Source organism: Nothoprocta perdicaria, unplaced genomic scaffold (genome assembly GCF_003342845.1).
Source record: "Nothoprocta perdicaria isolate Ctin4 unplaced genomic scaffold, notPer1 scaffold_1, whole genome shotgun sequence".
Classification (NCBI taxonomy): domain Eukaryota; kingdom Metazoa; phylum Chordata; class Aves; order Tinamiformes; family Tinamidae; genus Nothoprocta; species Nothoprocta perdicaria.
The window spans coordinates 12,735,403-12,807,491 of NW_020454093.1; the positions used below are offsets into that span (position 1 = coordinate 12,735,403).

The 72,089-nt window shown below is 39.8% G+C and overlaps 1 protein-coding gene across 1 annotated transcript; it reads left to right on the forward strand.

Moving 5' to 3' along the window:
- The first annotated feature begins 16,219 nt into the window (after positions 1 to 16,219).
- Positions 16,220 to 55,773, forward strand: PLCXD3 (phosphatidylinositol specific phospholipase C X domain containing 3). Its single transcript, XM_026035659.1, has 4 exons — positions 16,220 to 16,295; positions 28,818 to 29,526; positions 54,121 to 54,257; positions 54,453 to 55,773. Exons 1-4 carry the CDS (start codon positions 16,220 to 16,222, stop codon positions 54,467 to 54,469), a joined length of 939 nt encoding a protein of 312 aa, XP_025891444.1. The 3' UTR covers positions 54,470 to 55,773.
- Positions 55,774 to 72,089: the final 16,316 nt, after the last annotated feature.

Consider the following 72,089-nt stretch of genomic DNA (forward strand, 5'->3'; position numbering starts at 1 on the left):
AGAGGCAGCTAGCACAACTGATGCATGGAAAAGTGAGATCTGTTAAAGCAAGATTAGATTTTTTTTTTTCTTTTTCCAGAAAAAAATGCCCTTACCTCAGCACGAGCCTGCAGGATGCTGCAGATCTCATCCCAAGGGGTTCTTCTGTGGTGTGCAGCAGTCTAGCACGAGTAGACACTCTATATTATAGTTTGTGACCAGTGAACCTAATCTGAAATCCTGCAAGACTTTTGTTCTCTATATCTCATAAAATTGCATACTGTCAGAGGAAGAATTTGTAAATAAGTGAGTTTTTTTTTAATTCATTGGTAATTGTCAAAAAGTAAGGGGGGAAAAAGGAATACTTTATTTGGATTGGAAAGATATAAACTTCCTGACTTGAAATGAAAAGTTTCACTTTAGTGTCGAGTCAGTTTAAATATGCTAACTCCATAATGTCAAGATACATTAAAAAAAAAAAAAAAAAAAAAAAAAAAAAAAAAAAAAAGAAGTTATTTCAAACCAAGATGATGTTTTACAGCATTGTAAAAATAGCTGTACTGTTTTGGACCCGTTGCCCATCTTACTATTATTTTGCTTTCCAACAGTAGCTCTATGAAGACTCATAGGAAAATGCAAGAGTAGGTGAGCAGATCTKCTTTTTTTCTATAAATATTCTTGCAGTTTCTGACTACTAAAAATGGCATTTTTTTAATTTTAATTTTAATCTTTTAATTTTTATTTATTTTTTAAATCAGTGAAATATTAGCAAATCTTCTAGATGTTTTGGTGATGCTGCTTGGAGCTATACTTGATTTTTTGAAGATCATGGAAAGTGTCCACCTGTTTTCTTCAGAAAGTCTCTGTGACTTAAGTCGCTTTTTATTCTGTAAGTTTTTTCAGCTCTCAGAGGTTTATAGCTTTTGGGTAGTTTTACAAACAGGGCATTTCTCATAAATGACATTTGTGGGGAGCTGAATACTGCCATGCAGTATGCTTTACGCCATTGAAACTTTCCACATTAAGCTTCTATTTTAAAGCTTTTTCAAAATGAAGCTTACAACTAGGAATCTGTTCGTTTTTCTGTGATGTCTGTAGTATATAAAAAAAAATCACATTCTGCTGCATATTTAAACTGTCTTTGTGTGGACTTAAATCAGAAGTAGACCTACAGGATGGAGACTCTTGAGAAAGAGCCAAGAGGAGGTGAAAATGTTTGAGAACTATATAGTTTTCAGCTTCCAGAATTTTAAATCCACTCCTTTGTAGCTGGTTGTTGTGGGCAATTTTTGTTGAACATCCTGTATCTTGTTCTAATATGATTTTGGTGTGAATCTGCAGATGTGGTCAATAGAAATACCCTCGGGTATTTCTGCTTTGTAAACCCACCATGTAAGACTACTTTCCTCAAAAAATAACACCTTGTAGGCATGTTTGAACAATAAAAAGTGTAAGCTTAGATTGATAGGTGATCTCACATAAAAAATTAATGCTAACTTTTACTGATTTCAGTACGAGGGAATACTCAGTACACTAGACGACATGTTTTGCTAGTTTAAAACCAGTGATCCAACATTTAATACTTTCTGTATTTTTCTTCAAGACTTGGTAAGTGTGCTACTGTCACAATTTTGCAGAGACTTTTGAGATAACTGTGACAGAAGCCAAACCATTATTGCTTATTTAAAAAAAACACAAAAAATTGCAAAAAGTAGAGGCTACTCCTAGCACGATTATGAGAATGATGCATTTTGATGCCGTTCTTTTGCTGTTAGCTGTTAACTTCAGTAGTTACTTTATGTCAATGCATAAATAACTGATTTACTTGTAGGTGTTCAAAGGAAGTGAATCATAGTCTCTTAGAAGCCTGAGTTTGGTTTTAGAAGTCAGAAACAGATGCTGATTTCTGAAAATACTCACTGAGGGCAAAATGCAGAGAATATCTGGGCTGACACAGTTTTGCGTTCCAGGTTGAACAAGGAGTGGTAATTGTAGCACAGTTAATCAGGAATGATCAGGAAYGTTTAATTGTGGCTGAAACTATTTCTTCAACTTTTGATTGTTAACTTAAATATTGTTCAACTTGTTTATTTACGCAATAAAAACAATCTAGTTGACTTTTCATATTTTTGCTTTCTTTAGTCTTACTGTGTTTTGGCATTATTTACAAAAAWCTTATCTTCAATCTATAAGAAAATCGATAACAAAAAATCATTAAGAAAATTKGTAAGAGTTTTTCCTTGGATTTTTGTTTACCCCCAAGCAGATTAAGATCTAAAATATGGGTGGTTTAGAATTAATTGCCAAGCACKGAAGGATTTGAACTCAGAGGAAGTTAGCAGGAAGATAATGCTGGGTGAAGGCATGAAAATTGCATTGTATTTAGTAACTTGTGTTGAGATTTTTTGGCTGATGTTTAGTCCTTCAAGTATTATATTTGCTTAGTTAGATTTGTGCCCTCAAGACASTTTATTTCTCATTTTCTTATGCTGTAATTCAAGTTTATATTCTCAAAACAAAGTGTCAGTTTGTGAATAGGTACGATATTTCTATGATCATGGTTCAGTAGGTTGAAGAAAATTGGGAAACTAAGTTAAATGTGTGCAAAGTTACTTATTGAACGCAATGACCTGGCAAACTTTGCTGAGCACTAATACAGCCTTTCTTTTGGGAAGCAGCTGAATGAACGTAAAACTAATCTGCAGGAGTTTACTCACCATTGCCTTCTGTAAGGACTGCTCCTAGGAGAACAAGAGTGATCAATCTCACTGATAAGTTTGGCCCAAAATGCAGGTAGTATTATTAGTTACTGTCAAATTTGCTCTTTCAAAGCAAACTGTGGACTAAGCTATGTAATATAAGGGGTGAATCTGTATGCTTGGAGTATGTAGTACCTGAGCTGGCTTCACTAGGTTTATCGGTCAGATTTATACAAAACATGGGGACTCTTGGTCATGGTCAACTCTTCACAGCAGTGTGTTGGGTTTGTACACATCAGGTGAGGCGTGCAGGCTTCACAGAAGATTTGTGAAGTCTTTTTGCTTGCAAAAGATTTGCCTGAACTTCATGAAGTTGTAAAGCGTGAGGACTTGCAGCATAAATAATTCTGTTACAAAATAATGAGAAAAACCACGTGTATGTGAGTGTGTGTTGTGTTTCTGCATAAATACACGAGCGTGTGTGCATGTGTGTGCACCCCATGAAGGCACAAAGCCTTTGCACTAGGTGGCCAGCAAAAGGTAAAGTTAATATGCCTAATTCTTTGCTTAATGTTTAAGTGCCAGATTCTCATGCATTTTTTTCAGGCTTCCAGGTGTTTAATATCAAGTGGTAGTTTATAGAATGCAAGTATTTTTCTGTGGTATTTAGCAGTGGTAAGTACATATCAGCCATTCTGGGACGTTTTGCTGGCTCATGCTCTAGTAACACTCTTATGTGATTTTATTTTCCTGGGGGTTGGTAAAGATATAAATGTGGAAATTTCAAATGCCCTCTGAGTTCACCAGCTCATAATCTCTGGAAATGAAAATTAGGCCAATGCTGAATTCTATGGACATGCTGCTCAAAACTGACTTATCTGAACCTTAAATAAACACATGTGGACTTGTCTGAGGACATGAAGTTTTTATGCTTTCAAGGCATTTTGAATGGAGTGTCATTATATGATCAAGTCCCTGGTAACTCCCCCTGAGTTTGCACAGGCCAGAATACAGGTGGTCTCACTCTGTCTGGGTTTCCTAATTTGATCAGATTCAGAGATTCTCGGAGAGGGCAATGAATAGGGCTAGGATATAAGAGGATTGCATGAATTCATTATAGCCTTATAGAAATTGCTGTACAAGTTGCAAGGTGACTCTAAGGTCCCACACAGAGAAATCCTGCACATCTCCACTTATATATGTAATTCATCCATTGATCTATTTTCTAACTATTGTGCTAGATTTTCATCTAAAGCTATATTCTCAATTAATTATCTTTGTGCAATATAAAGGCCTTTAAAATGAAATATGACTTTCCTACTCCAAGTTCACTTTACCCAATTCATGCATTAGAGTTGGCAATATGTAGGGACCKTAACTCTGCACTGTAATTTAGGCATGCTACTGAGCTGAGAAATAGTTGTGAAAATACCTGAGAGAATAAATTGTCAAATATCGTATCGTATCTGAACATAGAGCTTTGTATCTAGATAACATCTTTGATCCTCAGTAGAAGCATTAGTATCATTCATATTAGGACTTTTTCATTCATTCATCATACTTATTAAGACTGTTCACTCACCTCTCCCGCAGAGAGATGTTTTAGCAACTGGGATTTCTTTCTTAAATTTGGAAAGTTAGTTCTTCGAAATACGTTATGAAAAACATACTCTCAGTGGCAGGTAGGTCAAACCCATGTGTCTTCCTGCTGTGCACACTCAAAGGGCTGCAAGATTAAAGAGAGCCTGGGCTTGCTCTGCATTGTAGGTGGGCACAGACCACACAGGTTGAGGAGAGTCATTAGGGGATGTGTTATTTTAAAGTCTTGTTGAATTTGTACAATGATATGATCAAACACCTGCTAGAAGCCAGTACAATGTCACTTTTATGAATCAGATCCTGAGTTACAGCAAGCCTCTAGGTAGGAAAGCTGAGGGTGTCCCTGGAAGTAGCTGTGGACTGGGAATAAATATACACGGTATTAAGCAGTGTTGGCTTTTTTTCAGCTCTTTTCCAGCTCTRTCCATCTGTTGTCTCTCTTTGTGGTTGTCTCTCTTTATGGTTGACRTGGAGCTTCTCGAGAGGGTCCAGAGAAGGGCAACCAGGGTGATTAAGAGAGTGGAACATCTCTCGTATGAAGAGAGGCTGAGTGAGCTGGGCCTGTTTTCTCTGGAGAAGAGAAGGCTCAGAGGGGATATGATTAATATGTATAAGTTCAGGAAGGGAGAATGCAGGGAGGAAGGGGACARGCTGTTCTCACTGGTGGCCAGCGACAGGACGAGGGGTAATGGCCACAAGCTGGAGCACAGGAAGTTCCGTCTCCAGGTGAGGAGGAACTTCTTTACTGTGAGGGTGACAGAGCAGTGGAACAGGCTGGCCAGGGAGGTTGTGGAGTCTCCTACTCTGGAGATCTTCAAAACCCGCCTGGATGCCACCCTGTGCCACACGCTGTAGGTGTGCCTGCTTGAGCAGGAAGGTTGGACTAGATGATCTSTAGAGGTCCCTTCCAACCTTAGATATTCTGTGATTCTGTAAAGGTTGTGGAGGGCAGAGGCTGCCTGTGGCTAGCAAAGCCAAGATTTGCAGCGAGGTCTTCAATAAGCTTCAGTAAAGTTCTGAGCTTTTTTAGAAAAAAGGCAGTGAAGAGGATCTCACTTCGTGTTAGCCACTGCTGCTGGCCCTTTCTGATGAGCAAGTGMGAGTAAAGGTCTCAAGAACTGAGAAGTTGTCTTGGGGCAAACCCCACTTGTTTTAAGGTCTTTTTGAAGTCAAGGCACATTATTTTTGCTGCAGGAAAATGATTTCCCTCTCCAAAGGATGAACAGCTAGGTTTTGGATGATGCTGGAGAAATCTSATGATGATGTTGGATATTTCATGTCAGGACATACACTAACCATTGCATTGTTTCCCAATATACATGCRATATATATGCATACATGTTCGCCCATATGCTTTTCTGTGCTTGCCCATTCCTTATTCCCACTATTCTCTACTGAAAGCTTGTAATGGATGAAGCTAGAGAAAATATACTTTGCCAGTTGCACAAAGTAAATGGCATAAACTGAGTGCTAAGGGATGAATAATATAGGAGGAGAACTTCTTTTTAAAAAAGGATATTTTTATTTATTTATTTGAAATAAACGAACGATCCTGATTTTAGGAGTATGGTGGCACCTTTCTCTCTAATTCTGTTGTACTTTTCAACGCATGGGTATCCTATGCCATATGATAAAAGAAGCTGAGGAGTGGTGATACCTGTCTAGCTCTTCTGAAAAGAGGGTTTCTTCAGACAAAAACACCTGTGGAGACTCTCAGAAGGAATGTACCCGAGTAATGTCTGCTCAGCTAGTGTTTAGTATTCGTTGCTTAGCTTTGCTGTTCGACAAAGATGTTTTTATCAAAGCAATTTATGAATTTTCTTGTAAATTAAAGTACTTTTATCTTCTGTAAATGAAAGTACCCCTGAGATGCCGTGTTCCATTATCCAGATTCTTGCATAGACATTTTGCTGTAATGTCTAGACATCTCCCAAGTGTTTAAAATATACTTTGATCATTATCATTCATAAGTGATTTCTTTCTCTTATTTTTTCCCCACAACAAATCTACAAGAAAATGATGGGGAAAGAGCATTTGAAGAAATGTGGTTTGTGTTCTGGTGGATTTAATTCCATGGACCTTCTGCTCTAACAAACCTTCCTGTTGCAGATAGTTATCAGACAGCCCCATGTTTTGAACTTGCATGTTTGTAAGATTACACTTAATGCCGATAGCCCTTTCTGAGGGCATATTTCCTGGGAATAATTCAGTGTTGATCTTTCGTCTTAGATTATGAAATTACAGGAGTTAGGGTCACAACTTAAAGTGCCCTTTCTCCATCACAAAGCCTTTATAGGTAGCTATAGCTTGCTCTCTCCAGAGCCCTGCTTATGTGTGGACTCCAACTACTAACAGCAATTTCACAAAGCCTGCTCAGACCATACACATTTTGCTTGCAGACTAAAGCATGGGTCATCTGAAGCAACCTAACAAATGCYCATATGGAAAAACACCTCTCCTTTTCTTTGACTCTGCTGAAAGTCTGTGCTGTAGRCAAGGTTGTTATGACTTTGTATTTCTGCCCTCTTGCTGAGTCTTTTCTTTTGTTTATGTCTGGTCTCTTCTGCTAGAGATGGTCTGTTTTATCGCAATGTCTCTTCCTAYCTTTTCTTTGGGATTTTTCTGTTTTCCATATATGAATAAGTATTTCCAGTGTCTTCTCTCTCTACTTACCTTCTATCTATTGCTCTGTGGCCACTGCATGTTTGTTTGCGTATAGTTAAGAACTGTTAGCAAGACTGGTCTTTAGCTGGGAGTGGTCGTTACCAAGCATAAGTGGTAACCACCTCTGGACAGAAACAAAGTTATTTCTTTTCCTTTTTGATTTTGAGAGGGGAAAAAAAAAAGAGAGAGAGAGAGAKACATGGTGAGAGTCTGGAGTGAAAGTTGAAAGCAATTCTAAAATGAAACTAGAGTTTGTAAATTGACATCAGATTATGATTATTCATTCAATGCTACAGTTTGGTTCCAGTTGTGGTGGTGTTGGTATTGTTCTAGTGGGTTTGAAGGACTTCAGAAATGTTGGTGTTAGGAGAGACAAGTGATCAGCGATAATACCCTGAAGAATGTGTGTCAGGTCAGAGGCATGACAAGGATGTACCGAGCATGTTTTCCCTTGGAAGACCAAGTTGAAATTAATGTCCACGTGAACAGTCAGACTGAAGGAAGCGTCTTGCTTTGTTTCACTGTGATTCTGCTTTTGACATGAAATTTTACTTGTGTGGACGGAGGAGAATGGACCCTCATTGCCAGGGCTGGTTGGGGTAAGCAGACTTTTCTAAGGGTGCAAATAAAGATGGAGAGTTAAACTTTTGACACTGAAAGACGCACTGGCTTTGGAACTGTTTACGTCGTGGCAAACTCCATGTCCTTCTGCTTTGTTAAATTTAGTGTTTGTCATTCACCTTAGTTTTGCTGTAATTGTTCTGCAAGACATTCTTGCATGCCAGCTAATGCCATTCTCTGCTGAATGGAACCTAATAGAACTTTGAAATATTGATGAATAAAAGGTTAATTTTTAATTCTCCATCAGTTTGAAATGATTATAAAACAATGTGCTTTTATGCCAAAGACTTTCTGACATTATATGACTTAAAGTGCCTGCCTGTTTAAATAAATAGAGCTATAGAATTTTACTTTCACAGAGGTCATAGTGTTAGATTTAATTGAATAAAAATGGTTTTGTGTGCTTCTATTTATGGTTTTGCCATTTGTCCAAATTTTATTCTTTCATATTTGACCATCCTAATATCATTTCCATAAAACCCATAATCTTGTCTTCAAGAACTTCAGATAATGTATGAATGTGTAAATACACAGTGCTTCTGCTTCTTCTATGCACAAGAGTAAGATTTGGGAATGTGTTCGTATGTATTCCTTCTTTATGTTGGATCACCCAACTGTATAACTTCAGTCTTTGCCTCATTTTTAGTTCTCTCATATTCATGTTTGGAAGACCTGAGGCAGCTAGGATGATGCCTGTCACACTTCTGTCCTCATTAATATGTTGATTTCTTTTTTTGTTTCACCTATATACATTTTTAAAAATATCTATTGTGTGTTCATATCTAGAAATGGAAAATGATGGACACAAACCCATTTTTATTTTTTATTTATTTTTATTAGTATAATATAGATTAGTAGAGGACTACTGAATGGGAATTTTAATCCATATTTGCCTTGGTCAGCTACTGCTTCTTTCAAAATCGAGGAAACATATCTATTATTTTTCTTGCAGGCTCTTTATGGTGCCAGGATAAAGGACTTACTAATACCACGAGAGATTGTAGCAAAGAAATGAAGAAGATGAAGAAATATTTCCTTCTGCCCCAAGGGAAATGTATTATTCAGTGGCTGACATTGGGATATGTGGCTGACTGAGCCCAAACCGGTGTATTTATTTGGTGGTCAGGTTGTGTTTGCTTGCAGGTGAGCATGGACAGTGCTCGTATAACACCCACTCAGTAGGTCCAGCCACAAGGAGAAACTCCTCCTGGTAGGTCTCCAAAATATCTGGTCCACTGGCAGCTGTCTAAAAGATCAGTCCTACTTGTATTTGTGCCATCCAAATGTTTGTATGAGGTCTTCCCTGGTCTTAGGAGCTTGGCCATCCCTCTGCCAGAGAAGATAAACTCGGGCTCTTTTGCCTTTGCCTCCTTAATGCTTTTTTCCCTGTAAGACTGGGAAACGATTGCTCATGTATGCACAGTAATAAAGCTTGTCAGACACAGCCAGCCAGAATGCTTCTGAATTCACATTTAATTTATTCACAGCATGCAGCAGAGCTGATGGCTGCAAGTTAATGTGCTGCACTTTAATGAGATAACTGTTTGCCTCCCAGGTTTTGAGCTTTATGCTAGTTTTATTTGTCAACCTGGCCAAAGCTAGAGCTGTAAGAAATCACAGCTCTACGCTGAAATATTTTATTTACTTAGTAGATGCTTTTGCCTGGAGAGAAATGGGTGAAGTAATTAAATAGTGCTTCTTCTATTTTAGCACAGGAATTTTTCTTCAGAGTCTACAGTTTACAATATGTCCTYGTCAGTGTTCTGGCTCACAAGTATTACCTAGATAAAAATACTCTATTCACAATTTCTCTGTGCTTCTGGAATTWAATTTCCACCTGTCTTTGCAAACGGCTCCTTTCTTGTTTCCTTCAGATGTGTTTATTCCTGGAGAGGAGGGGCAATGAGGGAGATGTAGAAACTCTTATTATAACAAATGCATATACAGGCTCATGACACTGCCCAGCARACCCAGCTGCCCACCGGGGCATGTAACCCTCTGCTCGGCCTTCCCAGATCTCCTCCACATGGAGCAGCAGAGCCTGGGCACGGTGGCTGTCTCTGATCGTGATTGTGTAATCTAAGCAATGTTGAAACCCATATAAGTGTCGTCTGCGAGGTTTGCAGTGATTTATCTCGAACTAGTTAAAATATCATTTCAGATATCACTAGCATTCGTGCAGAAACGTCGTTTCTGAGTGCGAGTGTTTGGAAAGGAGCCTTTGGGATGGAGCGCGTGTTAACCTTTAATGTTGGAAGCCTGTCAAAGTGAAGGTCACGGTGCCCTTTCCCTTCACCCACTGCGCTCTCTTCCCTTCTCCCATTTTACCTATGCATGTTTTCTGCAAAAATAAAGTGGGACACACTTGTCACCTCCTTATGGGAGGAATGCAGCCACATTAAGGAAACTTGCACTTCTCCATCAGGTTTGTGTGCCGTTTTTGACACAAACTATAGTCTGAGTAAAGAGGCATTAAAAAAAACCCATTATTGGAAATTAGCTGCTGGATTTGTGGCAAAATGCTGCAGTAGGCCTCAAATGAAATGTGCCTGATGTTAGTTAGAGTTTTTTATCTTGTCCCGTCCCTCTTAAGRGGAGTGGGAAGAGGTGGGGTGAGAGCCTGTTGAGGGAATGTGCCTCTAAACTTAACAAAAACATGAACATAACAAAATTTATGCCCAGCCCTTTACTGAGACACTTCAGAAAAGGATATTCAGGGACTATATTTGAAAATATTGAAGTGTGCTTAATGATAAAATAAGGTGACTTAGCCTTAGCAAGAGAGGCAACTGACCTTTCTGAAATCTTAGAACAAAAAATGATGGTGTGCAGTCCATGCAGGTGGAAAGAAGCACATAGACAAAATAAAATATCATCCTATTTGCATGTGGGATACTTTTTATTTATCAGTATGCAGTTTTTCTAAGAAATATGCTAAGAAATATCTGGACCCATAAACTAATAGATATTAGTGTGCTTGTCTTTGCCAAATGCCTTGAGCATATCAACAGGAAAAAATATGTGCAGATTCTGGGAAGAGGTGAATAGGTGGCTGGGGAGGATGGGGCAATAGCAACCCCTCTGGCTTTGCCTTGGAGCATGAGCAGCCCCCAGGGCAAGACAGTTTATGTTGCTTGTGGTGTTTCCCTCTACTCTTAATCCAAGGAGCCTTAAATATTAGAAGGACTCTGGGACTTTTGATCTGCCAAGTAAATAATGATTAAAGTACAGCAATGGATTGCCAAGTGCTGTCTCCTGTGCTGCAGGAGCCAGCAGCTGAGGTTGGTACCTGTTGATGAAGAGTCAATGTGATTAGTTTAATAAAGGGACTACTCAAGATTTAGTAAATTAATAAAAGTTGAAAAGATTTAGCTTTTATTAGCTTTATGCTGTTCAAGAAATAATATTTTATTAAGGATCTTGTTCAAAATCTGTGTCCAAGGGTGTCTAATCGCATATTCTTTTCTTTTTTTTTTTTTTTGTTTTTCTCTCAGTTTTTTCATAGGATGGATTTCCAGGTCAATTTCTTGCCAACAGTGGGTATTTTCATCATGTTAGTGTGGGGTTTTTTTTTGTATTTTTTCTTGTTTTGACTGTTGTCATATTATTTTGGCAGCACTTTAGGGCCTGCTGTATAGTGTTTGATTTTGTTTCAGGAGAATCTTCTTTCAGTCTGTAGGAATTACTTCCTTTTGAGTTGAATAGCTGAATGAAAGAGATGATTTCTGAGTGATCCTGAAATTCTACGTAGTTATATAGTATAGTTAAAACTGAGTGACACTTAAAGGATTTGGGGCAGTAGATCTTCTGGGGACAATGTGTTCCTATATAAATTTGAGAATTAAATGGTAATCTGACTTCCTTTTTATTATTTTGAGTAATCTCCATTCAGATACCAAATTCAGGATCTTCCATATTGAAGTATTGTCCCCATAGCTGTGACAGCCTAGAATATCAAGTGCAAGAAAAGTGCAGAAAATATATTATTTTTTATAAGGACCAGTGGCTATCATTATTTAAAAAAAAAAAAAAAAACTTTCAGGTAAAGAGGTAAAGCGTTCTTTGTGTAATGGAAACAGCACCCTTCAAGCTGGAAATAAAAATACAACCTGACACTAATCTAATGCTGGTGCCATGGAAGAATAAATGCAGTCTGTGTAGCTCAGTCTGTGGATCATGAAACTGTCAATGCCTGGGTATCAAATTTGAGTTTAGCCTGGTTTTTGATGAGAGTTTCCCAAAGACCATTTTTCCTTGGCGCTCCAAGAACTATTCATCTTATCATTTTTCTCATGCAGCAGGTGGAAAAAAATATTAAAGTCTGTGTGGTGGTTGTTATGATTGTAYCTTTGTGATAAATGATGAATGTAACTGAGACTTGGAGGAATGCAGAACAATACTTTAAAAATTTTGGTTGTCCTTGATACTACGAGGAGGTGGAATATTGTAAAAACATTGGATTTCTGTTCTGGTGTGTAAGTACATGTAAAAACAATACCAGAAAGATATTTACAGAGGCGATCACTCAAAATTAGAAAATGCTTGAATTACTATTGCTTGTGCAGTTTTAGCTTGTATTACTCACTCAGTGAGTGTTGTACAAAGATATGCTGTTTCTTGATATAGGATGTCTGTATCATGTAGTTCATGGAGAGTGCTGCAGTAGCTTTTCTTTTTTCTATTTTTCCTCAGGTAGCAGTTCTCTATCTTCCTTTTCCTGCATCATTCATGTCTCACACTGGAACAGAACAATTCATTTTCCCACAAGCATTTCTGGAGGACTCATAACAGGGGCTGTGATCTTGCAGGCTGCCCTCTCTCTTGTCCTTATCCAGACCTCCTTATCCATCAAACACAGAGGCTCATGCTTGGTTTCTTGCCCTAACTTGACTCACTCCAGTCTATCAAGTCTTGGGCATGCTGTGGAGATGCTGATTCTTATGGTTCTTGCCTATGCCCCAGCAGTAATGGTCCCGTTTCTTGACTGTGAGTGAGCGTTTCAGCTCTTCTCTTTTGGTTAATTCTGCTTCATGCASTTCTTTCTATGCCTGGATGCTTAGATCTTTGTGGAGATACAGGCCAACTGTGATGTGCCTCTATGGAGGTTTCTCTTACCATGATCTAGAGCAAGGCAACCTGGCTCCTTGCTGAGCACTTCCCTGCACTGTTCAAATACAGCTGTCACTGCTGTAATTGTATCTCAGTGAGAGAGGAGGCAAGTGGAGATGTGGCTGAGCATGGGAGAATGCATTTAAAATCAACGGTTATTTTGAGTGCTGACTTTGAAATGCCATGAGCCAGGATTTTCAGATTCCTAGGAACCCAGTGTTGTGCGTCCTCCTCACTACACACACACACACACACACACGTGTCCTCCTCACTACACACACACACACACGTGTGTCCTCCTCACTACACACACACACACACGAGTCCTCCTCACTACACACACACACACGTGTGTCCTCCTCACTACACACACACACACACGTGTGTCCTCCTCACTACACACACACACACACGTGTGTCCTCCTCACTACACACACACACACGTGTCCTCCTCACTACACACACATATGCCCTGCTCTTTTCTGGGCCCTGCGGGGTAATGTATGTAGTCTCTGAGCACTTTCAGGTCTATCCACCATTCTCTTTTGCATGCTCCAAAGGAATTTAGAGGCAGGACACTGTCAATTTGTGGATCCAGATGGGGCTCATACCTATTAGGCACTGGGATATTTGGTCCTGCTAAGRTTAGTTCATTTTGGGACACCTGTAATTGCTTGGGAAACTGCAATAAGAGTAAGGCTTTGTGGTAGGTAGGCAAGCAGGAAAGGTTTTCAGGGTCACAGTTTTAGACTTAACACTGACAAATTCCACTTAGAAACCCTTACAAAGACTTTCACCTTCTGAAGACCTTAATGTGCCTGTTAGATACAGGGATATTTCTTTCCCCTTAGGGATGTGCTCATTAACATCTGAGATATGTACAGGGTGATTAATCTCACCTAATTTTAGCAGCCCAAAGTGATCTGTTTGCTTCATTTAAATGGTAAAGGAAAAGAATCACCTCCACAAATGGATCTTCCCAATTTGTATTAGATGCTTATTTCAGACAGGGTGAAATGCCCACCAGWAGTGCCTCTGTCCTCTCTTACCTCTGGAATTTAGATGATGGTTTAGCTGAAAAGCTTGATTTTAAGTGGCTACATTGGGCAAGATGATCATGGGTGATGTGTGGACTGAGTAAATGGATGCACATCTGTGTGAGGAGGTGAAATATCCAACACTGCAGTTCTGGTGAACAGCGTGCATTCAGCTGCAAGGGGGACAGTTTCAGTGCTAGAGAACTGTAGAGATTTCCTGCTACTTAATGTTGGTTGGATTCAAATGTACCCAAACCAAGATCCTGGCTATCATCTCTATTTCTAAATACTGTTTCATAGTTGCTGGAGCCAAGTCATAAAAACATTTTTTTGGTTTGGTTTCAAGTAGTGACATCACTTTTATCAAACTGCCTCTATTAGTGCTTTAATTCAGCAAACAGAGATTGTTAAGTAAGGTTCCTTTTCCAGCCAAWATGTCAATCAGAACTACATGCTCCCCAGACTACTGTACAAACTAACATTTTAAGATCCCTATTGTAGTAATTATTCTGAGCATCTTTCTTTTATGGCACTCACTAGGAAAGGGACGACTTCTTGCTAAGGGTGCCAGTCTCTAATTTTCTCCCTACATAAATGTGCTCTGCCGACATCTCTTTCCCCTCCGGCTGTGCAGTGTTACTGCTTTGCTYGTACCCAGCTGGGAGCTCCCTGTCGTAGTTGTTGAGCTGCTACAATAGAGAGCAGGGAGGATCCAAACATCCTTTGTGTATGTGAACAGGTGGTTAGGATGTTCAGAGCATCAGATACACAGACAAACAGATGATTTGACTGCTGAGGAGGCGATTTGATAGCAAACAAAAGGTCACATACTGGCAAAACTGCTAACTGGTGGCATGAGGGTGGTGTTACTGTGTGGAGCATGTAGAGGAGAGGCTTGGATTTTGGTACGTATCTGTTGCCATAGGTGTCTCCTGTTCCTCTTTGTGGGCTGTTTATCTCTGGAGTCAGGGATGTACTTGTGCTTGTGTTCACTCTCACTCGCCGTTCCTGGAATACTTCATTTCTGTCCAGTGAGCAGTGCCCTCTGTGTTTCTGCTTGGCTTGTGAAAATCAATCAGTGCCGTGAAATTTGCCTTTATATATGCAAACAGTTGAACTCTCTTGCTAGTTTGAGAGGCTCATTTGTGGCTGTAGGAAATGGCTCGTGTTTAATGTAGCTTTGTGTCTCTGCACAGGCACAAATGTAAGTCAAATAAGGAAAGAGCTATCATACGATTTTTTAGCTTGGAGAACAGGTGGRATTATGGAGTTATTTTGGACAGCTAAACACCCAGAGTGAGAAGTACCTGTGCCTGAGTGCACTGCAGCAAATAAAGCRCCATTATATTGCCAATCTGTTCAGACAAACAGCTTTTCTTCCCAAGGTTTTATACTGATTATTCATTTGGCTCCCATTCACCTGCACCTCCAGATTTGCTTTCTGTGCTTACTGCTTTGGGGAAATTATGCTTCGCTGAATAGGTCCTGCAAATTCATGACACGCCACACTTGATAACTGGGCTGCACTAAAGCTGCTCTGAACAATGCTGGTAAATACACTGCCTGAATCAGCTGTGGATGATGAAGAGCTGTATAGGAAYGGGACGTGTTGTTGTAAAACCGTTTGTGTATCTTGCTTGTAAGAGCCTAAATGGCACCAACTCTCAGCTGTAGTTAGACTGAAAGTCAGTTCTTCGAATGTATTTGAGAGCATAATAATGTAAGTGTATGCAAAGAAGGTTTTTCAAAAGAGTTGAATTAGGTTAATTTCTGCCTCCTGTTGAAGCCTATTTTAAAAATTATAATCACTATATTAAAGGAATGGTGTCCTTTGTTGTTTTTTCCTCTTTAAGCTTGTGTTCAGTCAAGAGAGTTTTTAATTTTATCTAGCTGTCATATTGGAAATATCCCTCAAAAATGAGAGGGGAAGCGAGTACTTAATTGGAAGACAGAAATGTCATCTATAATCAGAGTTTGTGATATGAAAAGAGCCATTTTTTATTACATTAGTGACTTCTGTGATATTAAACAACTGCACGTTGATAAAGATGCAAGTCTGCTTCGTAACAAGTGCATCACAAATTTTCTAGACAGTGATTATAATGTGTGAATTAGAGCTAATTAAAGTTTGTCAGTAACATAATGTACAAAATGGCTGATTGCCAGTTGAGAAACAGAATTAGGGACTTCCTGCAAATTTAAATTTTTGATGAATATGTTTGGATTTCAAAACCTACCCTCTGATAGAGCATATTTATTCTTTGTTTATATGTTAGTGCTGTTAGCAACAAAAGACTACAGACAAGGTGTTTTTCATAGGTGAGAACTAACATGCCATGCGATTATTTTGATACTTCCATCTTAAGGAACCAAGTGTTTTTGCTTTATGCAAGGCTACATGTGGCCTGGTCATGAGTGCAGCATAACSTACTAGCCTAACTTCAGCAAAAAAAGCTTCTTCTGCTTTATGTGCTATTAGCCTGGTGACAACCCAAGTGCCGAGGTACCGGGATGGGAGAAGAGGATGGTGGTCTGCTTGGCACCATCTGGAGCACCGTGTGCTCCGCCTCGAAGGAAGAAATGCRGAGTGTGCAGTTGCTGCTGTGGCTGCACTCAGCTTGCTGTCCTGACTGGGGTGGTGCTGCATGGCCCGCTAGGTTTTCCCAGGTTTGCTCTAGTGCTTCAACTCCCTTTTCTTCTCCTTGTTTCTCAGGTGACCATCCATGATCAATGGGTCACCACAGGGGAGAAGTTTAGTGTCACTCTTGTGTTGCCTTGGTCTAGTGACTCCTTGGATTTCAGCTTTCCAGGTTCTTTGCAGTGGCAGGTGGCCTTGGCTGAAGGATCCTGTTAAAAGGGCAGATGTCAGCGTGGCTGAGGACAAGGCTGGGAGGAACACTGTGTGTCTGAGGGGAGCGCTGTCCTGGGAACTTTGCCTAGAGACACACCATGGCTTTGATGAGGCTCCAGTGGGACATGAAATTTGCATCCTGGAGAGTGATTCAGATTGTGAAAATCTTCTCTTAAAAGAAAAAAAAAAAAAAGTAAATAAAGGGCAGGGAGGCTAAATATGGCCTGGATCTAAGTCTGTATCCAACTTCACGAGCTTTTAAATAATATCAAATCACTTGCTGTCTTTTTTTCCTTCCAGTACAGATGCTTCTGAAAGAAGGAGCAAAGAAGCACTTTTTCTGAAGATCTCAGTTACTCAAAATTAATCATTAATTTATATGTCTATAACTGGAAGAAGAAAGGCAGAGGGAGGAAAAAAGAACGCCTCTGTCTGATACAGACTCTGCTTTGACAGCCTACTTGAAAGAAGGCAATAATAGCAGTGTGGAACAGCTGCTATTATGTTTAGTTGTGGAGTGGGACTGTGGAAACGAGACAGTATCTGCCAGTGCCAATTTATTAAATAATAACTTCATGATTTAGAGCAAAGGATCTACAGGCAGCCTGTGTCCTCTCAAAACTGTGCTGAAAATGATCCAAGCAAGTGTTGAGCAAGTTCCTGCAAATGTCTTGAAATGAATATTCAGGATGGCACGGAGCTACGGGGGGAAAGCAACAGGGAAGGGAATGCCAAGGCAGTTTGGGCTGTGATATTCTTGCATAAGTAAGAGGGGACAATCTCTATCCAAAATGGGACCTGCTGGTGCAGAAGAAAAGGGTGACCTATGTAATTTGGGAATTCAGAAGAGGAAAGGAAGATCTCCTGCTGAAATCAGCACAGTATATTAAGGGGTGCTATTACCGGTATTGCCATCTGCAAGATTATTACAGGCAACAGTGTTGTGGCTTCAAAGCTAAGGAAGTGTCATAATCAAAACCAGAATACAGTCACTCTAGAAGGGACTGCAGTAATTGCTGTGTTTTGAGAAAATACGATTTTTGAGGGGCACATTCAGTACTGAAATCTTTCTATATTCAGATACTTTGAAAGGTCTTTAAAGTACATTTACTAATTTACAAATTTCATTATTTCAAAGTTGACTCTTGCCAGAGGGATGAAAACAGATGAAATGAGCTAGAGGGAGTATAAGGATAGTATCCAACTACATGCTGGGAAATTACTACGATGTGTTGTATTCATGTAATGTTAATGTGAAATAGTTAAATTAATTCATATGTTTAGAGTCAGAACCATTTTCAGAGTCCAGACCAAGTGGAGATCAGATGAGTGTTCATTGAGTTAATCAATAATACTGTCTGTGATTTTCCGTTGACTTCCTAGTGCTAAATGGCAAACACTAACAGCCAAATCTGCAGAGGTATAAATTGGCCTAATGGATAATTAGAGCTGTACTGATAAATACTAACTGGGAATCTGGTGTAGATTGTGGACTGGAAAATTAGGAAGTGGAATATGGTTATTTTATAACTTGTTTCATTCATATCTTATACTTCTTGCTATTGTATAGTGTCTTATTTGATTCCTGTTTTGAGTCAACCAGGGATACTGTTTGCAAYAATAATATAAAAAGAATTGGATAGAAATGGATTGCTGGGCATAGAGCATTTGGCAGGACTCCAGGCTGATCGATTGTGCAGGGCTTCAATTTGCCTGAACAACGATGGTAAAAGAGATGAGTAAAAGACGGGCATTGATGGTTTGATTCCTTTATATTCTGTGTGGTGTGTTACTTCACCTGTTGCCATTCTGTTTGCAAAATAAATTGTATCTATTAATCCCCATATGTTTGTGGATGTAGCTGATCGATTCATTTTACAGTCCCATCTAAGACTCTTCTAGCCGTAGCTCTGGTAATGCTTAAATATAACCCAATGTAATTTGTAATTGTTATTAACCTACAAATAAAAATAGCATCTGAGTACTGTGCATCTGTTTCTTGCATATTGGTTGAGGCCTCTAGTGTTTTGTTGGGSTTCTTGTTCTTTTGTGATAGCTTCTTTTCTCTGAGATGAAAAATTACAGAAATTGAGTGGATGGAAAGATTATTTAGAGTCATTAAGTCATTTAGAGTCATATAAAAGCATTAAATTTTTGGAGGGAATAGTAAACCTCATGTTTTAGAGTTTAGTCTTGTTTAAAAATCAGATTGTGAGCTTTTGGGGAAGAAGGGATTGCAGGTAACTCCAAACCACAGGTTTGSGATATTCTTAAGCCTTCTGTGTGGTGCTAGAGCCTGTGTGAACGTAGCCACGGTCTTGTCAAAGTCTACACAGTGTTGACAGCACTCACCTTAGCCACATTGTCAGGCCTGAAAGACTTGGGTGCAGATATAGTCACACCAAACTGGGACAGGAGGTGCTTTTAAGCCTCCTTGTTTGATTGCAGATCAAGCTGTCTTGTCTGTCCACACCCTGCAGTCAAGTAGTSAAGGTGCAGATCATTTTTCTCTAGTTTACATTTAGTAGCTACCAGATATATTTTTTGAACTTGTTCTTTGAGGTTCTCCTTTTCCAACTGCCTACATCTTTCCACTATTGCCCATTATGAAGCTTTTTTGCCCRTTGTCTTCTAGACTTGGTGTTAGCTCATTTCAAAAGGCTGTTTTATGGCACTGATCTAGTATTTTGCAGGTGCTATGGATGCTTTTTTTCATATTGTCTGCACCCAGTCAAATCTCTGTCTTCAGTATTTCTGTGAGTGTAGGATTAGATGTCAGGAGGACATATGTTGGCATCTGTTACAGCCTATGGGTGCCAACAAGATCAGAGCATAACATCTAGTGATCTGTAATGTCTAAATACAGCACCARTGAATGCCACAGCTGCCTTGAAATCTCACATTCAGAATCTTTGAATGAAATTCTTTTTCTTGTACAGTTGTACACAAAAGTCAAATATAGATTCTGTGATGGAGACCAAATGAGGGCTTCTAGAAGCAGTTTTTTCCCTCCAGGGYGTTCACCATGGGGTAATTTCTCAAGTCGTGCTTGCACATGGTAAAAAAGTGTGCTGCAGAACCACCAGGAGTGCTGCACTTGGCACTGGGGAGCGGGTACTTCTGGTGCAGGTCCTGCTCCCTTGCACCTTGCTCACAGCAGAGCAAACTGAGCGCCCCTCTGTCGGAACAGTGCTCTGTGTCTTATTTCTGTGTGCTGAAATGATGTCTTCAAAAAGCTTGGAGTCCAAGTGCTTGAGCATGTTTTCTGGATTTGTGAAGGAAAAAATCATCTTTCTTAAAGATGACATAGTACTCTTTTCCCCATGAGAATCAGATTAACTGCTCAGATTTGTGCCATTTTTTCAGGCTCAGTGACTGAGAAAATGAAAATGAATCTAGTCTGGATTTCCTAATGGCAATAGAAAGTCTATCAGTTTTATCCCTAGGACAGCCCGTGCTGGAGTGCTGATAAACTAGCTGTCAGTGCGCTTGTTAACGTGCGGGAGGAATCCTTATTCTCGGCATCACAGGTGTCCTTGCAGCAGAGTTTGGTGTTTGTACAATCAAAAAAAAAAAAAAATGCCTTGCCTTTAAAATTCTTGTGGTGCTGCATTTCAGATTGCAGTGGCTTCCTCACAGGGGTCTTAAGTCACAGGAAAAACATTTTAAGGCATCAATCTTTCACTGGTTTKGTTATGAAGCATCTCTTTATTCAGTCACACTTCCTGATTTCCTTTAGCTTAGCCTCAAAATTGTAAGTAAAGACATAGGAAAAAAAAAAGAACATGATGCAAAGGATCTTTGGAATTGCACAGTTGCACTGCTCAGGTTTAACATGAAATATAACATTATTTTAAAAAATAGTGAGCATAACAAGATAAGAACTGTAGTGATGGGTCCTTATCGCCTATCAGCCATGGGTTAGGAAAGGATTGTGCTATATATTGCAAAGAAAAAATCACAGATCTAAGAGACCAGAGATAGRCAAAATGCAAAATCAAGCATCCAAAATACTTTTCAATACTTTTTGTTGCCAAAAATATGGAATAACTGTTAAGAGCCATGCAATCACCACCAATTGCTTAATGGAGAAAAATTTCTCTCTTGTTAGCAAGGGTATTAAAAGCTGTTATTTGTGAAAAGAAATCAAATAAAAGCACAGGGATCAGAGGTTCTCTGATTTCTGTGTGTTTTTATTAAATTTTTTTTTTTTTTTTTCGTGTGAACATTGCTTCTGGCTGTACAGTACATAACAAGTACTGCTTTATGTTCCTGTGTGCGTGGAGAGAGGGAAGGATAGGATGCAGCAACGGGCTGTTCTCTTTATCAGCCTCCCCAGTCTCATACTGCCCTTTGCGGCTGTCCTGTCACTGGTCACACTCGGGTTATGAACAAGGATTAAGGTGGGGAGGCGCTCGCTGTGGRAGATGCCGTTTCGTGTGCTCAGCAGGGCTGCCTGGGGTCACTGCAGCCCCTTGCTGGTCCCCAAGCTGCGAGTTCACAATTCAAGTGCTGCTGATTGCCCTGGGAGATAGGACTTGGATGCTGATGACATACTCAGCCTGACCGAGCTGATGCTGGAATAAAATATGCCCCAACCTATTCCTGGCACTTTAATGTTATGCTTAGAATCAGACATGCCTCTTGCTATTTTTTCCTTTGTCAAATGTTCACGTTCTTACATGCTGCTCCCTGATCTAGGTGAAAAATAGCTAATATGGTACTTTACTTCTGAGACTAGTATTTAACTAGCATGTCAGATGTGATAGAAATTTCTGATGCAGGGAGCTTTCACGGCAAAAAGGAGAAATAACAGGAGATTTGTTTGCTCTGTTTGCTAAAAAGCAAAGCAAAAGCTTGAAAGAAACAATTTGTGGAGCAGACAGTTGCTCAGGCTCTGCCCCTGAGTATTTTGTTTCAAGGAAGTGTGTGCATGGTCCTCTGATATGGCTGTTCATCAAAAACAGGGCTCTGCAGAATGCTCATTCATTGTGCTATAGGATATAGGATATTCCTCCATCTTCATACATGTAGTTAAATTAATAAACGATAGGGTCATAGAAACCTGCCTGTCATAGGATGTGCCCAGTATCATGCAGGCACACTATTTTTTTTCTTTTAGATTGAGATGGATTTCTTGTTCCATGAATCCTTTTATGTTTTTGCCTAATAGTCACCCTTTCAATTTTGCATCAATAAATAAAAATAGCTTCTTAAATTTTTTGTTTGKTTTTTTTTTGTAGGAGAGGTTTTAAGAATTTTAAGTCATTCTTACACCTTTTTTAGAATTTTCAGCGCAGGACACAAACCACCTGCATTTTGGTTTTATCTGTTTGTGTGTGTGTGTATGGCTTATTTGTTTTTGTTTGCTTAGTTTTTGTCTTTTTGCAGTTAGCATACACACAAGCAGTCCCATCTCCTTCTTCATCTACCTTCTCAAGCAGTCCCATCTCCTTCTTCATCTACCTTCTCTCCAGTGTACAGCCTAGAACTTCAGACCATGTTGCAAAAAGACAGTGGCCAAAGAGTACCTGCCGATTCTTGAATTTAATTGATTGTTTCCATTTCTGCACTTGTAAGGCAGAAACGTCCCGAATGCTGCCCAAGTTTAGAGCTCTGCAGGGTTCTGGTAGCCCACCCCGTGCTCTGCTGAGCTGCTCAGGGCCGGGGAGGTGGGGAGCAGGGAGCAGGGCTGCTGAGATGAGGATGAGCTGCTGCCGTGTCGCCGTGGTGCCCTCGGTGAGCGTGGAAACGGGCCTGATCTGTCCCGCTCTGCCCTGTGGCAGCATCTGYGGCCTCTGCCAGGCTTCCACTGATGTTCATGTCACAGTTCTCTGAGAAAGACTGGCTCATTTAGAGCCTTCTGTTTGGTGGAGCTAATAATTCATTTAATAGCGAGCAGGGGCCCTCAGGAAGGCCCTGCTATTCGAGGAACGCTCCCCGTGCCGCCGTCTCTGGGCACTCTCGGCACGAAGTCTCTCCGGAGGTGGCTCGTCTGGGAAGAGGTGGGAGCCCCTCTGTGCTAAGTAGCGTCGTAGAAAACATTGCAGTGCCTCTTCCTACACAAATAATTACAGGCCTGCGAGGAAGTTGGAAAGTGAGAGAGAAAGCTTGCTCTCAGKGGGGCAACAGGTATTAATTTTTTCTTAAAGAATAGTTTCCCTAGCAGAATTGGCCTTGACATCCATAGTTATGACACATGCTCACAGTGTTTAGAGAGCTAGAAATATAATTACCGTTTGCTTTTTCTTATTTCTTTACTTTTCAGCGCAGCATTGAGGGCTTGAAATGTGATATTAACTGATGCAGCATTCTAAGAAAAAAGAAACTGAAGCTTCTGCAGGAGGGAGCTGTTAAGAGRCTGAATGTGGGTATACTTTATGCACACTAAGTGTACTAGGATAAATTGAATAATGATTAATGTAATCAGATTTTTAGCCACAGCTTGCATGTAGTGCTGTGATAATTGCCGGTTATCTTTGGCCTAAAAACAAAGTAGACCTTTCTCCATCTTCTGTCTGGTTTGGTTTTATGAGTTACGAGATGCTCACTAACAGCTTGGCTTGGGGCAGATGTTGGAAAAAAAGTGGCGTGCAGACCCTGGTCATAGTTCTGAAGCTGTCTCTTAAAAAATAACTTAAAATTATAATATTTCTGGCCAGATCAAGGGCACATTGTTTTTCATGGTTCTGGAGACTCCTGGCAACATTCAAAGGCTGCCCTTAGAAGCAGTTGTAATGATGTTCAAAAAAATCCAAAACATAATCCTCATGCATATTTCATAGTTGACAGGGAGATGCCAGAGAAACAGTAGTAAATTGTTGCTAAAACAACCTCTTGTGCATGAAAACTTTACTTGGTTAGAACGACTAGTGTTCTGTATTCAGCCTCTCTGAGGTTTTTGCTTTGCTCTCTAGAGCAATCTTTCTACCAGACAAAGCTTGTATCACCCAAGCAGCTCAAATGCTGCAGCTCATGGGATTGCAAAGGCTGAACCACGTCGCTGTTGTTGGCACTGTCTGATGGGGCTTTGGCTGGGAGAGCAGTCCTCGGCCCTCTTGAAAAGGAAGTGAAACACAATATTAAGGTGCAGCAAGTGTTGGAACTCAGCCTTTGGCTTCCTCAAAAGCACCAATCAACTAGGTTATGATTCACAGGGTATGAGCGGGGTTTTGTTTTTTTTGTTTGCTGGGGAGGGGAAGGGAGGATTGGATGAGGTGGGATGGGGAGAGTGTCTGCTTTGGTTTCCTGTATGCCAGAGGTCAAAGGAATTTGTCCTGACTGTCCTCCACGGTGTCTAAGCAATATACAGCAGAAATATAGAAATGTGCTCTGAAATACAGCAGAAGCAATGGAAGAGGGAGAGGAGAGCAAAATGTGCCCCTGAACACGCAACTGTGCTTCTACCTGCTTGTGTTTTTGCTGTGATTTGTGAATTTCCAGAAAGTGATTGCTGCCATTAGGAGCATGTTGGGCAGCTCYGTTCATTTCAGTACTTCTATTTTTGATGGTATTTACCATGTTTGTGTTAAGAAGTCGAGCCACCAGAGAGGCAGGGGGAGAGTAGTTATGAGGCAGCTATGCTTGTCCTCTCTATGGATGCTGTGTTAAAACTTAGAAACCAAAAATAGTAGCCTCACTGTGTCTCTTTGTAAATCTCTGTGGAGCTGAAGAAACAATTCTAAACAGAAGCATGTTCTCCCTGAGGGCCTATTTTCAGCACTGAGTCCAATTATTTTTTAAATAGGGGCCTTAGCCCTCTAGGGAAGCCATAAATACATCCACAGCTGAGCTGTAGTGGACTATATATTCCTGATAATCTTATTAAGGGACTTCAGTAAGGCAAACAGGAGACTGCTTCCTCTAGTCAAAGTCCTGGCAGCTCTTTTTCTTGCAGTGTAGGTGATACTGCACATCTTGCTCCTGAATATCTAACTAGTGTTTGGCTACATCTAAGTTTGTCAGAATTTAATGTCCCAGTGGTTGAAATTGAAATATATTTTTTTGGATCATGCATGATGCAAATATTTTGTTTTCTCTTGCTAATTATGGCTAAGGTTGAGAGGTAAGAAACAAAACTTTTGATCCTTGGGGAAGGGCAAGAGATGAACAGACAGAATAATTTGGGATGGAAAGGAGCTCTGGAAGTCATCTGATCCAACACTCTACTCAAAGCAGAAGCTAATCCAAAGCTAATTGTGCTGTCCAGCTGAGTTTTGAGCCCTTGGCTTTCTGGGCCCCTGTTCCCTTGCTTACCCACTTTTGTGAGGAAGATGTTTTTTCTTTTTTTTCTCCTCATGTCTAAGTGGAATTTCCCTTGCTGCAGCTTTTCACTGTTGTCTCCTGTTTATGTGTSTACACTGCAGAGAAGATGGAGCCTAACTCTTTTCAGTGACATCTCCCCTCCCTCCTTTCCCTTAAAGTAACTGGGCCCCTTTGAACTTCTCTTCTCCAGGACAAATAGACCCCACTCTCAGCCTTTCCTTGCAGATCATGTGCCCCAGGTCTCTGCTGAACATGCCACAGTTTGTCAGTATTTCCTTGGTCCTGAAGAACCAAAAGCTAGACACACTATTCCAGATGCAGCCTCAGACATGCTGAGTRCATTCATTATTTACCTTTACCTGCCTGCTGCACTCTTGAGAACCCACAGCAATCTGCATTTGCCTTCCCTCCTGCAAGGGCACGTTTTTGACTTGTGTGTAACCAGTGTGCTAGGACTACCAGGGCTTTTCTACAGAGCTTTCTGAGTTGCTTTTCTGTCAGTTGGCCCCCAGCCTGTGCTGCTGAATGGAGTTGCCCGGTCCAAGGCTTCCTGTTTGTCTCTGGACCCCGTAAGGTTTGGGTCAGCCAGTTCTCTTCCACTTTGTTGAAGTTTTTTTGAATAACAATTTTCCCCTTCAGAGTTATCAATCTCTTTCCCAAGCTGGTGTCATCTGCAAGCTTGCTGATGGGGCTCCCTATTCCCATCTGGTAAAGCGACACTTAATCAGATGTTGCTGATAAAGACTCCAGTGTTGAGTCCCAAGGAGTTAATTGTAATCTGCTGCCAGTAACACTTTGTACTGTCATCTCCTAAACTTTAGCCTGATGGTCCCCTGGTGGTTTTTCACACAATTTGTAATGCACTTGTCTAGTCCCTTTATCCCCAGTTAGGCTATAAGGATGTTACGAGGGCCTGTGTCAAAAGTTTTGCTGAAGAAAAGGAGAAAAAAAATCCATTACTCTTCTCCAAATCAATCATTTTGGCCTAGAGGGCAGACGAGTTGGTCAGTTATGTTTTGCCTCTGCTAAATCCATGCTGGCTGGTCCCAGTGACCTTTCTGTCCTTCGTAAACTGGAGATGGCTTCTCTGAGGACYTGTGCTGTCATCTTCCCTGGGACTGATATGAATCTGATAGATTGTTCCCCAGATCTTTCTGCTTTGCTGTTTTGCAGATGCAGATAACTTTTGCTCTKTGCCAAACGTAGCGACCTCCTCCAGTCATGATGACCCATCCAAAAAACACAGAGCAGCCCCGCAATGCCCTTGGCCTCTTCCTCCAGCACGTCCATTCAACCAAAATTGTTTCCTGCCTTAGCTCTGTGTTTTCTCGTGCAGTGGGGGAGACTTATGCTGTAAKGAGGTATTATTTCAAGAATAGCCATTGTTTTTGTGCATGCCTTTGCATTTTAGGTCGTTCTCCTACAGGATCCTGCTTACTCATTTGCTAAACAAGCTCATACTGCTTTCCTAAAATTCTGGCTCTTTGTTCTGATACTTGCCTTCCTCCTTTCCTTAAGGTCTTCAACTCTGTCACCATATGGCCGCTCTATCTATGGCTGACCTTTGCATCCCTATGCAGTTCTTCCTTATTCATAGCAGATCCTACTGTGCACCTTGTCTACTTGAAGGAGTGCTGTGGGGGAAAAAATTCCCTCCAATGCTGTCCAGGTTGCCTATGTCCTGTTGTTTTGCCCTTCAAGACCTTAATAATGAAAAATTATTTTTCTAAGCTATCCTGCTTGTAATGCTCAATAGCTTTCAACCATGCTGTGTTTTCCCCTCTCTCCCACTCTCTTCTCTGTGTTTTGCTTTAACAATATTAAAAATTGTCCACTGACATGGTGTTCATTCTCGTTTTTGGCTCTGACAATTGTGCTATTTCTCTTGACTTGACTGTAGTAATCAAGTTTAACTTATTCTTCTGCAAATTTAGGTTGCCAGATGCTGTAGGCTGGGCAAGGAAAGATAAAAGGTCTAATTAATCTTGCTATTATTCTGGGGCCACTGCTGCAATCAGTTAATAATGTTATACATATACCCTTGTTCTTCTGCATAAAATTCTAGTGGAATTGGAGAGGCTTCAATGGACAAAGCATTTACTTCGTGAGGGTTTGCAAGATCTATCCTTTGTTTATATCAGTAACTATGCCCTGTTTTAAACAAGACTGGATTTACTTTGATTTCTAGATTATTGCAGGTTACATTGAGCAGCACATTTAATATATCTCATTGATTTTTCCCTGTAATGCTGCTGAGATGCAAGCTACTGCTCTAATTATTTGTTTTATCATTCAAATTATGTATGCTGATCTGGTCCCCTGGGATATCACTATGTAACCAGATACTCCATGATCGATTCCAACTCTGCAAAGAGTGTGGGATCACTTCAACACTTAGCAGTAGAGAACATCATCCAAACTGAATTTAAATATAATGCATTTCAAAGATAGAACTATGAAAAGCAGGGGTGTACAAAAATGTTAGATGGTTGTCTAATTAAACAAAGACAAATTCAAACCAAAGTTTAAGATAGTTTGTCGTGACTGCGTTTATTGTTAAAAAAGAAAATCTCGTAACTGTCACTTCAATTTGTAGGGTTTGTTCCATCTCAGCTAAAATAGCATCCCCATCAGCAATGACTGACTAGCAGCGTTTTATTAATGTGATACTTATTTGCCACCAAATTCAGGTTTGGGAAAGCAGCTTTCAGGAGCACTCTGAAAGTGTGCTAGCACCTGCTMGAAGGCAGGGCAGGTGCTCTGAGCTCATTGTGCTGCTAGAAGCTGGAGAGCTGAGGGCCCAGTGCTGCACCCCATTTCAGAAATGCAAATCCTGCTGGCCAGAAGAGCTTTGCRAGCTGCGCGTGTTAGACCCCAACGGCAGGACCTCCTTCCTGCAGGGAATTTGGCCAGAAGCATCCTCCCCGGCTGGCACGGGAGGAATGCAGCCTTGCTGTATAAACTGCCAGATTTACTGCCGGGTATTTGGAAAGCTGATGGTATACAGGAGTGAGAAACCTCTCCTAAATTCAGGTTGTCTCTCAGTAAAGCAAAACAAAGTCCCTTACAGAAGACTTCTAATGTATTTACAGATAGAAGGATGTTTGCATATGCTCTTAGTTTTATCAGTAAAAGGTCTAAATGCTGCTCAAATGTATGAATTTTCCTTTTTCTCTTTTTCTGCTCTTTTCTTTTCTTGAAACAAAGAGAATTTTGCGTTGCAAATTGCTTTGTATTTTTTTGTGTAACTGTGTTAGGTTGTGAAAAATTGCAGCTTCTGTACATAGGCATGTGAAATAGCRTATTCCATTCTTGTCGAGAGCATACAATAGCACTTCTTTATTTTAAGCAGTGGAAATCAATGCTATTCTTGGCTGCATTTGTTATATTTAAGTAGTTTCCTCTATGGGATGCAAAGATTTCAGATGCATATTTAAAAGGAACAAAATACTAAGTAACTTGATTGCAGACTAGATGAGATTTGAACTAGAGAGGAGTTCAGAAAGGTTACATGTTTTAGGCATTTTTCAATCAATATTTTAGTATTTTAGCTGACCATAAGGGACTTTCTGGGAGTAGGATTGTTCTGCAAACCGTGTACAGTGCTTCATTCGGAGTCTCTCCTACTTTTTTGTTTTTGTTGGGATTTTTTCTTGTTGTTGTTGATTCTAGGGGCCTTTCCTATTAGGTGACTTCAGTGTTTGACTTATTTTGAGGTTCTGAGGTACTGACTTCAGTAAAGTTAAAGGTATAAGTAAGAGGTAAAGAGTAGGATTCAAGCTTCAGAACTGATGTTGCCTTTCATTCAAATTGTTGTGAAGTGCCAGTGRAATAAATATTGCCTGATCAACATACTTTTATTGAGTAAAAGGTCAAGGGAGGAGTCTGTGGGTGAACGTTTGTGCATATTAGGATCATTTATTAACAAAGAATCACTAATAATTTTTAATATGTGAATGCAATATTGATTGTTTTCTTTTGTTGTGTTTTTAGGGTCTCATGACTCATTTAGCTTCTACATCGATGAAGCCTCTCCGGTTGGGCCTGAACAGCCAGAAACTGTCCAGAACTTTGTCTCTGTATTTGGGACAGTGGCTAAAAAGCTGATGAGGAAGTGGTTGGCTACGCAGACAATGAACTTCACTAGCCAGCTGGGGGCAGGTATTCGGTATTTTGATCTTAGGATTTCCACCAAGCCCAGAGACCCGGACAATGAGCTCTACTTTGCCCATGGTTTATTCAGTGCCAAAGTCAATGAAGGCCTGGAAGAGATCAATGCTTTTCTCACTGACCACCCCAAAGAAGTGGTCTTCTTGGACTTCAATCATTTCTACGGCATGCAGAAATGCCATCACGAGAAGCTTGTCCAAATGCTCAAAGACACATACGGAAACAAAATGTGTCCAGCGATATTTGCCCATGAAGTAAGTCTCCAGTACCTGTGGGAAAAGGAACACCAAGTGCTGGTGTTTTATCACAGCCCAGTGGCTCTTGAGGTACCGTTTCTTTGGCCAGGTCAGATGATGCCGGCACCCTGGGCGAACACAACAGATCCGGAAAAACTGATTCAGTTTCTCCAGGCATCAATCACCGAAAGAAGAAAGAAGGGCTCCTTTTTTATATCGCAAGTCGTGCTGACGCCAAAGGCTAGTACAGTGGTGAAAGGAGTTGCTAGTGGTCTTAGAGAAACAATCACAGAAAGGTAAGTTTGGGGAAGGTAATGTGTTTTGACTGTGTTGAATCTGTATGGTATTATTGCTTATCTAGTTCCTTTTGAAGAAATCCAGCAGGTGTGTTTCCTTTTTCCATTGTACTGTGGGATACAGTGGGAATTTAGGCATAATCCTAAAATATTTAAAGACAAACACATTTAAGGAGAAAYTTTTGTGTATTGAAAACAATCTGGTACTAAAGCCTGATGAGATATTATTGGATTAGCAAKTTTTTTTCCACGAATGAAGCTTTTTCTTTTGTTTCTTCTTGAGGGAAGACTCTGCAGATCATTGTAGTGGTGGTATAGATGAAATACTGTGTTGACAGGCCATTAGTTATTACATTACAAAAGCCACTGTCCATGCAAGGCACACGTTCTGACTTTGATAAATCACAGCCAATTTTCAGCTTAAAGGCATATATCTAGGACTATGTTCTTGACAACTTTGTGGGAAACCTGAAATTTAATGCCAAGACGTAAGAGCTGTTTCTAAACAGCAACAACAAAAAATGTTGTAAAGTGGAAAATTTTATAATGGGGATCAATGGCCTGTTAATGTTCTGCTCTCTGGATGGATGTGCCTGTGCCAGGAAAGTCTTTTGGGAATGCTGTATCCTGGTAGATGATGAATGGCGCAATGACTATAACACAACACCTGGCAATAAAAACATGCCTCATTTTTGAGAAGCACTTAGCCATTTGGATGACAGCTTTCCCAAGTGAATGTAGACTAGAGGAGAAAAAAAAARTCACCTGCCATGATAAACTGGTGACACAAAAGATTTTATGAGCAGCTGAATATGAATCAGAAATGCTTGTACAAATGTACCTGTGGTTGCTCGCATATCTGCCCCCTARGTATTGATAGTCTCCATGTGACTGGGAATCTCCCTTACTGGTGCATCTGAAGAGCACTTCTCTGTACAGAAATTCTACTTTGGCTATTGATTTTACTGTTAARCGATCAGATTGTTTGGAGAGCTCATTCTTGTTGTGTTATTTGCTCTGATAAACATTACTGTGTGTTCTTAATAACATGAAGTTGCACAGTTGAGAAATTACTTTTTTTTTCTTAGTTAGCCAGTAACATTTTTTCCTCTCTAGCTAAAAATGTGCTTTCTTGGAGCTCCTTGGGAGAAAATAAAAGTAGAAATATTGGATATGTTTGGATGAGTTTTGAATGACTTGAACTTTTGAACTCTTATTATCTCTTATCTAAATCAAATTTTGAGTTTATCACCAATTTATATACAATGCCAGTAAATATTAGGAAAGAAATACCTGACAGTGTTTTCTTTCTGTTTTTTTTTTTATTTCTCCAGATTTTAATGGAGATTTCTTGTGAGCCACAGTGTGTAATCAAATCTAGTCTAAAAATTTATTTTTCCTTCTTTGCGTGGATCTTAATCATTGCAAAACAAATTGACTTTCAAAAGTATCTTTAGAAAGTATTTTTCTTCCWGAGTGTGGTATCATCATGAAATTCTGTTACTGCCATGCACTGCAGGAGGACACAGGCTTGGAATATATACATTAACCTTATAGGTTAACTGAGCTCATATATTGAGCTTACTGAAATAACTGTTCTGAAAGTAGCCTTCAAGTGTGCTCCAAACCATTCCTCATGTGATGAGGATCCTGTTAAAAATAAACAGATGGGCAATTCAAGGATGCAAAGCAATTTGCAATAAATACAAAATTATCTCAGATATCACAGCATTAATATTTCAGAAAGGTAGGAAGTATGTAATCCATACCAAAAGCATCAGGGAATATGTACCAGCTGTGCTATTTGCTACTTTGCACCATCTAATTTTTTGTAAAAATGTAGTTTTGTTCCTTTCATAATAAATATGTAGCTCAGATTTCRCTTTTGTGTCTAGGTGAAGGAAAAACATAAATTTTCATTTGCAGTCACTTTATCACTTTATAGATTTATAAATTTTGATTTTAAGGTTATCAAAAGATACTTCACACTGAGAATATGGCATTTTGGTTTTGGCAGCAGTTTTGTAATGGTAGCAGGACAGGATCCTCCCCCCCTTTTTTTTTTTTTTTTGGCAGACTCATGGAATTTTGGAAGATCTGAATGCAGATCACTTCTGAAGATGTGAATCTGGATTAAGGCTGTATTTATCAAATCAGTGTGTTGTCTCTTTCTACCCCCTTCCCTTCTTCTTCTGCCCCCTTTCCCCACACTCACACCCAGTTAAGTAGTTTATCTAAGAAGCAGAGAAGTAGTTCTTACTGACATTTTCAAACAAACCCTTTGGTCTTCTCTCTCATTCCTCTCTGCACAGTTGTACTAAAATTTTGACTAACTTCTGAAAACAGAGTGAAGCTTGGATCCCTTTGGATCCAATGAAATACCAGATTTTCATTTCTAAAGTTTRTTACTCATGCAATGATTTAAGGTTTTAAGAGCAATGACCTGCTGTGCAGGGAAAACACGTTCTTCCCAGTTGCAGCATCCATCAGAACGGGAAAGGTTAAAGGAGCCGCCGTGCAGCAGCCCGTGCTCCTTCCTGCTGTTTTGCAGGCTGCAGCGTGAAAGAGCCTGATTAAACCTTCCTCCCCGGCCAAGATGAGGTGGTCYGTGAGTTACTGCCCTGTGGCCAGGCTGCCCATTGTGGCAGCGGAGCAATATCCGAGGGCAGCAGACATTTGGCAGTGATGCTCATGAGCTGTTTTTATCCCCAGAAATGAGAAATTATTTTCTTCCTGACTTTGTTTCGTACACCGTAGTGGTAGATGTGCTAGATGGGAGGCCCGTGGTAATCTAGATAAAAGGAGTTGCACATCCTCCTAAGATTAAATTCATCAGAGGATGCGTAACGGGACTGTTTCTTACTGATAATGACTGCTCACTGCCTCTGCTGTGCTATTACATATGATACTCAGTGGGATAATAATTTGGAAGCAGGAGAAATTATGTCACCAGGCTTTCTGTCCTGCACAAATGCAAGGGAGAAAAGCCATTTCTTATAAGCTCTTCCTAGCCCTGTCAAGTCACCATTACAGCTTTTGTCTTCCCTGCAGGAACGAGGACAAATTCTCACATGCTCCTACGTTATGTTTCTTGGATTTGATGAAAAACTTTGAGGACTAACAATATGTTTTCAGGCTTAACATTCTGTCATGCACAGTGTACATGCCAAGAAATATTCTTTGATTAGCAAACACTATGTACCAAATGAATTACATTTCCTCTGCTTATTGAATTAACTTCACAGTGAGGCAGCTGCCTTTAGTACCTCTGAAAGACGGTCGTGAAACAACCTTTTTGAGTACAGAGCTGTTCTTCGTATTAATCTRGTTTGTTTTTTACCTCTGTTTGGTAAATAACATTAGAGATAATCATGATATTCTGCTCTTTGTTGTCTCTGGGGTTGAATAATATACCATASAGGGCTCCTTTAGAGGACATAGAAATTTTGAAGTACTTCTAAAGCTTTTAAGGAATGGAAAATAAACAGATATCCAGCCTATTGTCAAATTAATCTCTAAGGATTATGTTTCCTACAGCTCACAAGTGACTAAATCCTTGCCCACCATGCTAAAGCTTCCCCCTTAGCAACCAAAGCAAAAATAAATAAATAAATAAATGAATGAATGAAATAAATAAGAATCCTGCACATGGGAAGCTTTGAARTGGAGGCAAAACATAGGCAGTATTAATAAAAGGGACAGTAAAGTAGGCCAGGAAGCTGTCTGGAGAAAAGCTACTCTGGGTGCCGTTATAAAGCAAGCAGGGTCAGATTTAGCCAGCACATAGGTGGATGTTAAATGAAAAATACTCCCAGAACTTGGAAGAAATGGGATTTTTAGTCACTTACCGGCACAGGGCATGGGGCTTTCCTCCTCCCAGCTGCATCTCAGCCAGCTTAATTTTTGAGAGTTTAGGTGATGCTGCAAGAGTGGGATTTTTGTGATGTTTCCAATCCGTAGCTTGTACTGACTGATGCCATTTTTGAATTATGTGGAAAAGGAGCAGCAGCAGCAGTGTTAACTGTGTTTTTATAACTAGGGAGGCATCCTTCCTGCTTGTAGCCGTGGGTCTGTCTGCACCGGGAGCTGCAGGAGAGCCGCAGGTTCCGATGGGGCAGTTAGGGGCCGGGATCCAGCTCAGCCGCCGCAGCGCAGGCACCGCGCGAGTCCCGGCACTGCCGACAAGCAGGGCCAGACTCCGGCCCTCACTAATGTACTCGGGACCAGCATCCCCGTTCCTCATTACATTGGGCTTTGGAGGCAGGTTTCCTTTTTTCACCTGGTGAAAAGCTGTTGTTCAATAGCCTGTTCCTTTATTATGAACTTTAAAATTACATTGTGCGATCCAACTAAATCCTTCAATTACCCTCATTATTTTTTTAGTCCATCCTGACAAAAGGCAATAGCTATGTTTTTGCACAAATGAGCACAGGGAGACCTTGACTTTGGGTCATGGATATTCAGTTACTTGCAGACATTTTAGTGTCATTTCATCATCAAAGAGCGTCTGTGCGGACAAAGATTCCAGCATAGTATTCCCCTGGGAAGTGCTGGTTGATGCTGTCTGATGGCTTTGTCTGGTCTTGAGTCTGCAATAGTATTAAAATGCCACAGAACAGCACAAGATTTTTGATAACTTTGTCAGGGAAAAGTATGTCTCTAAATACATACTAACAGCCTGTGGGATGTAGTCTACAAGGGAAGTTGACTTGGCAATCACCAGTCTTGTCTTTTCCTGGATATGGCATGCATATAACTTATCATGTTAGGCACTAAACCACCTATTTGTAACTACTGCATATGTTGTCTGGCTCCTCATAGCTTAATCCATCCTGTCGACACGCTCACTGAGCAGCATCAAGTTTGCATATACAGAAAGCAGCAAGTGTATTTCATTGTGAGAAGCAAATTTTCATTCCCACAGCCCTGCTGCTTTGTGCTGTCACTGCAATCTACTTGTCTCAAAGATGCCATGCTTCGATCCACGCAGCTGCTATAATGAAATTGCAAGTGGCTTATTAAGCCAGTTGGGTTTTCTTTGATCTTTCTGACATTACTTGATTACTATGGAAATACTACAACCAACAGATACTAACAAATGCTGACCCTGGGGAAATGTATTTGTCAGTACAGGCTCTGTGGCTGCCTAGCTGCTTTATGCTTTTGTGAAGGGAGCAGTTCCTTGAAGGGTTAGTCCTTCTCCTTTTCATTTGTAAGGYACAAGATGAGCACTGAGATTTGCACAAACAAGCTTTCAAAGATATATTTTCAAGGTAACTTTCAAGCTGATAGTGACATTCTGTAATCCAAAGACTAACTCATACAAATACAAGCTTAACAGTTATGACAACATTTAGATTTGTGTGGTATTAGCATACCACCAGACATTGCATTTAGGACTATACAAGTAACTAGATCTACAGCAGCAGCATTATCATCTTCTAAGTGAAGAGTTGGGTAATTCTGGATTAACTAACATATAATCAACCAGTGCATGTTTAGAAGTTTGAATTTTTAATTGCCGCTGTCTGCTCCATGCTSCTGGAGTAATGTGAATGGAAAGTTGTCAAAAACTCCCTGTCAGCTCTTAAAACTTTTACACATGCTGTGTCCTTTCAAATGCATCTGGACAACTCAGAGCTTCCTCCATGGCCTTGGCAGTTTTTGGAGGTGTAATCTAGGGAGAACTCATTCATACCCTTTCTGGAGAAATCATCTGCATGTCTCCAGTTTCTTTCTACTCCTTGGGTAGCAGGCTGGCAATGTGGGAGTGAATGCTGAATGTGTAGGCTGTGGTGGCAGCCAGGGGGTCACAGCATGAGGAAGCAGCCTTCTAAGCTGGAAAGGTTGAGGATATAGTAGAAGTGTGTCTCAGTTACAAAAATCCTACCCTAGGATCTATTGCTCTGGAGAGCTGTCACTTCTGGTTACATGTCCTGTTGTGATAGGGAAGGAGGGAGAAGACGGGACTAATAAAGCCTGAAAGGTATGTCAAGAGAGTAGGGATGACTGTCTGGCAGGAACAGTGGGTGAGAGAAAGTGTTGGCACGTATCATAAAACATCTGCATCATCTCTGAGGTTAGGAGGGGAGAGGAAGAGTTAAATGACTTTCTCACCAGAAAATGGTTATAGCTGAGGAAGATGAGCCTGCCGTCTGTGGAGTAACTGATCTAAGCCTTCTTGAAGGTCCRCAGAAGCCTGAAATTAATTTTATGAAGCAAGTCCCAATGCTTATGAGTGAATGGCCTGTGCACTCTGATTGAGCAGTTAAGTATGCAGCGTATACCCAGTATTGTGCTGGTGCAAAACGTACAAAGAAAGCAGGAGCCCATTGCCATGTTTGTACAAAAGAAAGAGAGGGGTAAAGCTCTTGGTAAATAGAGAAGGCAACTGAGCAGAAGGTCTTGGTGATGCATCACTTGGTGATGCAGAACTTCTGCTTCTACGAAGCAGAACTTGCATTGAACTAGAAAAATGCCTATGTTTATCATAGTGCCTTATATTAAAACAGAGATGCTAGCATTTTCCTTTTAGGAATTCATTAATGTCTGTGGGGAGTTTAGAAATTCTTCCTTGGGGAGCCACAATCACTGTGGAAGTTACTGTTTTATACAATATATAGAGTGTTTTGATTTCTTTTTGTTCTGCAAGTCTGGAAATGTTTCAGCTCATAATTCTGAACTTTTCTTCACAGCTTCACTCATATGCAAAAGCTTTGTTATTCCCATTTCTGCCAGGATTTTTTTTTCTTTTTTTTTATGGCTAAAATATAAGCTTAATGTAATGTGAGATTACAATAAGATTATGCTTATAATTATAATGATAGCATGTGCTGTGTTGTGTTGTTGCTTGAACACAGCACGACCTATTATAGTAAAATGTCATTCAGTATTTCTCTTGGATAATAAGGAAAATAATAAAAGCAGCCTTATCTTTAAAACACTGCATGATAATTCACTGAGATTTGATCTTTGGCAAGATTTTAATACTGTAACTGTTGATCTGAGAGCTTTTGTAACTAAGCAACTGCTAYCTAGTATATATTATATCATAAATTTGTATTAAGATATGAAAACAGACCAATTGGTAAGAGTCAGGTAGGAGCCACAGGCACTTCCCCACTGAAGATTTATTTTCTGAGTTATTGCATGAAGGAGGAACCTTTACCATTATTCACGTCATGATGGTGTGGCACAACCTGCTTAGCTTTGTGTTGTAAGCAGTGCAGAGGCTCTTTCGATTGCTACTTGCTCCTGTGCTGGCAGGCACTGCTGTGTGGTAGGTAAGCAGCTGAACCAGATCTTTGGTGAAAGGGCTCCTTAATTTTGCTGCAGGCCTGTGATAGGGGACAGCTGTGGGCRTTTATTCCCTTCCTACTTGGATTTATACACTATAAAATAAGGGACTGTTGTACTGTGAGGTCTGGATCCTGTGTCCCAGTGAGAACCATTCACATCAGAGCTCTTAGTAAGTGCCATAATAGAAGTAGTTTGTAGGTGTAATACTGTCTTATGTTGCTTGATTAGCTAGGAAGTGAACATTTTTGGCCAGTTCATTCACTGTTTTGTTTCTTAGGTGCAAGGTGAAACTCTCTTCTCTGCGAGCAGGATTTTTCTCAAGAGTTCATTCAYTAGTTCGCTTGGCTTTGGCTGCTTGTGACAACTTTCTGGAAGGAAGTGAGAAGAGGGCAACTTCTTTATTTCCTGCCCTCCGTTCAAGAGTGAATTTTGAAAAGTTTGTGGCTTGACACAAGGATGAAAGCAGATCTTAGGCAATCAGTGCCTTTAGCACTTTTAAAAAAAAAAAAAAAAAAAAAAAAAAGGCAAGATACAGAGCAGGCAACTGAGCCTGTGGGGAGGAAATCTGTCTGCCTATGGGGCAGTGGTTGAAGCCAAACTGGTGACTTTGTGCACTGCCTGGTATGTTTGGACTGAGAATTTGGCTTCTCATCTTTCTTGGAGGCCATGGGATGTATGGGGTCTGCTGCCATAACTGAGTCACTGGTTGTTCAAGGCCTATCATCACAGTTACCGCTTCAGAAGRAAAATCTGTTTCTGTTCAGGACCACTGTTGTTTCATCCCTTCCATTGCTCTTTCTTCCACTTTCATTCGTCTTTCTTTCTTTTCATTTTTTTCCTTTCTATGGTTACAAGTAGTCAGTCCAGCAAGTCTCATTTCTGCTTCTGCTGCACTGCGAAGATAAGGGTTCCCACTATTCAGGTCAAATAATGAATTCTGTAACCAGAGTGTTTCCACAGGTGTTTTATGCTGAGGTGATTTACCACTGGGAAAAATAAAGGAAAGGATATTTTGTTTCCAGAGATACTGTTTCAGATAGCAGCCAGGTATTAAGCAGACCRTCCCGAAGGTCACTGTTGAAAGGTTTCAATGTGAAAGTGTGTTATTTAAGACTTGTACTTATTCTCTGAAAAAGATAAACACATGGCATTGGTGAGACTSTGGATCCAGCTTCATCTATTTGCTTAACATCCTAATGTAGAAGTTGAAGAACACAAATCAGCTGATAAGATCATCATGGAAACAGAAGATCAACATGGAAATCTTGGCCGTTTTTGTTTTTAAAGCTGATTTGAGATCACATCAGTGGTATATTAGTTAATATTTTATTTCCTTCTTTAAGATTTTGGTCTTAGTGATTGATTTTTTTTTAAGATGTGGCAGCAAGTGCATGTCTGTGCAATTTGGTCAACCAAGCGATTACAAAATAATTTGTTCTTTTTCCCAACAGTGCAGTTCTTTGCAGACTTCTTGAAGTCCACTGTTTTTTTAGGAATCTATCTTTTAAGATTTTTCTCCAGAGAGAGGTCTACTTCAAGAGTATTGTTTATATCAAAGCATTCTAACTTTATATTTCTATTAATTCTATTTTTTTCAGATTGCAATGCAATCTTAATTTTTGTATTTAMGGCATTTTTGTGTGTTCAAAAAAGAATTTTGTACTTTATTTAATGGGAAATGCCAACATTTTGTGTTTGTTTTCTAATTTGAAACAAAGGCACGTTTTGAAATGCTGGAATTTCTCACAGTAGAGCAGTTTTGGAGTGTCCAGCCATTACTATCCCATGGACTTCATTGTTGATCAAGTGACAGTCTGCAGATGCTTTTTTCATTACAAATCTCTATTTTAACATGGTTTATGGCTATAAGAAATTAGTCTTGCCCAGTACCTATAGGGTAAATACAACTGGTCAAGCAAAATAGCAATGTTATTAAATAATTGCAATAATCCATCTGCTGTGAATGGTAGTAAACCCTACAGAGGGACAGAGTTCTTCAGGGAAAGACTACCATCTAAATAACGTTCTGTGATGTATTTCCACAGCTTTTTCCAAGAAAAACCAAGAGCCTGTTTTTTTTTTTATTTTGTTTGCTTGTTTGCTTTTGGTTTTTGGGAGTGGGATGGGGAGGAGGAGGTTATACAAAAATTGAACCTCATTTGTTTGGCTGAGTGAAATGGCCTGAACATGCTGATTAAATTTTGAAATGATTTGAATGAAATGATTTGAAATGATTTGAAATGATTTGAAATGATTTGAAATGATATGACAGACAGCATAATGGTAGATGCAATGTAGAGTCAGTCATTTGGGACATGCCGTGTACAAGAGTTTGGTAGAGATGACTTAGTTTTCTGAGAGATCTGGTTTTTGCTCTCAGTCATGTTATGTTGATCTCATCATCATCCAGGCATTGTCAGAATTCCTCTTGGAGCCTTATTTGGGATTCCAGATATCAGTAGAGTGGATGTTTTAGGGAAAAAAAAAACCTATAAGAAATGAGAATGAGAAGCTATAACAAATTCAATGACAGAGGAGAGCAATCTGTGCAATCTCCCTCCTTGAATTTCTAAAGCGCTAGCATGCCCATTGCCTGTCATTTGTAAAGCAGACCTATGAAAGTTGCRAAGATGGTTTGGAGTGCAGGGTAGTAAATGTAACACCCTTATGTGAAAAGGGCAGAGGAATGTTCTGAGCTCCCACAAGCTGTCAGGAGAAGGCAAGACTGTAGAGCATAATKGGAAGGAAGTGATAATTAATGATACAGAGGTTAATGGAAAGTAAGATGAACACTGATGAGGTTTTGCTGTAGGTGGATTGTGTCAAGCTATCTTGATTTGTTTTTATRAGTAATTTTATGGAAATTTTGTTGGAGAAATTGGTCTCGTTTGTGTTTCAGTAAGGTTAAGTGTTAAATAAGAATATCAACCAAAATGGAATTTGAGAATCAGCAATGGTATTGAGAAGGATTGGAAGTACCAGGTGAAGAGAAGGTGAGAGTGGCATTCCTTTAAGAAAGTGGCCTTGTCAGTAGTAGGAGATGTGGGATCTCATGAGCTGGACAGGCCAGACAAAAGAGTTGATAGAGTATCACCAGTAGTTGGCTAAAACTGAACCCTCCATGTAACCCATCGGGAGGGTGGGGGAGGGGGGAAAGACAGGTATCATCTTGATAGGTATTAAGGCATTGCCAACGTGCACAAAAAAGTAGTTCTGTTAATGTTGCCCAAGGTACTGGCAGAGTATCTTTTTGGATGTCTTGTACAGTTCTGATCATCTTTGTTCTAGAAAGCAGATGAAAATTGGAACTGATGTGAAGAAGGTCTWCTAGGATAATCAGGAAATGAATTACAGAAGTAATGGAGAGAGCTTGTATTTTTTATCCTGGCACAGTAAAGCCTGATAGTCTATGTGATAACTGTCTATAAATATCACAGGGGAATAAATGCTGAGGAGGGAAAAGAACATTTTAGGCTAAAGGCCAGTGTTCTCACAAGACAGGAGTTACAAACTGACTGGATAAATTTGGGCTGAAGGTGAGTGAGAGCAGAGCTTCCTGCCATCACTGTAGTGAAGTTTTACAACAGTCTTACAATAGCAAAGCAGGATCAAAAAAGGTGGTGGCTTTGAAGATGAGTTCTATCAGCTCTTGAAAGAGGAACAGATAAAATTAACAGGTTGCTCCCTGGCCTGCCTTTCTAGGGAGGAATAAGTGGATGGCTGCTAACCTGCCTTTCCAAGGCAGCCATGCACATTCCTCGTCCTACAGTTTGCTGGAGATGGAGGTACTGGACCACAAGGAACAACTTTCCTCTTTTTTGCTGGCCTTGGAACAGCCTCTGCTCCTCAGACATCTTCTGCTCCTCAGCCATCTCAGCCATCTCCTGGTTAGTAGGAAAAAAACACACTTGTGTTTTTCATTTGTATTCTGAATGGCTATTGGGAAGACCRAGACAGACGTCTCTGCTAGTGGGATGAGTGTCACCAACTTCTGACCATCAGGGCTACCTTGGCAGGAAGCTGCTCTGGGCGRTACGTGTCCCTTGGGCTGTACCAGAACAAGCATTTCTCCTTCTGAAAAGAGCAATGGCAGTCTCTGATATTCCCTGGATACTGTATTTGGTATAATTATGACACTGTTTACTGGATGAATGCTTTGGGATGGTTAATATTGAGTTGTGAGGAAAGCACGCAGAAGAGATGAGAGTGGCTGAGGGTGAGCTACTCCTGCTCCATGCTTCTCAGGGGSTTGCACTAATGGCCAGGACACTATTTAGGAGGATTCGTCCTCTGGGCCCAGCTGGCTAGCAAAGCTGGTTTTGCTGTGTAAGGTGAGAGCTGGAAGCCAGAAAATTTAAAGGACTAATAAAGCAGTAATTCTCCATCTATTGTGGGATTAAGCAGTTTTGGAGGAGCTATCCATTGATCCATGGATCTAGACCCATGTTGCCTTGATCCACCCAAGAGGCTGATGGTCATTTCTTTGTTTTGCTAGTAATATATATAAGCTTTGTAAACACAGACTAGAAAAAATAAATTAGATGGCAAGATCAGCAATGTAGTAAGTGCTTTTTGTCTGTTTGATACAGATCTGGCACTTTACAGAACTTTAACTGATAAAGCAAATTTCAGATGTAAAGCCTTGGTGGAGAATGAAGTAGAGAATGTTCAATCCATATTAGAAGGTGGTTGCTAGTACAGTCAAAGCAACAGCAGCAGGAAGTAAAAAAGGTGGTGTCTCAAATGAAGAGGAATGTGCAGAAGGAAAGAATTTTGTTCATAAACAGAAATTTGATGGAAAAGCAGTTTTGCAAGTGGCACTGATACTATTTGTAAAATTGGGTCAGACTTGGTCAGTAATTATATTTGAGGCAAATATGGAGGAAAACACTTCATCTTGATATTTTCTAACTTAATGTTTTAGAAATATTGAAGTGTTTTGACAATTTCAAAATAATGCTTTTTTAAATTGACATATTTAAAACAATTTAAATTTMAAGCGAAGAATGGGAAAAGAATATTTAATTGGCTAAGCTGAATAGTAATGAGACATTTAATTTCTAATTAACTGAAAAACTGGTCCTGTATCATTTTGGTCACTTGCTCATATTTTTTTCATTCATGACATTGTTCACATCAAAAACAGATTTATTTCCAATTTTTCCAATTTCTATTACTTGGATATAAAGCCCAAAGTTCTTATTTTCTGCTGCTTATTACTGTCCAGATAGTCATTTTTCATCATTTCTGCTATGTACCTCTACTTTTTGTTTTGGTTTGGGTTTTTTGGCTCTTTTAAATTATAGTTTTTGTTATAGTTTACCATTTCAATGCTGCTGGATGAATTGCTTCGTCATGATCTACTTGCTGATGTTTCAGAACCGAAACATATTTCAACATTCTGTAAAAAAAAGAAAAAAAATCCAAATGCATTAACTTCCTGGAAATGTTGTAAGATCCAACTCTTTACTGTGACTTTCTTTGGAAAAGCATCTGAGTTTGAATCTGATTATTTTCCTTGCTGAGAGATGTTTTTTCCAGCTCCAAACTCAGTGTGAATTGCTCTGTAGTACATAGATACCTAAGTAGTGTCCTGTGGAAATACCAGGCAAGATGTGGCAAACAGCTGTATGCAGTTATGTTTATTTGGACTAGTTGTCTGCTGCCTGCCACTGAAGGCTCTAACTGTAGCAGCACCTGATGGAACAAAAAATTAAACCACTTAAAGCASTTTTATCAGAAAGGAAATGGAAATTGCTTTACTTTGTATTCTGTAGCAAAGAATTCGAATATAGGTGAGATTTTTAATTTTGAGGCATCTGCAGGTAGGTAGGAAGAAGAAAACATTAATTTTGCTACCCTATTAGACTGGGAATATACATGTTTTATCTGTTTAATTAGGTCACTCAGATATATTGCARTATCTGTTTCAGGGGAAAATGGACAACCGTGTGTGAAATTCTGTTCCAGGCCATGTTGTGGGGTGATACTGCTGGTGGCCAGCAGTTTCTTAAGTAAACTCTGCCTTCTAGCTAATTGTTCAGCTCTCTGTGATAATAGTAGATACCTTTTGTTCTTGTTTCCTGTTACTGAGAAGAGGCTTTTCAGAATCTTTTCCTAACTGAGCTGTATTCCAAGATTATGGGTACAGCTAAATAATTTTTTAAAAAAGCCCTCCTCCTCTTCAGCAGTAGGCCCTTTTTCCACGTTCTCCACATCTAATTTCRTCATGTCCTCACTCCACAACCTTTTTATATTTGGTACCTTTTCATATCTCTCTTCTTTCTCGCCTCATTCAAATTTTTGATGCTGCAGAACTCGAGTTACATAGCGAGGGGCAGAGCTTGCGAGCAGAGGATGAATTGGGAGTAACCAGGCAGCTCGGCTCCTGGTGTCCTCAGAACTCCTCAGCAGGAGACTTGTGGGGAGGTCCCAGGCATTCAGCAGCTCCAGGAAGAAAATGGAGCCCTTGTCCAAGTCTGATGGAGAAACCCTCGACCCCTTTTACTTGCATGGCTGGTAGTCTGGTTGTGGCTCTAACTTCATTGCAGATCAAAATGAGCAATCAATCCCTATTTTTGTTGTAAATTCCTACCTAAGAACTTGTATTTTCAAATATGATCTGTGCTCCTGCTTGCTTATCACTAGGCTTTCAGAAAGCAGCTTCATGCCCTTGCAGAATGAGACCATCTGCTACCATCCCCTGGGCATACGGCAGGGGAAAAAACAGCCTGTTCAGCAAACCAGCTATTTATCCTGTGTTACTGCTGCACAGCACACAGCCTTTCCCACTGCCACGCTTTGAACCCCAACTGGGATCACCCCCAGCTAGCTAGGCCCAGTTTTATATCACTGACAAATTTTGGTGAGAGGTTTGGGAGTATGGATGGGGTTGGGGGAGAATAGGATAACGTGAAATACAACCTTAGCCTGACCTTAGCTCATGTCAAGTTTAGGGGCAGAAGTTTAGTGTGAGGAGACAAACCTGGAGCAAGTTCTGGGATCCTTTCTCTTGCACAGCACGTTAGGGTCCAATTATGTCTAAGGCTGCTGCACATGGAGCCTGTGGAAGGYGTCCGCATTAAAGGCTCCTCCTTGTCATCAGAATTGCAGAATTTTCTGTTGGATTTGCCATGTAGATGACCAAAACTATTATAAGAATTTATTGCTATTTCACAGTGAAGTCAGTGCTGCGTATATAGATGTGCTTTTGTTTTCTTCTGTCATTTGCAAAAGAAGAATTAAGCTGTTTGTATTTCTAATTGCTTTTTTTTTGAATATGAATATTGAGCACAGCTGTGCCAACTCTAATATGCTTTTATACTGTTCTGTGGTGTGCTCTGTTATGTCAAAGCTTAAAGAAGCGCTCTGAGGTTAAAATTACATTTATTTCTTTTGGTTTTTTTTATAATACTTAGATTTTGATTTTTTTTTCCTTTCTGAAAATGCAGGGTTCTTGCATAGTGTAATTCCAAGAAGCAGGGCTTCAGTAAAGCTGCCATCTCTCATGAGATCCATAAGATAATGTGTGAGTTAGCCCTAGATGACATCTTGGAAAACTGTAGAGTTTCTGTAATTTCATTTCCTTACTGCCTCACATGCTGGCAAGGGGAGGAATTATTTTTTTTTTTCATTCCATCAGAATGGAGGCTGGGCATGCAGACTATATGATTAGGAAGATCTTAAACCGAACAAGATTTTCTTCAGTCATGCAACCACCATGTAAGATGATGCTCTTGAGGTCAGTGTTAACCTGTAATAATTGCATGCAGTTCTCACATCTTTTACTGTCATGCAGCCTTGCACTTGTCTCAGTTTGGACTGCATTTCGGGCAGCTATGTCAGGCACCACAGTATCCCTGAGTGTTACCTGATTTTTGAAGGCTCTGGTGGATTCAGATCCTRGAATTAACTCATTGCAGTTTATTAAGATTTCAAGCCAGCATTTGCTTTTTATCTTTTTTTCTCCCCCACCCTGTCTGGTTAAATCACAGCATTTTTAGTCTTGTTCTCAGTTTTGCACTAAATATTCCACCACAGAAACTACAAAGGCGTGCTGGTGTAGTAGTGCCTGTTAGCAAAGGGGAGAATACTTGCATTGTGTGTTTGGGAAGGGAAGGAATCGATGTGTTTGTTGCACAGAGAGCTCCATGCGAGCAGGAGAGGGTGGCTGCCTGCAGCCCTGTCCCTGCAGCTCCGCTGCCAAGCGAGGGGAGCTGGTGCCCGGGCAGCAGCATCCTGCTGGGAAGCTGCTCTCAGAGCTGGGGGCTGCTCGAGGAGCAGTTACAGCTTTTGGGATCTGTTCACAGTACATTGTGAGCTGCTGAAGTTACCAGAAAGCAAAGCAGCATCAACCCTAAGCTGCTGTCTGTGCTTCTGCCTCAGTAGTGTTCAAAACAGCACCAATACAACAGAAACCAACTCAAGTTTTCTCCCTTCTGCAGGTTAGAGAGGAACTGTTGTGTTCTACTGCTTTTAAAATTAGGATAAAGACACAGAAAGCAGTGGCAGAATTTTGTGTACATAGTCTTGTGTTAATAGTACAGATGGCTTTAGCATAATTTACATGGTTACCTGGTAGCCACGGGCGGTAAAAATTCATTCCCTGCTGCACTTTACTCTTGAGGGACTTTCTGGAAGACACATAGCTGTTCCGAGCCTCCTGCCCTAAGAGCTGTTTGCCTTGGTTTGTGTAAGATTGCTGCTGCTGCTAAGTACAGCAGCCTTAGCTGCAGGCTGAGGCAAGAGCTTTAGACTGAGAGAGCAGCGTGTCAGAAAAGCAGCTCAGCGGGAAATAAACATGTGGGGAAAGGGGATTTGCCCTTGCTGTCTGCTTTCCTGTGCAGTGTTTACTCGTGCCAGATTCAATAATAAAGTGATTCCTAATGCTTTACAGTGCAAATGAGGTTTATCAGAGCTTTATTTCTTGCAGCTTGGAAAGAGTGGAAAGGGGCATTTCATTAAGCAGCATCGCTAGGATTGTATATTTGTGGAGCACAGAATCAGTTGGCAAGATTTCTGTTTAGCTCCATCAGTTCTGTAGGTGGGTGCCACAGTAAAATAGCGATGCTTGCCTCACGCACAAGAGAAATCTGTGTGACAATAGGAACCTTTAGCTTGATGCAAAGGGAACCATGTATCTCAAGAGAGAGGGGGAAAAAAATACTAACTTGTCTAAAAAAATTCTTGGCAACTCTGACCAGGACACAGTAGAGAGCACAGGGACTGAAAACTGATGTCAGTGAAAGATAAGGAGATAAAAAGCAGTAAGAATGTTCAGCAAAGGGTTATGTGCATGTGACAAAGCAATTCCCAACTTGTGGTGAACTCTAACACCTTATTTGAATAGTTTCAGTAAAGTGAATCAAATATAATTAGTTAAATCATACCTTTTTAAAAAATAAAAATAAGGAGGGAGAAAAATACCTGTAGCTTGCTTGCTAACAGAGGTTTTCTTATKCAAAACAAAGGTTTTCTTCACTTAACAGGCAGCGCAATAAACTCCTTTTCTTATTTATATAATCCATTCTTATTGCCATTTCTGTGAAATTCCTAACATTCCTTCAGTACTTTGGAAATGGGTTCAGAACCAACTGTCTTGAGCACATAAACAATGCCAGGAAGATGTGTCCTGCCTTAACTTGTTTTTAGCCATGAAATGGGGGGAAAAAATGACATATGAACGATTTAAGATCTCTCAGCTAAAAGGTTAATTAGGAAGTATTCACAATTCTCTGTCCTTGGTTTTCATAACTTAAGACTTAAGCCACTTGCAGGGTAGGAGCTGATTTTTTCCTGAAGTGATCTCCACAGATATAAATTAGCGAAACAGTTAAGGAGTTTATCTGGTTCGATGTGTGATCATTTGAAGGGAAAAAAAAAAAAAAAGGCAGGAAGAGGACATCATCCTGGCAGTCAGTAGTATATATTCCTGGTAATATACATGGGTACTGAGTGTTTGTCCATACCAGCATAAGTGCGTGTGTTACCAGACCTTCAGTTCTGGCATAAGAGCTAAAAGCTTTTGCATGGTAATTTGTGTGATGAAATTTGTGCGGTTGCAGTGCAAGATCTCATAGCTCTGGGCTTTCCCACTCCTATTCCCTACCATGTTGACCGAGAGAGCAGCCAAAATAAATCCAAGTAGCTGAAGAATATCTCCTTCTCTGGAGATCTTCAAAAGCTGCCTGGATGTGATCCTGTGCCACGTGCTCTACGAGCCCACGCTTGAGTGCTGGGTTTGGACTAGATGATCTCTAGAGGTCCCTTCCAACCTCAACCCTTCTGTGAGTCTGTGAAAATACTAGGGTTATCTCATCAGTGATATCTCTCATAAAATTAGGGTCTCCTTTACCAGCTATCTGGATTTCTAATTCTCTTAGTTAATGCTGTAGGTGCAATGGCTCAAAACAAAATCAGGAATAAATATAGGACGGTGAACATTAATCACTAACCTCCTGTGCTATCCATTTGCTGCTATTAAATATGCCATTACTTTTTCTATATTAGCATAGATGTCCAGGTTCGATAAATTCAGCTGAAATGCYCTTTGAAGAGAGGGCAGAAAAGGCTGATTTCAAGCTCCTTTCTGCTTCCTTTCTAAAATGAAACCTAGAAAGCCAACAACAGTTCAATAGAAAAGCAAAGACATCGTGTGCCTTGTGACTCTGCAGAGCACAGTGCTGTGATCAATTACGTTAAAATATTCATCTGGCCCCAGAATTGTCATCTGTGTCATTTGATGTGTTTCCAAACGTTGTACAGCAATTGGAGAAAACTGAATTATAGATAAGCTTTTCAGAAGGATAAATCCAAGGCTGTTGGATGTTAATACAGGTAGTATTTGCACTGTGCTGACTCACGGGTAGTGAAACATGTCCATGCAGGACCCCCAAAAATGCATACCCACCATTGTCCATTTGCAGCTAGGAATAATAAAAATTAGTAATTTCACCCAGCATTGCCCAAGTTCTCTGGTTCTAGTCAGACTGATCTTTTTAGTGACAGTTTTATGATCACACTATTGCTGCCCAGAGAGGATCTGAGTGATAGGGAAGTTATTTAAGAACTTTCTACCTTTCCATGCCTGGGCCATGTAAATCTCAGTGCTTTGGTTCATTTGTTCCCTGTCTGTGCCAGTTCAGCAATTTGTGAGGTCCTGGTGTAAATCAAATCTCTTCAATGAACTGAGGCTGTTTGGGACAAAAAGGTTGATTTGTTTCCTTTACTCTAGCACATTTCTSTGTGTTGCTTTTTATCTTGTCTCTAGGGGTGTATCAGCACAGCTAAGAGGACAATAAATGGTGTTAGGGGGATAGAAACAAATGGCTGGCCTCTAAAAGGCAGGAAACTTTCAAACTAATTTTGCCACAAAATAAAATTATTGCAAAATAATATACTGTGGGATGGTTTCTGAGCTTCATGTTTTGCAGGAAAGCTTATTTACTAGTTGATAGTAAATCAATAGTGGCAGCAGGATGAGAATTCGGTGAACACTCTTGAACAGCATACCTGAATGCTGTTCATTGTAGTGGCATCTATTTTTGGGTACTCCAACTGAAACTAATGAGAGGGAATAAGAGAGTTATGAAGGCAGGTTCTGAATATGCGGAGGAAGATTATGAAATCTCCATCACTTAAGGTTTGTAAGAGCTGATGAAATTGAATATTTGCCAGGAATAGTTTGTTCAGTTGATCTTTGAGATGATTCAGCATCAGGATGGGCTGAGTGGACATGGATGGACGTGGACTCATCAAGATTCTTTCCAGCAATGATGTTTTTGATACAGTGAAATGCAAGACATCTCCTGGTCCCACTGGAGAGATGAATTCTAAGCAACCTGGAAAAGTCAAGGTGAGCATGCGCTGAATTAGATCCAGAATTATTCAGAGTTTGTGTAAACATGAGTAAAATTGGATGAACAGAAGAAAGATTTAGGGATTCAAATTCAAGAACTCCCCCAAATCTGCTGCTCATAGGAGTGCATCCTCCTGCAAAGGAGCACTGTTGTTCTTGCATAGATCCTTCTTTGGGGAAGGCCAGGGGAAGGAGCGGAATGTGCTTTATAGAAGAGGGAAAATATACCATATATCACTCTTGTCCTGAGTGGCYGGGCCACCTTTGCTGCTCTTGGGTGCTGCTGGTAACGGGCACACGATGCTGAATTGCTTTGTGCTCTGTGAACRAGACCTGTTTCCCTTTCTGGATTCAGTTGCAGTGGCTCCATCTACTCTGAATGAAAACCTCATCTGCCATTTAGTGACCAAATTTTCATGAAACAGTGAACAACTCTTTCACTTTGTATTTACAACACTGCTTCTCTTCTTCCTCTTCCTCCTCCCTTGAGAGCTCTGCAGAGAGGAATGGCTCTTTTGCCAYGGGAGGTCCTGTTTTAGCATGCTGCTGCCGTTCATGTTCTGTCATGTTGTCAGGCTTCGATGACTCAGATACTTAAAAAAAAAATCATTCAGAACTAAAATAGCCTAAGAGCATATYTTTAAAGCAAATTTTAATGCAATTAGTTAGGTCATATTTTCTTTCTGAAAACCCAGAATGTGAACTCTCAGTTTTGCTCCACCAACTGAAGCTAATTGAATGTATTATTGTTATTTAAACAAAATTCAATAGCATGGAAATCCACTTAAGATCTTTGATAAATTAAAAAAAAAAAAAAAAAAAAAAAGGCATATCCAATAGCTTTTAAAGGGCTGTGCATCCCTTGTAGTTTAGGGCAATATTTCTTCCTGTTCTTAAGCACATCAGAAAATGGTTACTGAAAGAAATGCAAAGCTGAAAAAAGCACACATTTCTGTTCATACAAGCAGAACAGGGAAAATAGAGGTAATAAAGTTACTSTCAGAGCTGAGCCTCGATTTTACTTAGTTGTAAATAAAAATCACTGTGGCAACACAATGTGAGAAAGTACATGGCTCTTCAACAACAAAAGCAGAACACAGAGATGTGTAGGGCATGTTTGCACTCCATGACACAAGTCATCTTGGTATMTAAGATATGCCCAAATGATTGAATTGTCTGACTGGCCTAGTGATGTGCCAGYAGGGATAAAAGCTTTTTCTCGGAATAAATATATAGCCATGTTAAATATCTTTGCACAGCACCACATTGTCTGATGCAGGTGTGTYCTTACCCTCCAGTGCTTTGGTTTCCCCATTTCACATGTACTTCTCAGCTTACCCAAGCGCTCTGGACGAGGCTGCTGAGCAGCRCTGGAGCACGCAGGTGGATCTGTCCTGTGGAGATGAGAAGATGTAGAGATGAGTTRGTGCTGCGTGGCAGCCCGTCTGACCTGTCCCTCCCTTGTCAAGCCATTCATATCTCTCTTGTTCCTCTGTCCTCTCAACCTCCTGTGAGAGGAGCAGCAGGCGGTGACCTTGCTGTTCCCAGGGAGCTCTGAGTGTGAGCAGATCACGTGCTGCTTCTCCAGGAGAGAAGCTAATGCCCGGGAGGCAGCCAAGGTACCAAGGTGAGGACAGAAAAATGTTTCTCTAAGATTAATGAGCATAGTCTGCAGCAAGTGCCAGATACTCGTCCTTCTCCGCTTCCCCGCAGAGTAACCTTCCTCCACTGCTAAAACCTCAGRTTTGTGACTTCCTGCTTTGTATTGCTCCAACTATTAGCCCTTCTCTAGTGCTAAGCAAGAGCAGAAAATGACGCAAATACAGATCCTTATTTGCAGGTCGGTTCTCTGTACCTTGTCCAAGAAACCTGTGCTGGTCTGGCTTGGTGTAAAATCTGGCCTATCTCCTCTGAGTGCAGAGAAGTTACAATAATGTGAAAATGATGGTAAGACCAGGTGTGTAAATTATTAAGATGAAAAAAGGAGACTTCTGTCTTTCTCCTCACTTAGAATTTGCTGTTAATGTATCTTCTTATATGTGCCTATAGGCTAAGGCAAGTAGCACGGTCCAGTATACCTTGTTCAAAGTTTCAAGGGGATTTTTCTCACCCCTTAAGAGACAGAAATGTATTCTTTGTGAAAACTTCAGTCCTGGCATGCAGTTCCATTGCAATGACTGGATTCTGCAGCTGTGGGATAGAACAGACATAAATAATTTTTAAAGGCCTCACAGTATTGAGGCCTTTAAAARTTATTACTCATTGCATATGTCAGATTTTTCAGCTGCCTGGCTSTTAATTTGTGCCACTCATGCTAACATTGTACTTTTCATCTATTATGCACTTCAGAACATTTATTCCCGGTAATGAAATCTCCCAACACATGTCTGAGGCAAGGAGGATTTCTGATTAACTCATCATGCTTTCCTCACATCACTTTACAGCCAAGTCAGCTAGGGCATGGGAGAGCTAGAAGGCTTAAGGTTGCTCAGTGCCATAAGGAGACCTGGAGCCTGCCCTAAATGCAATTCCAAAAATGGCATCACTGTTATTATCACCAGTGTGATGCTCTTTTGTTATGAAAACTAGTTATACCAGCACAATGCAGTTGTGGATGTAGTTACAGGATGACTAYACCACTGTAATTTTGCAGAATTACTTTCACATAAAGGAAGAAATCACTAGCTTTGGCTGTCTACCTGAGCTGAAATGTCAGCCCTTCTGGAGTCAACGAGACCCCYTGGTGCCAAAGCCCCAGGAAGGCCCTTAAGCGTGGATATCAGTCACCCCTCAGGAGAGCCCAGACCTGCCTAGGAGAGCACTAGAAAGTGGTGCTGTCAGGATGCTCTGCTTGTCTGAGTTTCCAGCCTGAGAGACTTACATATGCTCATGCACAAAGTCATGTTTATCAAAATCACAGGAATATTCATTAACAGCATGGTCTCTACTGAGTTTCTGTGAGCACAGAGTCATGTAGGTGGCTGTCACACAGCATGATCTGTGTTCTGCTGACTAAAACACTTAATGAGAACAGTTACTGGTTTGGAGCATGCAGAGACTGGAAATTACAAGGAAGGGTGAACAGGGTTTGTGCTGCTATCACAAATACACCCTGGGGATCATTAAAGTAGGCTTATTCTAATAATGGCTGTTAGTGTGTGTGAGATACTTGCACTGAAACTGAGCAATCTGTGGTGTCTTAAAATCACAGATACCGACTGACTTTCAAGATGGCACTGTGGGAGGAAGACGTGTATRGTGTATTTTTATTTATTTATCTTATTGTAAATCTTTGTCCTAAGCAGAGTTGCATAGCCTAACCAAGTCCTTGAGGTCAGTGGATTCTTTTGTTCATGTATTTATATTTTTACAGAGCTGTTCTCTTGGTCTTTGCTATGTAAATAAGCTTTTTGTTGGATAATCTGATTCACTTGCCTCTTATCATTGAATGCTCTCTTGAACAAAACATCTCTGTGACTCCATCTYGCAATTTACGTTTGGAGTTCTGTTTGAACACAACTAAGTTCTGTTTGAAGTATAAATAAAATGTAGATATCCTAATTTATCAACTGAGACTATTTGGAGAGTTCCATGGCAGGGCACACTAAGTTTAAAATACCATGGAGGAGGCATGACTATCCCTGTTAAATATTGGATTAGTAAGAACGCAGTAGAAAAAGACAACAGTATGTCAATGTATAGGGTTAAATGTGTGGAGAGCAAACTATATGGTCCAAAGAAAGAAATGCATCAGAATCTGATGTAGAGCAAATAGAGGACACCAAAGAAAATAATCATGTCTCAGGGGGGAGTAAAATATCAAGGTATCAACTTATGTAGAAAATGGAAGGAGGCATCTGTATCTGTCTACAGTCAGTCAGTTCATCCCTAAACCTGAAACTCTTTGTGTTTAAATAAGGTATTGAAGACAAAGGAAAATGCTGCAGTCTTACAAGTTCACGCTTGCGTCTTTCTCAAGGGTTCAGCAATATCTTTTTATGTGAAAGCACGGTGGAGTTTTCAAACTTTCTGAGCTGTGTATAGTACCAGGGCTGTGTATAGGGGGATGGTCCCCTCCCTCGACCTGCTGGAGAGGCTCTTCTTCATGCACCTTGGTCACCCGGGCACACTGCTGCGTCATGGTCAACTTGTTGTCCACTGTGACGCCCAGGTTCCTCTCTACAGAGCTGTTCTCCAGAATGTCAGTCCCCARCCTGGACTGATATCTGGGGTTATTCCTCCCCCAGTGCAGGACCCCRCACTTGCCCTTATTGAATTTCATATCGTTTCTCACCACCCMGTTGTCCAGTCTGTACAACTTGAAGGTCAAGAGGGAATCACAGATTTACAGGTTTTAGGGCAAAGGAAGTCTGTGATTCTAGTCTAGTCTATTGATCTAGCCTGACTGTTTCACTCTGCAGTCCGTAGCTGCTTGCGTTTAGCTCAACAGCTTGTGTGTATTAGAGTGTATTTTTAAAATGACAGCAAGGCTTGATTTAAAGACTCCAAATGCTGCAAAATTTATCACAGTCTCTAAGAATTTGTTCCAATGGTCAACTAGCCTTTCTTTGAAAAATCTGTACGTTACTTTGAGCTCTGTGAACTTCTGTCTTCTGAACATTGTATCTTATTTTGTGACTTTCTGCTACAGAACTAMAGAACCCTTTGTTTTCCCATGCATTTTTCTTGTATGGATGATTCTAGAACCTTGTTTTCTATTTTCATGGTATTCAAAAGACTTTTTTTCATATTCACAAACCCAAACAGGCAGACACCTGCTAGTGTACACGCCAATGCAATATGCCAAATATACTCCATTATCGCAGTGCTGGAAGTCTGATATGATAAAAATATGCTGTTTTAGAAAAGACTCAACTTGACTGTGTTGTTTTTKATTTCAATTACTAATCAGTGTTTTATGAAGAAACATAATTCAAGCCTGGGATATTGATCCTGGGAAAGATATTATATTCGGCATCTGCTGTTTTTATATGATAGAAATCATAGTTGCTCGAGTGTCTCTAAAAAAGATTTTTCAGTCTTTCTTAGAATACAACAAACATGCTTTCCAAATGTCTTGAATTCTTTATGATTTCCTTTTCCTGAAACAACTCTCATGAAATCATGTGGCTGGATGATACTGAAAAGATATCTGGTCCATTCCATTGCCCTAAAACAAGATCAGCAGTCACTGTGAAATTGTATTTCAGCTTCTCCATAGTAAAGTATAACATAAAGGTCAGACAATCAACATGTTCTTCCCATAGAGAATGAAAATTATAAAGAATAGGATTTTCAAAAGTACTGGTAGTAACTTGTGTCCTTCTGTACTCATTTCTCTTAGAAACCAAGTAAGATAAGATAAGGTCACCACTAGTAAATCTCAATGCATTTGTCGCACTGCAGATGAGTAATTACTGTTTCTGTTTTCTCCTTAGAGCTCTTCCTGCAATGATGCAGTGGGTCCGAACTCAGAAACCAGGAGAAAGTGGTGTAAATATTATCACTGCAGATTTTGTAGAACTTGGTGACTTTATCAGCACAGTCATAAACCTCAACTATGCCCTGGATGAAGGTGAAGATGACACTACTTGATAGTATTATATGTTTGTTGTTGCATTATTTAGAATTAAAAGAGAAATTACATTTTAAAGAATTATCATGTAAAACACTGATCTTCCTAAAACACTGATGTGTTTAAGGCGTTAGTGGGTGGGCAAAGGGAAAATGTTTTAATCAATTATGATCATTTTTTACATTTGTGTTTCAGGTAAAGAGCAAAACTAAACATGTTTACAGTGTTTGATAAAAGAAGGCCACTTACATGTTTTCCATGAGGTACCAAATGTGATTCGTATGTCTTCTACGGTTATGAACAGTGCCAAGAAATTTGCAGCATTCAGAGCAGTGAGATGTATGCTGCCCTCTCTCTGCCCACAGCAGAATTCCTATAGGTGTGAGCATCACCCTGGGAATTTAAGGACAGTATATGTAGCCCTAAAATTTTGAGTTGCTACACTTCATCCGTCAGGTGGTGTAACTGATTGTATTTATCAATGAGCAGCAGGTTTCAATACCTTTGTGAAATAAATAAAAAGTAATGCCTCCAACATATGCATAATCAGTGGACAGTACACATGATGTGTTATGTAGCTTGCACAGACTAAATCCTGCTTGCTTTTCATTCTTGCAGTGGGGTTTTCTAATGTCTCTGCCCTGTGTAAAGTCAGCAGTTACGTACTGCTAGCCTAACTCTGTACCAAGTGCTGCCATTGCATGTTTTACATGGTTTCAGCAGGAATAAAGTCAGGCTGGCTTGGAGCACCACTCCCTCTCAGGATTAATCTTACATGAGTCTGATCCTRTGTGCAATGCATTTAATAGGAATTTTTCCTCTGTTGAATGTGACTTGGGATCTGTGTGCTCTGTAAGGGTCAGGATTTGGTCTTACATTGGAAATGTGTGTTCTACAGGATTAACACTGCACTTCAAAACAAGAAGTATAGTCTGAGCTTCTCTTGAAGGCAGCTACAAACTGTACTGAYCACAAAGAAAAAAATCAGTGCCAATTTCATCAGTGAAAAAATACTGTACTAAAGAGTGGTGTAGTTCAATATCTAGCTAATAATATTAAGTAGAGTCCTTATGTTGTTCATGAGAAATAACAGACCTAATYGAATGATTGGAAATACCTGGAAATACTGTATGGCACTGTTCTGGTGACAGAATTTCTTTCACTTTACTTTTGATGAAACATATAAAACTCAAATATATGGAAAATGTAGTGAGCTGTAAAATGAGAGCCTTGCCACTGTATGACCCCTAACTGGATACAATGCAGTCATGTATTTGATATATCAATGTGTATGCACACAGTCTCTGAAAGCTAAACATTTCGTTTATGGAAAGTGAGAGATMTTGTAACATCTTACAAGGAAAATGCTCCCTGAAATACTGCAGGGCTTTATAGGACAAGACTGAGGTCAGGTTCCATTGATACTATGAGAACTCTTGCTTGAGTGAGGGAGAGAATATGTTGTGATCCCTTGCTGTTTTCCATCAGTCAGTAAGGACTGCCAGCTCAAACAGCTCCAGATCATAGAAAAACAAAAATGGTCTCATCAAAGAGTTGGGCTTTTCTTATTTGTTTTTGCAACTTTTTTTTTTTTAAAGTTTATGTAGAAGTGGAATAAAATAAACATTTGCTGCTATATTGAACACAGAGTGTGCATTGGAAAGAGTGTGCATGTGTATGCATGTGCGTAAACTAGAAAGACATTTAAAGGTATGGATGTGTTACAAAGATGTCCACGCACACTTGCTTAATAGTACTCTGGCTCTAGACCAGAGTATTCTAAGTGTGGTTAAAGAAAATAGTGCAAGTGTTACAAAGTTATGATGCCCCCTTCATTAGAAGTGTTTTTTTGTGTTTGTTTTTGTGCATGAACATAGAGCTTAGGACTGTAAGATTCATCCTCAGCGAAATCTGTGATCCAAGCCAGTTGCCAGTTCGGTTTTCTACAGCATTAAAATCTTGACTCAAAGTGACTCCAAAATTCGCCTTGTCACACTGGATCTTTGCATTGAAAAAGGCTAGGATTTGGTGCTTTCACCCACAACAAAGCAAAATACTGGGGTGGGAGGAGCTGAAGGGAGTGATGCACTTTATTTTCAGTTGCCATGTTATGTCCAAGGAAAATTCATGTAATGGGCACACAAAACAAAACAGCCTATGTTTTCTTTGTGCAAACTGGAAACTTGTGTATTTTGTACAGTTCCTGAAGCAGTACATTTTCTTCTATATGGGTATCTATGAAAATGATTGCTTATTTCTTAGAGGTGTGGCACGAAAAGATCTTTTCATTCTTAGCTGGCTTTGCTTTCAGGTTCTCCTGTCATTCTTCAGTTACTTAAATGTAGTCAAAACATTTAAGCTCCCTATAATATGTCAAAATAATCTGAATATTACTGAAAATGTGTGGAGAAAAATGGTTTCTAATTTTGGATTCTGATCGAAATTCTGCTGAATCTGAGGTGAACAACACAGAGCTCCCCCTTGAAGCCCTGGCTCAAGCACACACCAAACATATCAAGCTTTTCACTTAGACAAAAGTGTGCTCAAAGCAAATGTTTTGCTGTATTTAACAGAAGTGTGTGCATTTGTGTGCCTGTGTATGAATATATATAAAATGCCATCTCATATCTTGAGCTTATTGGCATTGTTTTGGAATGTTTGCTTAGTATCAGCTGTATTCTAATTGTCATTTAGGTGCTGGAAAATAAAAGCAAAAACAAATCCTCTATGAAGAAGGATAGTAGAAAAATCCTGTAGTTTCTCCATTAATGGGGGAAAAAAATAAGGAAAAATGTTAAGAAAATGCGTAGAAAAATGATATTTTTATTTAGCTGTCAGTCTCCTTTCTGTTGGAGAAGCATAGCAATTTATTATAGAGAACAGGTAAAGAAAATTACTCCTCACTGCCTTAATTACTAAAAAAAAAAAAAATGAAAGAAAAGAAAAACCTATGATGAGAGGTTTATCTACACTTTTCTGGCAGTCTCATCTCTGAGACACCAAAACTATAATTGAACTATCCTAGTAGGGTGTGCTTCCRGTTGACACAATCTGGGAAATTTTGCCAGAAAAGAGCAAGACAGCAAGGACTATGCAGCACAACTGGGCCATTCTAGAGCCCCAGTTTGTCATCCCTATGCAGCTAAAACTCTCATTGATTTCATCAAGAAATATGCTTGCCCAATTGGTCTGCAAGACTGGGTCAGATTAAATATACAACCTGATTCCTTTCGGAGAGTTTCTACAGATGTATTATGAGGAATCCTGTATGAAAAAACAGATTATTGTAATCAGTTGATGAGAGGAAAAATACCTCTTCCTAGCCATCTTGTGTAATCTTATACTTAAACTGCATTGCACCGTAYAAAGGCAGTAGAGCAAATTCTTAGCTGGTATAAATCTGTATGGCTCCATATTTTGATTTATGTTAGCGGAGAGTCTCTTCAATAATCTTTGATTCTGATCAACTTACACTGATTTGAACCAAAATAGCATCTGTCCCCAGAAGTCCCGTTTCCCACCATCTATGTGAAAGTAAAAGCTGAGGCTGAAGGAACCTAATTTTAGAATCAGAGAGTTACTTAAATTTATTTACTCTTGGTTATACTGGTAGTTTTGTAGGTCCTGCTATATCAAGCCATTCTTTTAAAGTATATATATGTGTGTGTCTATATGCCTGGGTGCGTGAGAGGGAGTGTGTGATCCTGTGTGCTGAGCTAAGACTTTCTGTCACACTGATGGAAATCCAGACCATTTTCACTAACTTCAAAGCAGTTACTGAAGGTTTATGCTGGAGTGAGAGGGAGCAGATAGTCACTGTGCAGTAACTATGCTGTGTTGCAAAAGAAATTAAAAAATTTGAATATTAACTGCGAAACATAAAAAAAAAAAAACCCCAACAGAGTGCCCTGAAAACATAGCTCCAGTGCTATTTATTCTGAATGTAGTGTACGGAGCATTAGGCATTAGTAACTGAATAGGTTATTGGGCGWTTTCAAGAGTTCAATTAACACCATTTGAAACTTCCAAATTCCTTTTCAGTGAAGCAAAAGCTAATAGTGTCTATGATGTATTTGCCATATCTCAGTGGTAGCTTCTGTGTTACATAGAGTCAGCATTGTTCTGAATTGTATATGTTTACCAAATGATGAGGTTAAAATATGCTGTATAGTATGTACAATGTATTGATTACAAGTTTGTTGGAGTTCAGTGATCTATTTAGTTTTTACCGTGCTGCTGTTTTGTAGGTGTGTGTATGTATGGGAGTATGGATTGTCTACAATGTATGAAGAAATAATAATTAATCCTAAAGGAAAAGGGCAGTTATGTAACCTGCCTTAATGCATTCACATAATTTGTTTAAATCCCATAATTATGAATTCAGATTTCAAACACGACTAAAGATTGTTCATACAGCTGCCTTTTGGCAGCAAGAAGTTAAATTTGTTCTTATTTGAAGCTCATTTATAGATTGATTAAGAACAGCGTGTTTGTACAATGAACTACCTTGACTGTACGTGTCGATAAAGACCTGGTTTTCTGTGTGATACAGGAGAAGTTAGTTCTGTGTCCACACAACCTATGTTGATGCCAGTGGGAACTGTGTTTATGTAATGAAGGGCCTAAAATCCCTCTATGGAGATACAATAGTGACACTAAGGGCATGGTGCCCTGGCTTTGCAGAGGTGCTTGGATGCAGTGCAATACTGCTCGTGCCCCACGCTGCAGCGCAGCCGGGAGCTTGCAGCAAAAGCTCTGAACTCTGTTCCAACCCAGGCTCTTTTCTTAAATAGAAATCAGGTGTAGCTGAGGTTTAATGGCCTGGCCACTAGCATTCTGCTTTAAGGAAATGTRGATGATTTAATTAAAAAATACATATATATATATATGTAAGTAATAATTTCTCAGAGGCTTGCAAGACTTAGTGCTCTGCATTGCCCAGAGATGTGACCCCTCTACCTTTCTCACAGCCAGACCTAGCTCTCCCCTCATGGTGTGCATGTGAGGTGCCTCTGCTTGATGACAAAGGGAACTAGGAAAGAAATACAGAACATGGGAAGAGCCTACCTCGTACCTGTTGGACAAGGTTGCATCGAGCGTGCCTGCCCTAAGTGCATGCCTGTTTTTAGGCGAGGTTGGCTTCAGGCAGACCCACGTGAGCAGCAGTTCAGGGTAAAGAGAAGTGCGATTTCACACGCTGTTCTATTGTCTTTGTCTAGTTAAAATACAACATCTGCCCACTGTTCTCCTTTAACTCCTTATCACAGTCTGTGCTGCTGCCTACTCATCCCTTCACTGCGAGGTGTGAGCAGCACTGTGCTCAAAATATTGTTAGTTTGATCACACTATACTTCAGTAAGCCATCTACAAAATCTGTAACTTCTGTGTAAGATGATCTTGACTACAGAGCTGGCAAATGGGGGCAGACTCCCTTATCTGATGTCCTGAGATGCTTTACCTCCATACTCCAAGCTGTGTACATGCGCCTCCTTAGTCCTGGCCTGGGCTGGGGAGAATTTAGTTGCAAATACCCTCATTCCATGTTAGAAGTGGATTGGATGATAAGCCAATAAATGCTTTTCACGGAGAAAGGGCAATTCACTTAGGCTACTTTTCTGCAGTGTGATGATGTGTTATAKTCTCTTCCCTCTGTTTAGGGTCCCAACAAAGTCAATTTGATTTGCAAAGATTTCTAGAGCAGCTGAAATGCTTGAAACTGGCAAATTGTTTTTTTTTTTTTGTTGGTGGTGGGTTTTTTTGTTGTTGTTTTTTTTTGTCAGGTTGAAAGCTAGCAAAACTGGGTATGAAACTGGAATCCTTAAAGCAGAATCCTAGGTTTAATGTGTAATTATTGTTATTGAAAGCAAGAATGCATGCTTAAAAATATAACTTAAAAGAAGAAATAGCTGGTCTTGTCAGGACAGATGTTAAGCTTTTGACTTCCTCAGTCGTGAGTGGTTTTGCAATTACACRAGGTGATGATTACAATGTTATTGCTGCACTGCCTCCTGATCCTGTTCAGGTTCTCTGTACAGAAGCCTTATTATTCCAAACATTAATGCATTTGAATGACTTTACTCCATTTCTGTGGGAAGGGTAGATATGTAGCACTGAGGACGTAGAGCTCCCTGTGTGTTGTGCCCATAAAGGTTCACAGAGCTGCACCTTCTCTTTTTAGGATCTGTTCAATGGTACTTTAATAAATGTTGTGTAAAAACATGGCTACAGTTCTGTATAACAAATGTGAATTTTTATGACCAGAATGTGTATTTAATGTATAAAAAAGTAATACAAATCCAGTTTCTTTGTATCCAGTGAAACATCTAATAAAGCTCTGGTACCTGTATTCTTGTTTTATGGCTTCATTATTGCATGCAAGCCATTGCATGTAGGAAACTTCTTAAAAAAAGTTTTGCAAAATGGGCAGAACAGTCAGGCATTGAACTGGGGCTGTGCTCCAGACCCACTTTGCCTGAAGTCCTGAACCTCTAATCGACCATATGAGCTGCAGAAGCCCATGCCCATGTTCTTGCCTGTACAGCACCTCATAGCAAGGAGGGAAATGGTAAGCAGGGACTGGACCTCAGAAGTGTCACCTGGCCAGCAGGTGACTTCTCTCTGTCATCTCTCTGTGACCTGCTCCRTGCAGGTGGACCTGGGACAGGCTTCCTGCCAAGGTGAAGCATGAGAAGGTGGAAGCTAAATCCTTGCTGGAGAGCAAGATCTTGGGATTCCAGGTGTGTATTGCCAAGTGACGTAGATTTTATTTCTGGCATAGCCAAAAATACGGTGTGCTTTTCAGGACACGTCTCCTGTGTTACCTCTCCCGAGTCACAGGAGCAGCTRAAGTGCTCTGCTCCCAAGGGCTCCAGGACCCGTCCCTTGGCCCGGTGTGAAATCAAGGCACCAGGCCCAGGCTGCTGGGGCTGAAGAATAAGATGCCAAGGAAGGTGAGCAAAGCTGAGGAAGGTGAGCAATGCCGAGGAAGCCTCTGTCAATGCCTCCCCGGTGCTGTCTTTGCTGTCTTTGCTCATGTGGCAGCTGCTTAAGCTGTCGCCCGTCCTCTCCCTTCCTCTCAGGTACTGTCCTGGTAATAGGAGGGTGCAGTTAGCCTGAAACATGGAACAAACAGTCCTCGATACAAAAGTGAGTCCCCTTCTTTGTTTTCTTTTATGTTGTTTAATTCCTTCAGTCAAAGAGCCATGAGACCAGCTATGTCATGCTATTTTAACAGCGACTCTACACCAAGWGTGGGATGTCCCTGTCCTGCTTAACGTGCAAATCTGGCAATATCTCATAGAGCCAGCTGAGATAACGCTGCATTTAAGAACTGAGAAAGCAGGTATTGTACCACAGGATAAAGATCTTCAGTGACGGGTTCAGATTCCAGAAAGTAATTGTGTAATAGGCTACTGAATCTGGGAAAACAGGAGAAGATTTTTTTTTTACCCTGTATCTTTTAACATTCTAAGAGTTCAATTAAAATGCAGCTATTCCCCCAGAAGATCAATTTAAACAGTTTTTATGGAAATAGGTGTTTATGGGCAAAGGCACAGTAAGATATAAATATGAATTCTACATTTTTGGCCTAATTTCTTTCTCCTTAGTGCCCCAGCTGTGGTTTCTGGCATTATTAATTTTTTCTCCCAGCAACTGGGAGATGTGCGAAGAAAAAATATTTGCAACTGTGCAAGTAGAATGATTGAAATAAAAGTGACTTAAATAATCAATCTGAATCAGCTTTACATTTTCAAATTCAAAACATTGATTTTGATAATTTATTCTTGCTTTGCCTTTGTACTTTATATCTTTTTTTTTCAAAAACAAGTTCATTCTATGACTAAGACTCTGTTTAGCAAGTAAGTGCAGACCTTGCATTAAGCTTGGTGAATTTGCTGAATGGGAGATTTATGCATACACATAAATCAGTTTCTCTTTTAACATACATTCAAGCAAATTGTTATTTTACAATTATTTACAAGGAAACATTAGATACTATTTCTTATTTAGGAGTGTTTTATTTCTTAGAATTTTTTCAAKCTGTCTCCTGAAGGTGATTGGGGTAAATTAACGCACACGGAATGACTAACTTTGCTAATAAAATGTCTTCTAATTAAAACTGAGCTAAATAGATTGGATCCCAGAGAAATTATGGAAAGTGATTCTGTGAAGTGAAGGGAGTTTCATTTGAGTAGGATTTGTTTAGCAAGTTCTCTGTGATTTTTAAGACCAAAGGGCCACAAAAACTTACATGTACTCTTTGTTCATAGATTGGGGGAAAAAGTGAAAGTTCCTGTGTTTTAGGTTATATTTTAGATTTGAATAAATTAATAATAGAAATACATGGAAGAGAAGGAAAAAATACYGAAGAAAGGAAAAATTCTTGATTCCTATGCCAAAATTCCATGTGTCAAAAGAGGCAGTCACTTCAGGAAACTATTTCTRGGTACTTATCTGGGGACATCAGCTATTTCAGTGATTTATATTTCTCTATGTCTTGATGTCAGCCAAGTGGAAAATATTTTACAATATTAAGTAGTAAATGTAAGCTTTAATGTAAATTTCATAGATTTCATAGATTTTCATAGATTTTGATTGTAGAAAAACCCTTTTAAAGATATTCTTTTGTTTTTTTAGAAGTTGTTCTGGGTTAATGAAATTGATGTCCAATAGTCTGTACAAGTAAACTGTTTTTCTTAAAAGGGATAAAATCTTAATGTTGCACAAGGCTTCYGTTGCTCATTTAAAATGATGGAATTCACACCTGATTTTCATATCATCATTAACAGCTGGTGAAATGCTTGAAAACTCAGGCACCTGGATTAAAGACTGTATCCTGCTGTCAGTCCTTGGGAGGAAAGGGGAATTTGACTCTTGTCCTAATTGACAARGAGAGCAGCAAGGGGTGGCAAATGCTGTGCCAGAGGTAATGGAATTGAAGGGACACAAATGTGGGATTGAATTTCCCAGAATGGCTCTGAACAGRATGTCTTGGGGAGGGAGCTATGCTGTGAAAAGGGAATATATTGTGGAAGAGTCAGAAAGTGGGGAAACTGAAGAACAAGAGGTGCTTCATTCACCGAGAGGGGAATTGCTTCAGAAGGGGAATGTGCYAGGGAGATTGTATCTGCTTCTAGATAAAATGCAATTGAAAATGTGCTAGGTTTTATGTAGCTGGGAGATACTAGTGTAAATATGCTACCTGGTTAATCTCACAAATGATATGCCCTGAAAGACACATCCTAGCATCTGATTCATCTTCTAACGAAGAGGTTTGAGGCAGAGCGAGCCATGAGGTTGTATAAATATTAAGATGGAATAATGAGCTATGGGCAGATAAAAGCTTGCAGTGCTTTGGGAAAGCCTGTGCTTTTCTACAGGTAGTTCAGGTTAAAAGGAAGAAAGCTTTAAAAAAACTCCTGCACTTGGCTTGCACAGTGCATGTGGACCTTGCTTGTAAACACTGCATGATCTATGCAAATATATTCTGTCTTTTTTGTTCTGATGCCACTTGCGCAGTCAAGGAAGCATCATACTCATTAGTAAAGCCATTATTCTGACCAAATCAATTCCCATTCTGTAAGCAGCTAAGCACCATCACATTTCCTGATGTCTATACAGCTTCAAATAAAACCTGTACAGTTTGCAAGCAACAATTAGAGAGGGTGAGCTCTGCTATGTATGCTGTTGTATAATTTAGGTATTTTTAGTACAACAGGTCTRAAGCAGCCAAAAAGGAACTTACTTTGGTGTACAAAAGACCTTTACTAGTGAATTTTCATAGTTCTATGGCTTTGCTTTTCTGGTAACTCAGGACAAAAAAAATGAAACCAATCTATTGGAATGTGCTCAGATTATGAGGACAGTGTATTACATTGATGATATTTAGAGGCTAAGGAATATGCAATTCTTCCAATCTCTGTCTGGGTGCAAATCGAGATTTCAGCAGTATTATCTCTAATACACATGCAACAGAAAGCGGGATTTTTTTGTATACTATTATACCATAAAGCAGCAGCTCTGTAGAGAAAGAAAAACCAGTTTTTCAGGCAGCACCAAGACAATTATTTTTCCCCCCAGATGCTTAGAGCTGTAACTCTGCAGGAATGCGAGCATTTTTTTAACCATTTATATGGTTGGTCTTTTACTGTAAATAAATTTTGTGTATTTTTGGTGTGGGGAGGAGGCAGGCAGTGCAGCAGGGACAAAAGGTTGTCAGGAACTGCTGCCTCTCTGCTGCTTTGATGCTGTGGATCAAACCCTGAGGAAAAGGCTGTTACTGCAACAGTGCTGGGAGTCTGTGACTCTGCAGACCACATGTTTTAGTGGAGAATGTAGAAAAGATAAAGAGATATTGGTGTAATCGGAGGGGAAAGCTAACCATGCCAATGGTCAAGACTGGAGGGCTGGTGAACAGAAACAAAAAGGCATCTCTAGACCATGGAGGCAGTACAAATCAGAAATGTCTGTAGAGYGAGGTGGTAGGTGAGCACAACTTCCAGGCTTGTTGTTCTGGGGCTTGGGTACATCTTTCTTAAATCAAAAAGACTCCTATTTTCTTGTAGAAAATGTAGACTTAGATGAACTCTTTTTTGCTCCCTACACCCAAATTCCAGCCACCTGCTGTTGCCCAGTTAACCCTCCTTCAGTTATTAAAAGTAGATGAAAAAACACGTTTATTAAATAAACTACAAACCAAAGTGAAAGAAGCCTCTTTTTATATTAACAGTCTTTGCATTAGGGTCTAGAAATAATCTAGCTTTTAATTTTAAATTCCTGTTCTAGTTATTAAATTAACATCATCAGAAATGATTACAAGAAGTTAATTACAAGAAGTTTTAGAAAGTCAAGTCTGAATGCAGGTGAAAGACCTTTAAAAGATGCACCATCTGCTTTGTAAATAAGTACAGTGCAGCTTCATTTGAGTCCTTCTGAACTTTGGTTGAGAAAATTCTTTTTTCAGAAAGATCAGAAATTGCAAGTCACCGAGGATTTCTCTATGAAAGAAATTATAAAGCAGGGAAAGAAAAATGATCAAGTATCCTGAAGAGCTAATACTGTGGTGTGAAAGGCTAGTGCAGAGCCATCTGCCTGGCTCAGTACAGGTTAGAGATTTGGCWCCCTCTGTTTCATTTGGTCTGCTTGAATACGTGTTTTCAAATGTGGGCTCATTAGAAAGTCTGTGATTCTAGTGATACGGGCAACCARTGTCATCCCTCTCTGCAGAGGGATATCTATCCCTAAATATAATGCTTCTTGCTTCTAAGTCTAAGCTTGCTATGTTTGGGTCTGTTTTTTAATTAAAAAATTGGCTCTCACAGCAAGTTTTCAGAATGCTGGCCAATCATTAAAAGCCAAGATGAAGCAGGTCTCAATGAAAATTTCTTGAACAGTGCAAAAGCTTTGGTTTAAAACAAAATAACTATCCTTGGTCAGATAAGGAGAGGCAAACACACACTGTTAAGAGTCTATCTTGAACTGTGAGAAGTCAGTAAAAATAACCAAAGAACAGGATCCCTTGCTACAGGTTTAATTAATTGGAGTTAATTAAAGAAACCTACCAAGTGAGAGGGTCAAGGCACCTGGAAGATTCACCTTGACAGGGTAGGGGAGGCCCTGGAAGCCTCAGTGCTATGAGTGAGAATACTAATATCAGGTTTTCTTACTTAAACCATTTYCTAGCACTACATTAGTCCATCTGGATGTAGTCTGATCAGACTTTGCAAAAGACTTTTGAGGGTTGGTTTCTTTGATAGCAAATCACCTTTTATTCTCGTACAGCAGCTGGAAGATCTGCTTGTGCTATTTAGAAATTTTACACCACTCAAAATTTGAGCAAAATCCCTCTCTGTCATTTTCAAATAACTAAAATRTTTACTACTCCATAAAGTTCACTTCCTCCAGTTAGAGTATTCAAAAATAGAAACTGTGAACATTTGTCATCTATAAAGCATATTGGATGCACTTTTACATGCTCAGCAATTGTAGCTCATGTAGAGTCATTGCAAGTTCCCAGACTGGTCAATACATTTTAATAATTCCATTTACATTGACTTCTTTCAAGAATAAGTGTTTGTTTTTATATTTTAGCTGAAAATAAACATTTGCAGCAATGCAATTGGCAATGAATACAGTCCGTGTCTGTAGCCTTTTCTCCAGACTATTTAGATTTATGATTTGTTGTCTGGCTACCTTTCAAWCTTAAATGACTGTTAGCATCATAATTGAAACAAGGACTAAATGGAAAGAGTGGACCACAACTGATGTTCCACAGGAAGGCATCATCTGAATCTCATTGGAAGCATGTCTGGAACAAGCAAAAGGGGCTGTTTTCAGATGCTCATATAGTTATTGTGTAGAGCGCCTTGCTCTACACAATTGGGATGGGATGCATGGGATGCAATTGATCCTGAAACTTTACTTGAGTCCAAAGAGAGACTAGGGARGTTCATGGGAAAGAAATTTATTGAACATCAGTAAATTCACAGAAACTATATTCACCTTGGGAAGTGCCTAAGCTATAGGTAGTTAGGAGATGAGAGAGTGCTAAGGAGCTGTAGTTTCATTACAGGAAAAAAACAAAGATGATGTTATTTTTGACTGGTAAAATTAGAGGAATCTKTCACACAAATCAAGATTCATAATGAATCTGGATAATGATAAATAGGAAAAGAAGTTCCTTCATGTTATATTAATACAAAATAATTAAACTGCTGGGTAGCTCATCCTTGAAGACGCAAATGATTTGTTGTCACAGAATGGGTCATGTTCATCTATTCATCTTTCTCCATACTTAGTCCTTGCAAATCCCCTTGGCTGAATGAASGATGATCTTTGAGGAAAAGATTGTGTTATGTCTTCATTCATCTATTTGATATACAGATTTTCATATAGTTTCATAAGGTTTTCTATCAACATTAACCCAACTTTATTTTTTTTTGTCAACTCTATTTTCTAGGCTAAAGATTTGTGCATATGATATACAGCAGAACACAGAACCAGCGCTACTTTATTATCTAAAGTGCTGGCTTGTTGCAGGGCTTGCTATCAAAAAGCTCTGTGTCCAATGAAAGCAAGGAMAAAATAGCTAAATCAGCTAATCTGTATGCTCTGCACTAGAATGCTAAAGTATGCAAACTAAACTTGACTTTTTTTTGTATATGCACATAGTTTGCACATAACATGGAGGGGAGGGGGACTTATTAAACAGCCATTTGCAGTGTTTGATAGCAGCCCTATAAGCATTGACTGCAGATCAAACAGAACAAAACCAAAATTGAAAGTGCAGGAAGGGTTTGCTCAATTAGCCACATCCTCTTTGAAATGCAGCAAGGCAAAGGTAAGGTATTGCAAAGCCAGAAAAAAATAATGTGGGCTTTTAAATCACAAATCTACAGCTAGAGCTACATTTGCTTTTTTAGTGAAGGCTATGCCTCCTTGCATTTACTACAGATTATGAACATACACTATCTAGACATTACAGATTACATAAAACAGTATCAGAAATATAGACTTTGTGGACTTTTTTCTATCTCTGAAATTATTGAGAGCTTGTGCCCTCAGCTGCCCTGCTACTCTGACTAGGAGAAAGCACATGAGATAGGATCTCAGCTTTATAAGGGTTCAAAAACTTGTTCTAGATTTATACAGTGTGGCTGGATTTTAGCCTGATGATGGCAAATTGGCCATTTAAAACCATAAATAGGAGCAGCTGAAAGCAAATGCAAACCCTACCCTTCCTGGAGCCACATCAGAGGARTCTGTTTATTGGTTAAGGGAGTAAACATGGCTATTTCTGCTCTCAAATGTCTGTCATTTTCCCCTGCTTTTTATTTTTTTTTTAAATGATGATGTCTGAGTCCTAAATTAGAGATTGTTAAAAGGACTTGACAAAGAGAAATGTAAATTAACAATTTATGATGAAGCTGCTTTTCAACTTCTAGAGCTGCTTCTTCTGTACTTCAAAAATGTCAGTTGTGCAAAGGCTGCAGTTAGCAAATATGTGTAAAGTGTGTTAATTTGCCTGTAATCATAATGTTCAACATGATAGAGTGATGAAGAGATTTTCCCCTGATGTGCTCTCTCTGCTGCTTTCTTTCTGCAGCTGAAATTAGACTTCGGATTAAATAAATACAACTTTTAAAGTAAGAAAACAAAGCTTAACTTAAATGACAAGGTTACTGAGGCACTGATGTGGGAACTTGTTTATATGATCCTATATTAATTGCTCAGTGAACCTCCCCCTTTAGAAAAAAAAATGCTTTTTTTGTCAGAAATTCAAAAGAAGCTCTTAACCTTCCAGGAAGAATAAATAAAAAACTTGGACAATTTTATGGTGACTTGCATAAAAATAGGCATTTGAGTGAAATTTTTTTCTCTTTCTCTCTCTTTGCATATCAAGGCAAACCGTAGAGTAGATTAAGGCTTTCTGGGGAGTCGGCCAGGAGGAGGGTGCTTGGACAGTGTTTCAGGTCGGGTAGTTGGTTAACTGAATTTAGAGGAGATGTCTAATTTTGGACCTGCTAAAGTCCTGCTCAGCAACCAGTGGCAATTTGGTTCAAACCTCATTAAAGCCAAGTGGAAATTTCCTATTTCCAAGACACACACTGACGTGGGCATCACACATGGTTGTCAGATGTGGCCTAACTTGCACATGGTACCTGAATGTTCCCTGGAATTCACGATGGATGGGTTGTACTACTGGCAAGGTGTCACCAAAGGCTGGGACAGCAAGCACACAGGCAAGGCCCAAGCAGGGCTGGGGTGCTAATATCTACTTCCCCCAGACCATCTCCTATAGAAACCTGCGGATGCTGCAAGGGACTTTTTTCCCTCCCCTTTTTTTTTCTTGGGCATAATGGAAAAACAAGACAAAAACCTGATAACCAGTACCGTTAAATGCAAACATCTTGCAACTCCTATTACAACTTCTGCTGTCAGTTGAATCAGGGAGATAGAAATAGTTTAGGTAATCTCATAGAGCAAAATATTTGCGGTAACTTTGTCTTGTGTCTGAGTAGGAACTGTGCATACTCAGAAATTGGTAATAAATTTAGATATGTTCTATTTTTAGGTCTTCAAAAGCTCTCTTATTTCAAGCAAGTGGACTCAGATGCTACATGAGGTAACCATCATCACAGTAACAATCCAATCTCTAATTTAATGCATTGAGCATTTATGAGAAGAGTTACAAGAATTTTGAAAGGTCATTTAAAGGAGTTGGGCCAAAGTCTATTCATCAGTATTTACCAGTAAATCTATATCTTTTTCTACTCAAGGTAAAAGAGTGATTCTGCCCTGTAAACATCATGTGTGCATGCAAGTATGCACTTGGGCAAGGTGAGCGGTGACCTCAGAAGAGCAGAGGAGAAGGCRAACATGTTTGTCTCTTGTTGAGTTTCACATATCTTTTCTGCATGTATAGCAGACAGCTTAGAACACATTGACCTTCCAAATAAATTCTTTCTGAGGGAAAAAAAAAGACTCCAGTTTCTCCCTATTTGGGTTGTAATTTGCATTTGCATCTGCATAGTYGTTTTTGTGGTAATTAGGTCACATCTTTTAATGCGATCTTGGCCTGTGCTTGCCTTTCTCCAGATTTCACCCCACAGTCCGTGTCTACATCTTCCAGCTATCCCTAAGCAATGACATTTTCCTGTATGTTTCCTATGTGTCAATGCATATGAATTCTGCTTTTGCAGAATTGGAGAGCTATGAGCTGCAGTTTCTTGGAGAGATGGAAATRGTACTTGCATCCATTTCCTGTATTTTCAATTATTTTTCTGACTGAGCAGCGATTGGGTGTTCTRTGGGGAGAAACCTCTCCCTTACAGTCTTGGGAATGGTGGGATATGAACAAGGCTCCGTGACACACACAGGTGCCTTTATGCTGCAGCTGTGCCTCCAGATGGTGGTCAGATTGTTTTCTTTAAAATGCCATCTGCAAGTTGTGCTAATTCTGCTGCTTTGAAGGTAGTGAACCGTGCAATTCTCCAGCATTTCTGAATCTATTTTTGCATAGCAGGAAAACAACAACAACAAAAACCCACAGAAAATTCAGGAACAAATCTGACTCTTTGAAATAAGTTTCTTCTTCASAGCTCAGAGTTGGGGCTGGGATAAATTCTAGACTTTTAGGACTGGGTTCCTGGTTGCTATAAATTACAGTTGCTAAAGCASCATATATTCCAGCTTGTTGCCTGACTCTCCTCTTGCTATCAGCAGGTGTATGTTTAATCAAAACCATGAATCCGAGCATCTGGGAATGGTAGAGGGTTCAAAATATTGCCACTCAACTGTTCTTTAGCTAGTGTTTAGAAACTAAGAATGTTGCATTTGTGCTGTGGTTTTTACAAGAGTTTTGCAGGAGCTGAGTATGAACTAAGCTATCCAGGAACCTTTGTTGGTCTTAAGTAAGATGTGCTTGTTTTGTTGCCTGCCAYTGATAAAGGTGGCATGACTTGCCTTATCAGTGTCTGCTGCTTGATTCTGCAGTATGTAATCTAAAAGTTACATAGTTATGGGTTATAAGATGCAGTAATTCTTACTGCAATACTGATCCACACACTCTCAGGTTAAATTAGTGCTGGTAGGCAGCAGTGAATACTAAGGCATTAMATGTCTGTGAGCGCTTCTCCTTGCACAAAGCGATAGTGCTGGCTGCAAATCACTTCCCTGAATGAAGCTAACAAGGTTCTGCTGTGACTTAGTTAATAAAGATCCAGTTTTCATACATATCCCTGAGGACTTGAACAAGATGAGATGTTGCTTATGTTTGTGAATTCTCAAGTGAACGAAGCAATTAGGCTTCAAGTAATATTTAAAACATTAAATCAATATTCTAGTAATACCTCTTCAGCCTTGTGTCTGGCAGAAAACACTTCACCTACCTATAATACAGATGTATACGTGTATAGGCTAGGCAATGTTTATATTAAATAATAGCCAGGATCTCCCTTGGGAGAACATTTGACATAAGTTATACAGTGTTGGTCTTCTCTCACTTTAGCTGTAGCTGAATATATATCCTATAACTCCATTCCAAATGATTTTGGTACTGTTTTGTTTTATTTAGTAGAATAGCCCTAGTATTTGCCCCTGGATCACATCATTTTTCCTTTTAATCAGATGGRGAGGGTTCTAGAAATGAGAAGTCTGTGCACTCAACTGCCATGAGGCATCAGCTGGATCACATCTAATTAGATAGCACACATTTTGGTTATTTTTTTTTTCTGAAATTGATCCTACTTTTGGTCAGCCATTCTGACACTTTCAAGAGAGCTTTACAGACATCAAAACAAGAATACCAAAATCCTTTCAGTGAAGATGAATCTCACTTCACTCATAAGAAAAACAAAGCTGAGCTAATGTGGTGACATTGAAATCATGAATGTATAGGTAGCCCTTTGAGAAACAATTAAAGCTCCTTCATGAGTCTAATCACACAAAACATGATCCTCTTTGATGTCATCCTCTTCTCCAAACTTTCAGCTCTTATCACTGTACTGGTCCCTTCCTTGTATAACTGCCTCTTGTTATATTGGCTKTTCCCTCTGACATTTCCTCTAAGACAAGCCTTTCACTTAGCTTGTTCTTAATGGGGAAAAAAAAAAAAAAAAAACTCCATCCACTATTATCACAAAAATAGCACAAGCATTTCAAAATGAGGTGTCTTTTGCTCTTCTTCACCATCTTCTGTCTATGACCTTGTTTTTAARTTTGCCTTTTTCTAATTTTTTGTCTGAAGAAATGGCCTGATTATATCTAGAKATGGAGCTAACCATAGCTGTGGCTTTGTAATTGAACCACGCTGTTTCTACACAGTTTACACAA